At 43.0% G+C, this 51,066-nt stretch overlaps 2 protein-coding genes across 5 annotated transcripts; one reads left to right on the plus strand and one right to left on the minus strand.

Moving 5' to 3' along the window:
* Positions 1-1,160: 1,160 nt before the first annotated feature.
* Positions 1,161-11,418, minus strand: LOC308610342 (U3 small nucleolar RNA-associated protein 25 homolog). Of its 4 annotated transcripts, XR_014014516.1 has the most exons (5): positions 8,333-11,412; positions 6,962-7,144; positions 6,713-6,825; positions 4,623-4,694; positions 1,161-1,897 (listed from the first exon to the last, which is right to left on the minus strand). XR_014014516.1 is itself a non-coding variant. In XM_081259516.1 (4 exons), the coding sequence occupies exons 1-4, from the start codon at positions 8,354-8,356 to the stop codon at positions 4,685-4,687; spliced, it is 330 nt and encodes a 109-aa protein (XP_081115642.1). In that variant the 5' UTR covers positions 8,357-11,412; the 3' UTR covers positions 4,394-4,684. The 4 variants fall into 4 exon arrangements, 3 of the variants coding, with proteins under 3 accessions (XP_081115642.1, XP_081115641.1, XP_081115640.1); XM_081259516.1 differs by lacking the exon at positions 1,161-1,897 and having other exon boundaries at positions 4,394-4,694; XM_081259515.1 differs by lacking the exons at positions 1,161-1,897; positions 4,623-4,694 and having other exon boundaries at positions 6,635-6,825; positions 6,962-7,141; positions 8,333-11,418.
* A 6,051-nt stretch (positions 11,419-17,469) lies between these two features.
* Positions 17,470-38,054, plus strand: LOC308610341 (U3 small nucleolar RNA-associated protein 25 homolog). The gene is made up of 10 exons (XM_081259513.1): positions 17,470-18,257; positions 18,779-18,818; positions 19,523-19,755; positions 21,658-21,828; positions 24,194-24,282; positions 25,955-26,365; positions 28,332-28,551; positions 36,208-36,356; positions 37,545-37,727; positions 37,864-38,054. Exons 3-10 carry the CDS (start codon positions 19,680-19,682, stop codon positions 38,044-38,046), a joined length of 1,482 nt encoding a protein of 493 aa, XP_081115639.1. The 5' UTR covers positions 17,470-18,257; positions 18,779-18,818; positions 19,523-19,679; the 3' UTR covers positions 38,047-38,054.
* Positions 38,055-51,066: the final 13,012 nt, after the last annotated feature.

Consider the following 51,066-nt stretch of genomic DNA (forward strand, 5'->3'; position numbering starts at 1 on the left):
CCTGATATTAAGAATTTAATTTCCCTGGGTAAAGCTCGATGGACCAAGGATAAACAGAGAGCAAACAAGTTAAAAATATGCCTTCAATAATCATCTGCTATATGAGGCATTAAGCTTCTCAGAAGCCTAGACCGCCCTTTAGAATGTCATACAATCCAGAAGGATGGCATACAAAACAACTTAGTGTTTGTTTATAACAAGGCTACCACCACCAAGAAAGCATTATAATCCTCTGTCTTTTTAAGAGTTCAACAATTTCAGATCTCTCCTTTTAAAGGGGTAGTAATAATAATAGCTACAATCTATTGAGTGCTTTTTTGTTTTTGTTTTAGAGAAGCATCAACTAGTGAAAAACAATGTGGGTTTGGGGGAATCATACTACCTGGGTTCAGATCCTGTTATTTTTTTTAATGAATTTTTATTGGCATATAGTTGCTTTACAATGTTGTGTTAGTATCTGCTGTACAGTAAAGTGAATCGGCTATACATGTACATATATCTCCTTTTTTGGATTTTCTTCCCATTTAGGTCACCACACAGCAATGAGTAGAGTTCCTTGTGCTATACAGTATGTTCTCATTAGTTATCTATTTTATACATAGTATTAATAGTGTATATATGTCCAATGGAATATTACTCAGCCATAAAAAGAAACGAAACTGAGTTATTTGTAGTGAGGTGGATGGACCTAGAGACTCATACAGAGTGAAGTAAGTCAGAAAGAGTAAAACAAATACCGTATGCTAACACATATATATGGAATCTAGAAAAAAAAATTTTTTAAATGGTTCTGAAGAACCTAGGGGCAGGACAGGAATAAAGACACAGGCATAGAGAATGGACTTGAGGACATGGGGAGGGGGAAGGGTAAGCTGGGATGAAGTGAGAGAGTGGCATGGACATATATACACTACCAAGTGTAAAACAGATAGCTAGTGGAAAGCAGCCGCATAGCACAGGGACATCAGCTCGGTGCTTCGAGACCACCTAGAGGGGTGGGATAGGGAGGGTGGGAGGGAGACGCAAGAGGGAGGAGCTATGGGGATATATGTATACATACAGCTGATTCACTTTGTTATACAGCAGAAACTAACACACCATTGTAAAGCAATTATACTCCAATAAAGATGTTTAAAAAAGTATTAAAAAAATAGTGTATATATGTCAATGCCAATCTCCCAATTCATCCCACCACCACCCCTTCTCCCTTGGAACCATACATTTGTTCTCTACATCCGTGTCTCTATTTCTGCTTTGCACATAAGATCATCTATACCATTTTTCTAGATTCCACATATGTTAATATATATTTGTTTTTCTCTTTCTGACTTACTTCACTCTGTATGATAGTCCTGTTTTTATTTTTAACATCTTTATTGGAGTACAATTGCTTTACAATGTTGTGTTAGTTTCTGCTGTATGACAAAGTGAATTAGCTATTCATATACATATATCCCCATATCCCCTCCCTCTTGCTTCTCCCTCCCACCCCTCTAGGTGGTCACGACGCACTGAGCTGATCTCCCTCTCAGAGACAACCTATAGGCGACTCAGGGGTCAAGCAGCAGATTGGACCACAAGACCTCTAAGTTGCTGCCAAACTGGGGATCTGGACCCATTTCCTAGTTTTGCTTTGAAATACACCTGAAGAAATGAAAAACAGGTGGTCGCCAACTTTCAGAGAATTGAAGTCTGTTTTCTTGCCAGTTATTTTTCTGCCACCATCAGTTTCCATAAACCCTATGAGGAGACATATGTCCTCCCTCATTCTTACAGATCCAGTTGGGTTGGAGATGACGGAAGTGATGGCACAAAGCCAGACACGTCTTAGCGCTCACTCCGCACTGTCACCAAATGGCCAGGCGTCAACCTTGAAGCACAGTCTCTATGCTGGTTCCTGCAGAGACAAGAAGAAAGAAGAAAGAATAGGCAGAGCCTTTGGACTTCAGGACTTGTGATCCCATTTTTGTCCTCTGTAGCCGTTAGGACTTGGCAATACAGCCTGAGGCCAACAATACTGCCTGGCCTCAGTGGCTGAAACAAATGAGGGATTTAGGTTTTCACAGAAAAGTGTGAAGAGAGACCATGCAGAGCTGGGATGCAGCTTCAGGATATGACCTGAGAGCCAGGCTCCTTCTGCCCTTTGGCTCCACCATCACTTCTGTGTTGCAGGCAGGAAAAAGGGAAGAACAAGAGGAAAAAGTGGTGTTCCTACCAGTTTCAAAGAGCTCTCCTAAGAGTCTGCCCCAAGGTTAGTGCTCTTTTCCCTGGCCACACCCTACCGCAAGGGGGACTGGGCACTTTGTCACCCAATAAAATCCAGGGTCCTCTTACTAGGGAAGTAGGAGGCGAGTACAGGGCAAACAACAGCAGTCTCTTCTACTTTCTCTCATGTCCCTCTGTCAGGATAGTGGAGATTGTACCCCGCTTTCTAAAGATGAGAAAGCTGAGAGGTGGCCAGGAGGACCTGCACAGAGCCACAGTGGGTTGGTGGTAATGTTGGTGTCAGCACCCAGCTCAGGGCCGGTTTTGAAAAATGATGAACACAAAAGGCAGAAATCCATGAACATCTGTGGGCAAACAGCAGCTGTGAGCCCAGGGCCATCTCTGTGGGGAGTCAAACTGACAGATGAGAGGGGCTGCAGGGTGCAGTGAGAATGAGGGCTGCAGGACACAGGGCTCCATGTCATTCCCTGGGTTGGCAAGAGCTAGACAGCTTTGGCCTTGGCTCAGTTGGGAGAACAGATGGGCAGGAATTCGGCACAGCTTCCAAATCAGCCAAGCAGCAAAGACTGCCTTCTTTGCCCTTGTCAGCTGAGGCTACAGCTCCCACCAGTCCCAGCCAGCTGCAGAGGCCCAAGCCTGAAGACCATGACAACTTGGCCCGGCCTGTGCCATGCCCCGCCCACTGTGGGAGCCAGGAGGACAAGCAAGTGCAGGTGTTCCGCCCAGCAGTGAGGGTGACACCTAGGTGGAGCTGCCCACCAGGTTCAGATTTCTCTGTGCAGGGCGAGCAAGCCTTGTAGCAATCCAGTCTCAGCCCTGACTCCTTTGGCGCATAGGACTCTTAACTATTGAGACAGCCAGCCCGTTTGATTGACGTCCAGACCTCTGTTCTTTCTCATGCTCTCACCTCCCACAGGAATGATGGCAACGTGGCCAGAGGTGAAAGGCAAATCCAGGAATTATACCGAAATGCAAGCAATGCAGAGAGAACTCCTTCCCACATCTGAAGAAAGGAGGGTCCTCACAGAAACAAGGCAATCGATGAGGGGATAGGAACGCGTGTTCAGCTCAGAAACAGGACATAAAATACATAGAATTTTACTGCAGCTCTGGCTAGAGCATATGGTATAAGAGGAAGAAATACAAGTCTTTAGAAAGAAATGCACCTTGTGCTGTCAGCTAGACGTGGTAGGTTCATTCTCTCTTTCTCCCTCCAAAGACTACATGAATCTTGGATTATCTGTGTATCTACTCCCAATTCACTGACTCTGGTATTAAAAGCAGACTGAAATTTGTTTAGAATTCTACTTAGCTAGAAAAGTTCTTTTTTTGAATGAGACTGAAATTTGTTTAGAATTGTTTAGCTAGAAAAGCCAGAAAAGCTTTTTGTGAATGGTGCAAGGATGACTACCATGACTCCTTTAAAGAGAGAAGCTGGGAAAGAGATGGGAAGGAGAGGCCGGGCCGGCTGTGAGGGCCCCACCCCCAGGAGGATGCTCCCTGAAAGCAGCAGTCTGTGCAGTGCCCACCACACCCCTCCTCCGTGAGGCTCTGGCGCCCTGCAGCCACCTGCAGGTTACACGATGAGGCTCTTCCAATGAGTATAAAGAACCCCCAACCCTGCTCCCTTACCCCAGGACTTCTATAATCTTGAGACCCTAGACTCATCAAAGCTACACTCTGCAGCCTGAAGATCTGTCCACACAGCCAAGGGAAGGCTGGGCAGGAGGCAGCCAGCAGGCTCTCACACCACCTGCCTCCCCTCCTTCCTCAGTGGCTCCCACGAGGGCACAATCAGGGCTGGGAGGCTTCATGAGCCCCCCTTGGCCCTCTGGGATGTGAGGAGTCAGCAGGGATTCATACCCATCCTGCCGGGACCATCTGCACTCAATTATAAGCCCTTTGGAAGCCAGCAGAGGGCTGTTAAGCTGCCGCTGGTTCTCTATGATTAGCTAGTTCTTGTCTTTTGAATACTGCATATGGTGCAGCCAGCTGCAGAAAGCATTCATGACTCAAAGCTTTTTTCCCCTCAAAGAGAAAAGTGCTAAGTTGTTATTACTATGGGAAGAAAAAAAAAAGTTTAAAACTCTTACTTTCTGGTTAAGTTCCTCTTCCTACCTTAAAATTCTACCTCTTCCCAGGACTGGGACCATTCCTTTGTCTGTTTTCTACCAGCACTATATAGGTACTTGCTTGCTGAAGATGAGCCTTGCTAAGAAATATCAAGATTGTGTATAATTCCAGCTCAGGTGTTGTTATCCGTGGTCCAGTAGACCCTCTTCTCTCCCTTATTTTGTGTGAGAGACCTGACGTTAAGGCATGCTTTTGATGAAACCACTCCAAAAAGTCAACTCTTTGCAATCAACTCAGGAGCCAGCGCCACTGCTGAGGCTTACCTTCTTTCCCAGGTGCTGAGCCAGGAACAGAAGCAATACTGCTTGGTTCGCACTTGAAACCCTCAGTGTTCTCTGTAGGCGAGAAGCAGTTAGCTGGCTACAAGCTAGCATTAAAATCAGTAGGGATGCTTAAAAAAAAGACATGTATTTCTGGGGCTATACATAGACTTGAAATCCAGGCTCACATGTGAGTGGAGGTCCAGAGAAGATGGAGATTTGAGAGTCTTGTGAATAGTGATAATGAAAGCCATGAATTAGCTACAATTCACAGGGAAAAGAATATGGAAATAGAAGATGGGGGTAATCAGAGTCCCTTCTTCCTCATATCTCTGAACTAGGCAAATAACTCGTTTCTTTTCTCATAATACACAGGCTCTATGGTAAACACAGCACAAATATGCCAATAACCACAGGGCACTCTATGGATAAGACAATTCTTTGTAGAGTGGATACATGTATAACTGATTTGCTTTGCTGTACACCTGAAACTAATGCAACATTGTAAATCAACTGTACTCCATTTTAAAAATATATATTTAAGAAAATGTTCTTTGTACCATGAGTTTGGCTGGCTTAAGCCTATAAATTTGCAAAACTTTAGGAACCCATCTATATATGGAATGAATAGTTCTACTCTCCATGTTGAGAGACAAATAAAAATGCCTATTTAAATATCTAGCAGGAAAAGTACCCCAAAAGTGATTTCACTTTTTTTTTTGATGAGCAATTTTAAGCATGTCCAAGAGGAAGAAAATCTGTACCAATATGGGTTGTTCCACTGAGCCTAATGGGAGCCACATGTCTATCTGACAAGGGAGTTACAAGTTTGGAAAGGGAGAAAACAAAAGGAACCCTGTGTTGTTAGTCTGAAATTGGAGGTAAGGTATAAATTCATGGTTTTCAATATATGGATACAGAAATAAATTTAGATGTCATGGGCACATAGGTATGTGTATACATATACACACATGCAGATATTCCCAAACTCTGACCACTGAGATGGCCTGGGACCAGTGGCTCCACAACAGTACTGGGTACACTTAGCACTCAAATCTTCGCTTTAAGATAATTTTCCGGGCTTCCCTGGTGGCGCAGTGGTTGAGAGTCCGCCTGCCGATGCAGGGGACACGGGTTCGTGCCCCGGTCCGGGAAGATCCCACATGCCGCGGAGCGGCTGGGCCCGTGAGCCATGGCCATTGAGCCTGCGCGTCCGGAGCCTGTGCTCCGCAACGGGAGAGACCACAACAGTGAGAGGCCCACGTACCGCAAAAAAAAAAAAAAAAAAAAGATAATTTTCCACTAAAGCAAGCAGGGCTGGAATAGGGAAAGTACAAGACAAACTTGGAATGTCTTATAGTGTCAGAAAATAAAGAAATGCCCAAGTTAAAGGGGGATGTGTCAAGACGACACAGGAGCCAGCTTGAAGGTGTTCCTGCTGGCCACATCAGAGACCATTTAAGCATCTAAAGGAATAACGATAATAACCAATTACAACCCACTGAATACAAACTGAAGAATCCATACTTGTAATATTAATATAAATTAATAAAGGGGGAATAAGTGATTCTATAGTGGAAAAGTCTGGCAAGCACCACCTTAAACAAGTGGTCAGTTAGTGTCATAATGATGGGACAGGTGGAAATCATGCACCGCTTGAAGAGATGCAGCGAGGAAGACGCAGCATTGCTTCTATGCTGCTCCTGCCAAAGATGCATAAACTAAACCTAACCTAACCTAATCTGACAGGAAACACCACCCAAAGTAACTGGCCTGTAATCTTCTAAAGTGTCAACGTCCATTACTCAGCCATGAAAAGAAATGAAATTGAATTATTTGTAGTGAGGTGGATGGACATAGAGACTGTCATACAGAGTGAAGTAAGTCAGAGAACTATTGGAACTAGGACAACACACCATTTCTCTGGCCTTCAGTGTCCTCCTCTGTCAATGGCATGATTGGATTCAGTTATCTCATTTCATTTCGTAAATAGTAACTAAGAAAGCCAACGTGGAATACAATTCTAAATTTGAATGCCCAAGTAAAATCCCTCTCTGTGACCCCCAGGGATCCAATGGGACAGGGGAGGGTACCTGGCATCAATCACTGAAGCTAGGTTTTCAGGTTCCATCCTCGGGAAGACATGTGGGAGCTGCACCAGGACATGACTGATGCAGCCTGTCATCGGGACGTTCCTCACAGCCACCTGCCAGGTGTCAGTGAGAACATTAGGAAGTGAGCTATCCCCATTGTTGACCAAATGCTGTCCTCTCCTTCTGCCTCATGACCCAAACAATACACAATACTTCATGAAAATTCAGAGAAAGAAGGAGAGAACCCACCTGGCCTTGCACATTGACGCAGTACTTGTTGAACACAGAGTTGATCTGGGCATCCTGCAGGGCCCCAAACAGCAGCGTCTGACGATAGTACTTGGACCGATTATTGAGGTTCCACATGCGCACTCGAGAAAAGTCCACCCCATGTGAGTCCAAGGGCAGTAGGTTCATGTGGCTCATCAACTGCTTTGAGCAGAAGTAATACTCCATTAATACTTATTGAACACTTACCTGCTGGGCGTTGCTAACCTCTCTATAAGCCCATCATCTTATTTAACCCCATGAAGTAGATACTATCATCTCCCAAATTACAGCAAGAAAACAGGCTCAGATGGGTGAGTGACTTGCCCAGAGTCAAGCGAACAAGAAGAAAAGCTCAAACTGGCCACCTTGTGGATCTCTCAAAAAGGATCAAGATGCGACCTATACAGAATATTTCTTTTCAAGGAAATTCTGAAATGCCACTCTGGTCACTCTGTAAGCAACTCAGTTCCGGACTTGGACAAGAAGGGAAATGACACGGAAAACAGAGCTGCTGTCCTTCCATGACTTGGTTCCCAAAACGTTAGAAAATTCCCTGAGTGACTACATGTGCCTTTTGCTCAAAATAAAGATGACTCAACCATCGACATGCCTGTTCTATTTTAATCATATTTTTACCTTGTAATGTATATTGAAGGGTCACAAGTACCATAAGTTTATTCCCTACTTTATAAATAAGGACTCCCCTTTATCTGTCCCAAACTTACTCCAAGTCCTGGGGTTGTAGAAAAGGTAAATGCTCACATGCCTTATAAAAATAAACCTATAGTTCTGTGATGAGGATTGTTCCAAAGCACAATCCTAAACCCCAAAACATTGCAGAGTATGTTGAGAGGGAGAAAAAAATTATACTACAAATTACAGTAGGGGGACAAAAACATCTTACGTTTCTCTGTAAAACATCACAAATTAAGAAATCATGAGCAATGTTTTCCCATCTCCACTGAAGACCAAACAAAAGAGAACGAGCATAAATAGGAGGAACTATTTTAGATAAAAACATTCCTGGTGAGGAGGGATTTCAATCAGTCAACCAACCAACCAACCAACCAACCAACCAACCAACCACACTAAACTGGTCTATTACTAGAAGCAACTTTTAAGGGGAAGAAATCTTTTCTGGAGATTTGAAAATGTTGACAAGAATTTTAATCTTTCTGGATACTTTACTGACCAACTTGTGGGTAGAAGAGGGGACAACATTTCCCGTTTTCAAATTGGAAAATGTGGAATATTTCCATTTCCAAGCTGAGTTTTAATCTGGACTTTAATAACCATTTCAGACTCAAACCACTGAGCTTCTTGTCTCTAAATGTTAATGACCAGCATTACCAAGACATGCTCCCAGTTCTGCATCAGGTAAATGTCAGCTTGATCAATGATGAGAAGCTCAATACAAGACAGAAAGTCAAAATCTCTCTTCTTCTCTCCTTCTCCACCAATGATGGTCCTCAAGCCCAGGGGGGAGGCAATGAGGATGTCTGACGAATAGAAGGGGGCATAAAGTCAGATGCTTCTCTGCAGTATTGCCACCCCTATACACAAAACAGCCAAGCACACATCAGTTCATGAGTCACCACCAAGCCATTAGCTTCCACCCTCTCCAACTGCAGCCTCCCCTTGTACCTTCCACATCTTCCCCTTTGCATGTAATTGTGCTCAAACTGCTTTAATTATTAAAATCATCATCGTCATCATCATCATCCCTCCTTTGCATCTACGGTCCCTTCTAGCTCCCACCCTCTTCTTTTCCTTCACTGGCAAACCTTCCAAAAAATTATCTCTACTTTAAAATCTCCCACTGACTCCTTAATGTACTGCAATCTGCCTCTGAGTCTCAGGACACCACTGAAATGACTCTTGCCAAGGTCACCAACAGCTCTCAGTTACCAATTCAATGGCACTTTAGTGTTTCTTGTCACGAATGCATAAGCACACCCTCCTTGAAATGTTCTTTTCCTTACTGGTGGTTTCTATCACTTTAACACTTACTTCTATTACTGACCTGGTTCTTATCTATTTTTCCATATTCAAAGAGCTCTTCAACAAATCCCTGGATTCACCCACAAGTTCTCTTTCACTCTACATAAAGCTTTGGATAAATATATTCACTAATTATGGCTTTAACATTATCATCACAAAAATTTATATTTCCTGCCCACATCTCTTTCCTAAGCAACAAGTAGCAGTCTGTAAAGAGCCCAGATCATATGTGAAGGAGATTCACTTGCTAATCTTAAAGCATCTACCAGAGGGGCAGAAGTTGGCTGGGACTCTCTCTGGGGACAGAATGCTGGCAGATGCCATTTTTACAAATTCCCTCTACCTTGATGGCACTGGTGGGTGCCACTTTTTTGCACTCTCACTCTAAGTTGCTAACAGTGGTGGTGGGTGAGTACCCCCTACCCCACGGCCCTGCACTGCCTGTGTGCAGCACTGACAAACATGGACAACGAGCAGCCACGCCTACCCCATCTCATGCCACTCGCGGGACATGACCTGAGGCAACAATCGCATGTAGCCCACACAGGGGACACTCCTTGAGCACCAGGCTCAGGCAGATGGGGGTGGGACTGCATTTCTAGACTCCATGGGAGTGAAACAAACAGAGAGAGTTTATAAGATGACCAAGAACTAGGAAAAAGTTAAAAATACAGTTCATCTCCCACACAGGGCCACTCCTTCAAGACGGGGCAGTAACTGTTTTGCATAATACACAGAAACAAAGACAGAGAGTCAAGCAAAATGAGGAAGCAGAGGAACATGTTCCAAATGAAGGAACAAGATAAAACCCCAGAAAAAATATTTAATGAAACAGATGTAAGTGATTTATCCGATAAAGAATTCAAAGTCATAGTCCTAAAGATGCTCACCAAACTTGGAAGATGAATGAACGAACACAGTGAGAAACTCAAGAAAGAGACAGAATATAAGCAAGTTCTAAACAGAACTCACACAGCTGAAGATTATAATAATTGAACTGAAAAATACACTAGAGGGAATCAACAGCAGACTAGATGGTAGAAAAGAACAGATCAGTGACCTGGCAGACAAGGTAGCAGAAATCACCCCAACAGAACAGCAAAGAGAAAAAATATTTTTAAAATATGAGGACAGTTTAAGGGAACTGTGGGACAACATCAAGTGTACTATCATCGGTGTTAAGGGGTCGCAGAAGAAGAGAGAGAAAGGGGCACTAACACCCACATTATAGGGGTCCCAGAAGGAGGACAGAGAAAGAAAGGGGCAGAAAACTTATCTGAAGAAATAATGGCTAAAAATGTCCCTAACCTGGTGAAGGAAACAGACATTCAGGTCCAGCAAGAACCAAGAGTCCCAAACAAAATGAACCCAAGGAGATTCATACCAAGACACATTATAATTAATACGTTAAAAGTCAAAGGTAAAGAGGGAATCTTAAGCAGCAAGAGAAAAACAACTAATTACAGACAAGGGAATCCCCATAAGAATATCAGCTGATTTTTCATCAGAAACTTTGTGGTCCAGAAGGAGATGGCATGATATGTTCAAATATGCTGAAAGGAAAAAACTTCCAACAAAGAAGGAAGGAAATAATAGAAGTCAGATGAGAAATACTGAATAAATGAAATGGAGACAAAAAAAAGATCAATGAAACTAAGAGCTGGTTCTGTGAAAAGATAAACAAAATTAACAAACCTTTAGTCAGACTCAATAAGAAAAAAAGAGAAGGGGCCCAAATAAAATCAGAAATGAAAGAGAACCTATAACTGACACTACAGAAATACAAAGTATCATAAGAGACTACTACGAACAATTATACACCAACAAGTCAGATAACCTAGAAGAAATACATAAATTCCGAGAAACACACAATCTTCTAAAACTGAATCATGAAGAAAAAATGTGAATAGATCAATTACTAGTAATGTGATTGAATCAGTAATCAAAAAGCTCCCCAAAAACAAAAGACCAGGACCAGAGAGCTTCATGGTGAATTCTACGAAATACTTAAAGAAGATTTAATACCTATCCTTCTCAAACATATTTCAAAAAACTGAAGAGGCGGAAACACTTCCAAACTCATTTTATGAGGCCAACATAACCCTGATACTGAAACACCACAAAAAAAGAAATGTACAGGCTACTATGCCTGATAAACACAGATGCAAAAATCCTTGACAAATTATTAGCAAACTGAATCCAACAATACATTAAAAGGACCATACACTATAATCAAGTAGAATTTATTCCAGGGATGCAAGGATGGGTTGACAAAGTGGGTATAGAGGGAACGTATCTCAACCTAGCAAAGGCATATACGATAAACCCACAGCTAACATCATATTCAGTGGTGAAAAGCTGAAAGCATTTCCTCTAAAATCAGGAAGAAGACAAGGATGCACACTTCTGCCACTTTTATTCAACATATTATTGGAAATCCTAGCCACAGCAACTAGGCAAGAAAAAGAAATAAAGGATACCCAAATTGGAAAGGAGGAAGCAAAACTGACTATTTGCAGATGACATGATACTTTATGGAGAAAACCCTAAAGACTCCACCAAAAAACTGTCAGAACTAATAAATAAATTTAGTAATGTTGCAGGATACAAAATTAACAAAAATCTGTTGTGTTTATATACATTAATAATGAACTATTAGAAATTAAGAAAACAATCCATTTACAATAGCATCAAAAAGAATAAACTACCTAGAAAAAATCTAACCAAGAAGGTAAAAAACTTGTACTTGGAAAACTACAAGGTATTGATGAAAGAAATTAAAGATGACAGAAACATGAAAAAATACACCATGCTCATAGATGGGAAGACTTAGTACTGTTAAAATGTCCATACTGGACACCAAGGGGGGAAAGTGGGGGTGGGGGTGGGGGTGTGATGAATTGGGAGATTGGGACTGACATGTATATACTAATATGTATTAAATGGATAACTAATAAGAACCTGCTGTATAAAGAAATAAATAAAATTCAAAAACAAAGTCCATACTACCCAAAGAAATCTACAGATTTAATGCAATCCTTATCAAAATACCCATGACATTTTTCATAAAACTAGAATAATCCTAAAATTTGTACAGAGGATCCTGGGGATTTGTGCAAAGGATCCTGAATAGCCAAACTGATTATGAGAAAGAAGAACAAAGCTGAAGGTATAACACTCCCTGATTTTAAACTACACTACAAGTCTACAGTAATCAAAATTGTACGGTAATAGCACAAAAACAGACACAGATCAACAGAACAGAGAGCCCAGAAATAAATCCATATTTATATGGTCACTTAATCTATGACAAAGGAGACAAGAATATACAATGCAGAAAAGACAGTCTCATCAACAAATGGTGATGGGAAAACTAGACAGCTACATGCAAAAGAATGAAACTGGACCACTAGCTTACACCATCTACAAAAATCAACTCAAAATGGATTAAAGACTTGAACATAAGACCTGAAAACCACAGAACTCCCAGAAGAAAACATAGGCAGTAACTTCCCTGACAACAGTCTCAGCAATATTTTTTTGGATCTGACTCCACAGGCAAGGGCAATGAAACCAAAAATAAACAAATGGGACTACATCAAACTAAAAAGCTTGTGCACAGCGATGGAAACCATCAATGAAACAAAAAGGCAATCTACTGAATGGGAGAGGATATTTGCAAATCTAGTAAGGGGTTAAGATCCAAAACATATAAAGAACTCATGTAACTCATTATCAAAAAACCCCAAACAGGGCTTCCCTGGTGGCACAGTGGTTGAGAGTCCGCCTGCCGATGCAGGGGATATGGGTTCGTGCCCTGGTCCGGAAAGATCCCACGTGCCGCGGAGCCGCTAGGCCCGTGAATGGCCTGGGGAGGGAGACACGATAAAACACATTTGGTCAATCAGTCTTACTGAACAGAAGTCCAGTTTTTCGTCTCACTGACACCCAATGATCCTGTATCCCCAGATAACTCATTTTTCTGAAGTCAACACATTCTCCATTGCTCGTGGAGATCGCCCTGCCCCTAGCCCTGTGCCAGGAGCTCCTGACTTACAGGAGTTCCTGTCTGGCCTGCGCCTTGCTGCCCTCAAGGACTTGACTGAGGCCTGGAGAGAATGATTTACAGGAGGAAACAAAAAGCCGATAATAGCAGTGAGAAGCCCTCCCATCCACACAGCACTTGTCCAATTTCAGAGAGCTTTCATATCCACGATCTCATATCATAGCCATAGATAATCAAAGGATAGGTAGTTTGGTGCTGACCAAAGTCAAAATCAGGACACTGCTCTGTCCCAACAGGGAAACATGTTTGAAATCAGGACTATGAACCCTCATGCTCATGGTACTTGTAACTTCTTGTTTGTCTCTTTTATCTGCAGGTCCAGTGACAACTTTCTTTGCCAGGGGAGATGGAAGTGGGCTGTTAGATTGGTGCTGAAGGGAAGAAGTTTGGAGGGAGGGCCCCAGGTGGGCAGCGTACTTCCAAGGGAGTTACTGAGCCTTCTTTTTCCTCCTCCTCCTCTTATACAGATCCAAGTTTGGAATAAAGAAAGCTGCTTCTCTGAGAACACTTACCAGTGCTCAGCTTGGTCCAAGGATAAGAAGAGAGTCAGAAACAAGTAATTCTGAACATGTTAGTGGAGAATTCTCCTAAAGTCCCAAGCCAAAGTCTGTTTCATTGTCTGGGTTGGAAAGTGAGATAGATTCATTTATGGATTTCTGCCAGCACTCTCAGGAAGAGGCTGGATGGCTTTGGGGTGTATACAGACATGTATGCATACATGTGGTGGAGGAGACTGTCTGATTTGAGGCATCTAGGAGGAGACAGATGTGTGGGTGCACACACACCTTCCCCAGAATCTTCCCAAATCAGTAGCTGAGGTGTCGGAGCTTTCATAATTAGAGAGTCATACCTTTGGATTATTTATGGCTCCCTGTCAACATATCTGGAATACATGTGCCCTTGTTACCACGTATATTATCACATAAATTTCAAAACTCAAACTTCCCCAGCATCTGATCTGTATCCTCAAATTGTGCTCCTTCCCCACCTTCCCATTCCTGCTCTGTTGAGAATCTCAGATAGACTCCCGTTTACTTTCTGTGGTTTGTATTAGGACATAGTTTGTCTTTTCAAATACATCACTATATGTCAAATAAGCTCTTTCCAATCATGTACACCATAATATTTGCAAGGGATTAAAACACATCAATTTGTGTAATTCCATGAGTTCATAATGATACTAAAAATTTAAAAAAAGTTGATTGGTCAACATTAGAAGATCCAGTGAATTGACTCCTTGTGTTGAAAATTAGTAAATGAAGGGAGAGAATCAAGCATTTCTTCTGCTTTTCCTATACAAACAGTACCACTGGGTAAGCAAAATTTAGGGGAAGGAAAAGCTTGCTTTCATAGAAATAGTCCAGCAAGTAAGTGAAGAAGAAATGATAGAATTAGAATATCACCTCATGATAGAATTAGAATGTGACCTCTAATGAATTAACGAATTTAGACATTGACTACCAATGACTGGTAACATCACAAAATGAAAGGCAACCAGATGGTATACGCCTCTTGATGGAAGTATAAAATATCAGCTATCATGAAATCTGATCAAAGTTCTAAATCCCACAATGTATTCGCGAGAAACACAGAGAATAGCAGAACATGTTCAACTAACAGTGTAAAAAAAAAAGACGACATTTATGAGACAATCAGAAATCTGAATACTGACTGGTTACATGATGATATTAAATAATTGTTATCATCTTTTTTTAGGTGAAATAGTGCCATTGTAGCTATGTTAAAGAAAGAACCCTTATCTTTTAGATATTTAGAAATAAATATTTACAGATAAAATAATACAATGTCTGGGATTTGCTTCAAAAATAATACAGGGGCGGGAGTTAGGGGTAGTGGGTGGGCATATAAATGAAACAAGATGGCCTTGCATTGAAGCCAAGGGATGGGAACATGGGAGTGCATTATACTCTTTTGTCTACTTTTGTATATACTTGAAATTTTCCAAAGAAAAAGTTTTTAATAAAGAAAAACTAACACTTTTCTGAATATTCTGACCATCTTGTCTTAAGGGACAGCCACCGCCCTCCCACCCCTTGAGATCGTTATCCTAGGGAGTCTCCCCGAATTGAAATACCCAAGTAACATTAATTCATCAGCCTCTCTTTACAAACTAGTATAAAAGATTATTTCCTGGATTGTTTTTACCCCTGAAAATACTGAGTCCCTGAGGGCAAAGGGCAAAGAAAACCCTGCAGGATGGAAAAGGAAGGGCTGAGCATGGGAAGAAGAAAGGGAAGAACAAATTTTGCCTTTATTACAATTTTCCCAGGGCCTTCACTAGTTGGCACATGCATCTTCTTTGTGTGGGTTTTACTAAGAGAACTTTCACTGGAGGCATGAAAAATATGTTTAAATTGCGAAGTCTCAGGTTAAAATTTCACAAAGCATCCCCTTTTATGTTGTCAAAGGCTAATATAAATATTTTCAGAAGCGGGCTCAGTGAGCCAATGATGAGACCACTTGGGTGGAGCTAGGGCACAGTTGTGTCTGAACCTGGGAACAGTCTAGACCTGTCCATAGGACTACAATGACATGGAAAGCAGGAGAGAGTAAAGAGTCACATCAAGTGCTCATGAGTATAGCTTTTTATAGCAGATCTCTGGAAGAACACCAAGAAACTGGTTGCCTCTGGGGAGGGAAGCTGGGGCACTTGGAATAGGGTGGGAGGAGAAAAAACATTGTAGGACTTTATCGTCATAGCCAGGTTATACTGTGGTTAGTGCCTTAGTATGTATGATGAGATTTGCAAGCAGCCTTTTGTTTACGTAAGTGACTGTACTTTTTATGTTGAAATGAGACAGGAGACAGATGTGTGTTTGTTTCTGGGTTCCTTGGCTGGGCCATCAGCTGGCACTACCTGCTGTTTGCATATTTTCTTGATCCTCCCTCCCCCTTGCCTCCCTGCCCCACCCTAAGCTCCCAGAATCTAATTAGGAGTAGATGGTCCCCAGAAGGAGAAAACTAGGATTTGAATAGTTGTAGTGTGACTTGTATAGGTGTGACATGGTATTGGACAAAGGTCCAGTTCTCTCACAGTCGTCTAATAGCAGAGGCAGTGAACACTATCTTTGATGGCTCCTATTTTACCTTAAATATTCAGGTGAATTCTGTGGTTTATGATTGACATTGTAAGTTACTATTAGAAACAAAGTGCCTCTGTGTTTATGCTGTGGTTTTTGTTTTGTTTTGTTTTTTCGGTACGCGGGCCTCTCACTGTTGTGGCCTCTCCAGTTGCGGAGCCTTGCGGAGCCCAGGCTCCGGACGCACAGGCTCAGCGGCTATGGCTCACGGGCTTAGCCGCTCCGCGGCATGTGGGATCTTCCCAGACCTGGGGCACGAACCCGGGTCCCCTGCATCGGCAGGCGGACTCTCAACCACTGCGCCACCAGGGAAGCCCTATCCTGTGGTTTTTAAGTATCCCTGCACACTCTGCCTGTCTCTAGAGTATTAAGTCCAGTTGCGCTGTTTTTTCCCTCTTTGTTTATTGAGGTTATTATTTACTTGCATTAAAATGTACCAATTTTAAAGGTACAGTTTGATTAATTTCGGTAATTGTATACAAGGTGTAACCACCACCACGACCCAGATATAGAAAAGTTACTTACCCTTTAAAAGTTTTCCATCCCAATTTGCCCCAATTCAGTTTTGAGACACTTTATTGAGTTTTACTGCTTTCTGTAACATCGACTCTCCGGGTGATTTAGGAAAGTCACTTTACCTCTCTGGATGTGTTTTTGCTTTTATAACATGAAAAGTGCCAGAACAAATTTGTTACCAAGGGCCCTTGCAATCCTTTCAGAAAATGAGGGGGTAGGGTAAAGGGCGGGAATCTCAGCCTTGCGTCCTCATTCTTCACATGGCACACGCATGTGGCAGATCCTAGTGGGAAAAGCCTGTGCTCGCATCAGAGAGAATTAGGTTTCCATCTCCTCTCTTGCTAGTGTGTATGTAACCTTTTGTAAGCATCAGCTTTCTCATCTCCAATATCAGGCTTATTAACAAGGCCTATTTGTTTACTGTTGTTGTGAGGATGAACTGAGATGCACCGGCAGCCTTAAATGTTAGTTGGTATTTGTATTATGGCATAATATAAAGGCACTGCATTCAACCATCTCAGTCACTACACGTTTATGCAGGCTGATTCTCACAGCCAAAACAGACGCACAAAGTACACCCACCCATTTACCCACCTGGGGAAGCCCGAAGCCTCCCTGCCTGCCTTCCTTACGGGGCTCAGAGAAAAGCTGCGCATGCGTGCACGTGCTTCCAAAGAGCCTCGCTAGGGGGCGGAATGGGAAACAGGAAGTTCTAACGCCTGTCGTACAAGCGCGACGTAAAGCGGGTCTGCTTTATGGCACCCTGCTTCCGCCGTAAAGCGCCGTTGGCAAGCCCGCGTGAGTGGGTTGACGAGACTACTTCCGGGTGCAAAACGCGATTCTTGGAGGTTGGCTGAATTGCCGTCTTCCCCATGGGCAAACGCGGGAGCCGGAGCCGGAGCCAGAGCCAGCTGCTCAGCTCCCTAACTAAAAAGCAGAAGAAGCAGAAATCCCTTAGATAAGGGATTTCGGCGAGGAGCATCCCTTCTATGACACGTATGGAGAGGCAAGGCTGGGACCGGCGCTGCCGGCGTCCTTTCCCGGTGGGAGCCCGCGTGTCCCCGCGTTTGGTCCGCCGGTGCCCCGGGGGTAGTGACAGGGCAGCTCCCGCCGCGTCCCACGCTGCCCCGGCGCCGGCCTAGCTCGCCCGGGGATCCTGACGGCTTCCCGCCTGAGATGGGGTTCTTCACCGGACTTCCTACCCTTTGTTGAGCCTGTAGTTTTATGCTAGACGGCACGCCTCCCGTGTGGCGACTGGGCGGAGATTTTATAAGCTTGTTTTCGTTTTATATGCTTTTAAAGAATTGCTTGGGGGCTTCCCTGGTGGCGCAGTGGTTAAGAATCCGCCTGGCAATGGAGGGGACAGGGGTTCGAGCCCTGGTCCAGGAAGATCCCACATGCCGCGGTGCAAGTAAGCCCGTGCGCCACAACTATTGAGCCTGCACTCTAGAGCCCGCGAGCCACAGCAGCTGAGCCAGGGTGGTGCAACTACTGATGCCCGCGAGCCTAGAGCCCCTGCTTTGCAACAAGAGAAGCCACCGCTCGCCGCAACTAGAGAAAGCCCGGGCGCAGCAACGAAGAGCCATAGCAGGCAAAAATAAATAAATTAAATAAGTTAAAAAAAATAGAATTGCTTGGGACCCTCGACATCACCTATGTATTCAGTGACCATGAGGAAACTAATGTTTGGGTAGTTGTGGGTTCCTCTATAAGTGTCCAGACTCTCAGTTATGATCTTAGTGCTCATCCCACCCCTTTGGGCTGCTTTATCAACAGTTAGAGGGATAATCTACTTAAGGAATTTGCTAGAAAAGGTGAACCCCGAGGGCTTGTATTTGCCAAAATTTCCCATCTTTTGGATGAGAGCCTGTTACTGTGTGACTGTAGTATTTGTCATGTGGTCTTGTTAGACCTTTTCATTCGTCTATTATTATCTATTTGGCATATCCTTACAAAACCTGTCCAAATGCATATGGAGTTTTTAACTTGACAATAGATATAATGTATTTATAACGGTATAGTCTGTCATGTTCATTTAAAGTTGTATCATTAGGCTTTTCCTAATTGCTACATACTAGCAGTTAAAGTTTAACATTGCCTGTTTCTTCTCAGGGTTTCCAGAAAGGAAGCAAAACCACAGACTTGTCAACTGGTAATGCTTTATACCTTCTTTATGATAGTAGATTCTGGACGGTTACTTTTAAGATTATATATGGTAATAATGTTTGGCTACATTTCCACTCTTTCTGATTTTAGATGTAAGCTATATTTTAGTAATATTGCTTAGTTTTAAGTGCAGATGTCTGTTAAGATGCCATTGTGATAACTAATATAGTATAGAGTAGGAAACTGTCCTGAGAGAGTAGCCTGTTAGAACCTGTTAAGGAGGCTTACCAGAGGGCTCTTGGTGAATCCTAAAAGGGAATGTTATGTTTGCTTAACATAAAATAGAGTGCAAAATCATCAAAGGTCTTATTTCATTACCACGGACTCAGAAATAAAGTACACTTTTTTGTTGTAAGTTTTCCTGTTGCTCCTTTAAAGGTGCCAAGTGGCTGACACATAGGTTAGATCGCCTTATAACCTAAAGCTCCATGTGTTTAGTTTGCTGTCTTCCCACGTAGAACATTAGCAGTTCAAAGAAGAGGAAGAGCTTCTAGAATCATAGCTAGATTAGCTGTTTTAAACAAATTTGGTGCTAGGTTTGGTTGAATAGATAGGATTGCATATTTGCAGAAAAGCTGGTTTTTATTTAGAAAAGTCTGAACTTGGTTCCACTGTGGGCCTGATGATAGTCGTGGGGTAGCAACAAGAACAATATAATTTTTGTTTTTAAAATCCCCATTTTCCTTTTAGTCAGAGGGTTTAGATACTTCCAAGTTCTGAAAGTGAAGCATAGAGTGAACCAGAACAAGTTTCTGGTTACAACAGACTACTTGCCACGTTAAAGGATGTTTCCAAGGAAGATGAGGAGGAGGAAGAGGAAGAAGACAGTGTTATAGATGAGACAGAAATGAATCTTGAAGACGGCGATAGTGACATTGTTGTGGAGGAAGAGACGGCAGTAGAGTCTACTGACATGCGGAAGAGTAAGTGTCTTTGATGTGGGTTTATCATCTTTGCAGGGACCACAGACAGATTGCCCCAGGGGCAGGGTGCCTTGTACCATAGAGCTGGGTGAAAGCACATGGATTCAAAGCAGAGATTCTTAACATTGTTGGGCTCTGTGATATCTTCAAGAATCTGATGAAAACACAGGACCCTCTGGCCATAAAAATGCAGAAATGACGTTTTTGCTTATGATTTCCAGGATTTCATCAATCCTACTTCAAATTCCCCTGATTGAGAGGAAAGGGAACATAATTCTGTTTTTGTAATGGTCTCAATTTATGAAAGAGATGATTGTTCCTGCCTTAGAGGAACCAAGTTTAGTGGAAGATAGACATAAAATATACAAAACTTTTCAAGCATCAAATCTGAATGGAACCGATAAATATAAGGTGTTAAAGAGGTGCAAAGTGGTCACATGCTGCCAGGGTACATGAGGGGAGGCTTCAGAGAAGAGCTGGGATTGAAAGCTTAAAGGAACTCTGTCTCACTCGAACATCTAGGTGACTATTTTTTTAAAAATTATTATTAATTTATTTATTTTTGGCTGCATTGTGTCTTTGTTGCGGTGCGCCGGCTTCTCACTGTGGTGGCTTCTCTTGTTGTGGCGCACGAGCTTAGTTGCTCTGCGGCATGTGGGATCTTCCCAGACTAGGGCTTGAAACCACGTCCCCTGCATTAGCAGGCGAATTCTTAACCACTGTGCCACCAGGGAAGTCCCCATAGGTGACTTTTTAATTTAACTTTAAAATCAACTTTATTGAAGTATGAATTACATTCAACAAGGTGTACCCATTTTAAGTATGTAATTTGATGAGTTTTGACAGATGTGTCTGTCTATATTGTCATCGCCAAAGTCAAGATACAGAACACTTCCAATACCTGCAAAAAGTTCCTTCTTGTCCTTTTACAGCCAGTTTCCCAGGCCTGGCATCAGGCAACCACTGACATGCTTTCTTTCACTATGTATTAGTGTTTTCTATTCTAGAAATTCATTTGAATGGAAGCACACAATAAGTACCCTTTTGCATGTGGCTTCTTTGGCTCCTCATGTTGTTGTGACTCATCCGTGTAGTTCATATTAGTAATTCATTTCTTTTTATTACTGGAATAGTAGTCCATTGTCTGAATATATCTGGGTAACTTTTTATATTCTGTTATCTTAATGCCTATTTGCCTTACTGTATTTTTGTCTCTACTTTAAGGTGTCACACACCATTCTTAGTATTTTCATTCATCACTTGTACTCGGATAAAAAAATCATTGCCTCAGACTTAGGGACTTTTTAAATTTTGTTGGTTTTCCATTTTTCTATCATGTTTTAGGTTTTTAAAAATGAAAAGTTTGGTTTTTTAAATTATAAAAGTAATATATATTTACTGTAAAAATTTAAGAGGGTAATATAGTTAACGTATATCTCCTCCACCCTGGGATGAACACCTTTAACATTTTATAGAACCTTCCAGGCTACTTTTTTATGGATATATGAGTGAATATATATTTGTGTGTATGTGCATAATGGCCTCATACATTTCTGTAAGTTACTTTTTTCTTTAATGATATAACGTGTGTAACTGTGGGTTCACATTAGCTTAATCACATAGTATATTCCATTGTAAATAATATGTGGTAATTTAATTAGTACCCCTTCGATAGAAATGACGAAATCATTTTTTCTAGTTATTTGTTATATCAACGCTGATTTGAACATCTTTACATGTACTAGGTCAGCAGTCAAGCTCGGTTTTGAAACTTATGTCTTCTACCTGAATTTGCTTAAAAGTAAATGATAGCCTAAGGAATTAGATTTCATTTGTCAACAGAAGTGTAATTATATTTATGAGTAGTAAATAATTTTACAAAATGTTTTATCAAAACTGCAGATGCGGCCTTACCTGCTGACCCTAAGGGAAAAGATGGGCACGGGCCACCTGGCACAGCAGAGGAATCCCCAGAGGAGTTTACAGATGCAAAACATGAGTCACTCTTTAGCCTAGAAACCAAGTTTCTCGAAGAGGAAAGAGGAGGCAACTGTTCTCTGAAAGCATCACAAGGTCAGAGCACAGCTCATGTTGTTTGAATTCAGCTGGTGCTTAGTATGGGTGGTTGTGGTCTAATACCTGTTAAATCTCTTGTTATTGGAATGAGCAGTAATAGAAACAGATAGTTTAGCAGCTAGATGTAGAGCTGGAAAGAAATGCTTCTCCGAGATCTTTTGTGTTTTTCAGGGTTAGGCAGTGTTGCGAGTGGGCGTGGCTGTTCATGAGGACAAACAGTTGAACAATGATAGCAGGGAAGGCCAGTTCCTCAAAGCTCACGATCCACAGCTGGGGTCAGGGGAAGACTTCTGATTTTCTTCCCCAAGCAGGGAAGGGAGAGAAAGAGGAGAAAAGTACTTTGCATTTTTCTGTCTATCCTTCACTTGCTCTTCCTTACTGGAGCAGTAATTTTACAGATTTGTGAGACCTGGCAGTGGCTAATCTGATTGGTCCTTATTACTAGGAAGCACCTCAGAAGCCAGAAAGCTCCACCCTGTCTCCCCAGTCTCTCTCTTTATTTTTGGCTGCATTGGGTCTTTGTGGCAGTGTGTGGGCTTCTCACGGTGGTGGCTTCTCTTGTTGTGGAGTGCAGGCTCTAGGCACGCGGGCTTCAGCAGTTGTGACACGCAGGCTCAGCAGTTGTGACACATGGGCTCAGTAGTTGTGGCTCACTGGCTCTAGAGCTCAGGCTCTGTAGTTGTGGTGCATGGGCTTAGTTGCTCCACGGCATTGGCAGGCGGATTCTTTTTTTTTTTTTTTTTTTTTGCGGTACGCGGGCCTCCCACTGTTGTGGCCTCTTCCGTTGTGGAGCACAGGCTCTGGACACGCAGGCTCAGTGGCCATGGCTCACAGGCCCAGCCGCTCTGCGGCATGTGGGATCTTCCCGGACCGGGGCACGAACCCGTGTCCCCTGCATCGGCAGGCGGACTCTCAACCACTGCACCACCAGGGAAGCCCGGCAGGCGGATTCTTAACCACTGTGCCACTGGGGAAGTCCCCATAGGCGACTGTTTAATTTAACTTTAAAATCAACTTTATTGAGGTATGAATTACATTCAACAAGGTGTACCCATTTTAAGTATATAATTCGATAAGTTTTGACAAATGTGTATATTTATATTGTCATCGCCAAAGTCAAGATACAGAACACTGGGCCATGCCTCTGTCCCCATGACTGTTACTTAGACAAGCCTGTGGTAGGCTGAGGCAGGGCTTTGCTGTCTCTCAGGTCCTGTGTCTTAGCCTGTGCCTGGGTGGGCACGTCAGGTTGGTCTCATTCTGGGTCCTGACTGCCTTTTTTGGTCCCAGTGCCATTCTTCAACCAGCGGTGCCACTGAAGTTGAAATTTTAATCCTCATTTGGTTCTGTTAGCTATTCTAGACAAGAGGAAGAAGTAGCAGGTAGAATTTGGGCAAAAACCGCGTTCTGAACTCAAAAAAAGTTAAAAAAAAAAACCCTGGAGGAAACATTAGGAGGCTTGACTATCCTAAAGTTTCTCTGGTTGTTTGGTCTGTACTGATATATTATCACCTAGAATTCTTATTTCCTATTGTTCACCTTTATCTTAGGTCTTAATATAAGGTGCACTGCATTTGAAGTTTTACTACCTGGGTCCCTGAATGGGTCATTTAACTTTGCTTCTTACATGAGTGGGGCTGGAAGAGAAGGTTGGGTGGCCAGTGCAGAGCACTGACCCTGCCATTTTGATCATTTGTTCACCTCAGTTGAGTGTTGAGCATTTACATTTGTCTTCCAGTGCAGGTTAAAACAGACGTGGTACCTGCCCTCAGGGATCTTGCAGTCTAGTTAGGTGAGGTAGGACATGCACATATATGTGTTGGTGTGGATAACTGAGGGCAGGGTGGGGCGCTTGAGAGAAAGTGATGACTGTCTATAGGGGACCAGAGATGGCTTCTTTGGAGCCAGAACTGTGCCTGACACAGTAGGCTCTTGGGAAATAGTTATTTATTGTGAGTCAGGGGGTAACATTCAACAGATACTATTTGGATATATAGAAATGCGGTGAACAAGAGGATAGAATTTTCAGTTAAAGGAAGGAAAGCCACAGTGGCAGAAGAATTTGAGAGCCATGTAATTCAAAAATTACATTAGAGAGGTAGGTTAGAGGTGTATGTTGAATTTCAGTCCAAGAAGTTTCTTCAAAGGTTTTTGAGGTGGGGAATAATGTGATTAAAGAAATGCTTTAGGGAGATGAACCTGTCAGAAACTTTTAAGCTCTGGACTGGGATAAATGATGGGGAAAGTTGATGGGGAAAAAGATGAATTAACATCATGAAAACAGGATGTCATTCACAGGGGAAGACTGGAAAATCCCTGTCATTTGCCCTAAGTGTTCTAATATTCTTTATTTCTGAATTAGATCCATTTGCACAACATGTAAACAAAGAACTGAAAGAAAAAGAAATCCAGGCTGTTGCCACAAATCCCAAAACTACCCACCAGCTAAAAGTAAGCAGTGGTCTTGGGTTTTAGTGGTCTCCCTGAATGTATGATACACACCCGTGGCAGATGGCTTGATAGGGAGCAAGATAGAGGAAGACTGGAAGAGCCCAGTAAGGCACAGGCATAGCTAGAAAAGGCACTGGGAAGCTGGAAGGTGGGGACCAATAAGATAAGAATGCTTTGGAGACAGGTACACCAGGGTTTAGACCAACGTCTGCAAGGGGCTATCTCATGACCTAAGGCAAGTTAATCTACCTTTTTAATCTTCACTGTTCTCATCTGTTAGAGGGGGACAGTAATGCCTGCATCAAAATAAAGTAATTTAGTTTACTGGAAGACATGTACAAAGTGTTCAGTCAGACAGTAGCTACTGCTGTTCATTTGTTTGAAATATCTGAGATAAGTTCACACCTAAATTATTCAGTATGGAGCAGTTTTTGCTTCTTTTTTCGGTGATTTTTTTTTTCACCACTGATGCTATTCATAAGAATTGGTCATCCTTGTTTCATTGAAATTTTTATTGAGGTAATAATTATAGATGCAGTTGTAAGAAATAATACAAGGGTATCCCATGTGCCCTTTGCCCGCTTTCCCCCAATGGTACCATCTTACAAAACTGTAGTACAATATCACAAGTAGGAAATTTCCACTGATACAACCTACCTGTCTTATTCAGATTTCCTCACTTTTGCTCCTGCTCCTTTGTGTTATTTAGTTCTATACTGTTTTATCACGTGTAGGTTGCCCTGGCCACCACCACAGTCAACATACAGAGCATTTCCAGCACCATCAAGATCCCTCCTCTTCCCTGGTGCCATTTTATAACCACACCCACCTCCCTTCCCCCATTCCTAACCCTTGGTAACCGCTAATCTGTTCTCCATTTCTATAATTTTGTTATTTCAAAAGCGTTATATAAATAAAATCATACAGGTTGGCTTTTTTTCACGCAGCATAATTCCTTGGAGATTCATCCCAGTTGTTGGCATATATCAATAGTTAATTCTTTTTTATTGCAGAGGTCATCCTTTCTTTATTGCTAAGATCAGCAGTTTTGTGACAGTGCAAAAATTCCCAAACTGGTATTCCACAAAATACTATTCTTTTCAATTCTAATATATGTCTCCCCCCAAAAAAAAAAATCCAAAACAACAACAAAAACCTTGTTCCACGTCCAAGTAAATTTGGAAAACTCTGGGTCAAACGAAGTGGAACGGAGTCCTTGTTACAGGACTCAGCAGAACCTTTAGTGTCCGATCTGCATGTGACTCTCCCTGAGGGGGATTAGGTTTTGTGGTGGTTACCGAAGTTATTTGACCGTTGGGCCCCCTTTTCTTTTGTCTAGAGTAAATTTTGACTTCCTACAGTGTGGTCCACAGGACAGTTTGTGACCCACTGATCTAGTGAAGAGCTCACAAGGTTTCTAAAGTCAGAAACCTTGGGGTCTAACCCTTAGTTCTGTTCTCCTGTTTGTCTGAATCCTATAACCTCTGAACCTCAGCATTTCCTAAACTGCAAGAAGAGCATTATAGTGTTTAGCTTGTAAGGTTGTTGTGAGGATAAAGTGAGAGGATCTGTAAAAGGATCTGTGAAAGGCCTTGGTAAATTATAAAGCACTATATGAATGTAAGGTAGTATAATTCATTTCTAACTTAGTTCTTGATCATTTCTCCCACAGTGGCCCATCCTGGGCCAGCTTGCCTTTTCATCCAGGTTTCAACAGTTGGAAACCTTTAAACCCCCAAAGGACATTGACTTAAAGTCACTTCATCTCCAGAAGCCTCTGGAATCCACCTGGATCAAGACCAACAGCCAGTTCCTCTCTGGTCCCCCAAATTCAAGTAGCCCCTTCACACCCCTCCAGAAAGAGCTCTTCTTAATTATGAATTCTTACCGGGACCTGTTCTACCCAGAAAGGACTGCCCTGAAGAAAGGGGAAGAGATCCGCCACGTGTACTGCCTGCATGTGATAAATCACGTTCTCAAAGCCAATGCCCAGGTGCTTGCCAACAACAGCAGATGCCGAAGCCAGAAACTTGGGTTGGGTGATGATGATGACTTCAGGGACCAAGGGCTAACGAGGCCCAAGGTGAGTGGCAGCAGCAGAACTTTGCCCTCAGGGAGGCTGTAAGGCTCTAACATATGGGTCCTGGCACTTAGCAGGTTCTCAGACGGTTTAATGATTGGAATCATGAATGAGTCCAAGAATGAGCATATTAGATAGGCCAGGTAATGTCACAGCAGTGCTGCAGACAGCTCAGTGGACCGTCTCTAACAGCAGATGTAACTGGAAAGTGGAGTAGGAGGTACCTCCATGATAATTCTCTCCTTAAAGATAAACCCTGATCCTACATAAGTAACACTCCACTATAAATGTCTTCTTTGTGATTGTCAGAGCTGGATGGGACCTTAAGGAGCCTTTTATTCAATCCCTACATATTACACCTGTGGACAGAGACCCAGATTCGTAGAGGACCTTGCTAAAGAGAACCAGAGAAAAAGTAGCAGAGACAGGACTAGAACCAAGGATTCTCTTCACTAAGCCACATAAATATGTAAACCTTGGAAAACAAAATCCCTGTTTTGGCATTGTATCCTTATTACTGCTTAAAGTGATGATTACATTTATGTGGCTCATAAGCCTAAGCTCCAGTGGACTGGGAGCTTACGTCGTTGAATTCTGTCTACATTTTTCATGATGTGCTGGAGCTAGATACTGTGCCACCCATACCCCCTTACCCCTTAGCCTCTGTGTCTATATTGAAGAAGCCTCATCTTCTTAGATTCTTCTCATTGGGCTTAATAGGATTTTAGGATTTTGATACTGATATGGCTCTTAGAGATTTCTTAGTCCAACCCTCTTGTTTGATAGTTGGGGAAACCAAAGCCTAGACACTTACTTAGTGTGACAGCCGGGACAGTAACTTGGCCCTCTTCAAAACTGATCCATCATCCCTGCACTGTACCAAACTGAATCACTACACCCCTCTGGCTGTGCTGGTTGCCTTTCTGAGAAACTATCTCAGAATCTTGAACATCAGGATAATAAGATTATCTGTTTCCATTTAGAATTGCAAAATAGAATATGAGGTAGATTACCCATGAATCACATTCAGAATTTGGTGAACTGCCTGATCTGACTGGGGTTATATCCATTGACTGTATTGTTTACACAAGGGTAGTTAGAAGGTAATCATTTGTTAAGCATCTTCTGTTTTTTTCCTCAACAGTTAAAATTGAGCACTTTTGGAAATGTTTGGAAAACTGAATCCTATATTTCCCATTGAAATATCATCTTATTTCAGAAATCCTTTATCATCATTTCTGAAAAATGTACTAGGAAATGTACTAGAAAAGTAATGATGCTTTAGTCCTTTCCTTACTAACTTTATTCTCTACTTAATACATCTAATTCATTTGTTCAGCATATTCCTTGGGTCTTACGGATCAAAATACTGAACTAAGTTCTGTGGGAGACAGAAATGAGTAACATTTCTTGTCCTCAAAGAGCTTTGTGTGTTTATGCCCTTGGGTTTTTGCTAATGGACACCTCTGTTAACGGCATTGACTTACCTCAAAGAGTATTTCTGGGCTTCCCTGGTGGCGCAGTGGTTGAGAGTCCGCCTGCCGATGCAGGGGACACGGGTTCGTGCCCCAGTCCAGGAAGATCCCACATGCCGCGGAGCGGCTGGGCCCGTGAGCCATGGCCGCTGAGCCTGCGCGTCCGGAGCCTGTGCTCCACAGCGGGAGAGGCCACAACAGTGAGAGGCCCGTGTACCGCAAAAAAAAAAAAAAATTCTACATTCTGCTTAAGAATTAACCCCTCCCCCACCCCAAGGAGCCATGAGATTGAAGTCCATAGGACATGGTGCTGTGGGTCGGAAAGATGCTCAGTCTTCAGTACTGAGCCAGGTCCTATGTAAAGGGGGTGACACGGATGTGGTCCTTGGCCAGGGGCTGTGGAACGGAGGGCTCCTTAGGTCCCCAGCAGGCTCACCTCGAGCTGTCCTTCCTTCCCCTTGCCCCTCCAAGGCTGCCCATCACTCCCTCCACAGGTGCCGATAGTGGTGCCATTCCGGGAAGCTGCTTTGCGGGTGGTACAGCTCTTCATCAGTCTTCTTGAGGGCGACAGCAAGAAGAAAATAATTGTAAGCAACAAAAAGAGGTTTAATGGAGAGTATGGCTCAGATCCCAAGGAGAGACCACCCAACCTGAAGAGGCCTGAGGATTATGAAGCTGTATTTGTCGGCAACATCGATGACCACTTCAGGACTGGTAATTCCTCCTTGTCAAAACTGAGACCCTGAGGGACCTGAGGTGTGAGGTGCACATAGCTGGAAGCTAGAAGCCTGGAATTAGGCATTCTTTCAGAGGGTCACTGTCTCAGCCTCCTAGCAGAACCAGGACGCATTTGAGACCACTCGTCTGCCAGGGGAGAGTCTTGCCTTGGCTAATGGGGTACATACTTGGCTAATGGGATGGAGTGTCTGTGAAGGCATGTATGAAAGGCACCTGCATGTTTATAACAAATGTCTCAGCATGCCTATAGCTGGTAGCTCACAGTCAATGCTACAGGGCTTCTTGGGGGAGTTGGAGCTGATGGGGCTGGGTGGGTCAGTCTGGGGAAGATGAATAAACTAGAGCATCTGTACGTAATGGACTTCCCTCCTGCCTGCCATGTGGAGTGCCCACACCTGAATTATCTCCACTCTGGACTTACTGACTCCCACCCAGCTTTGCACATTTTTGCTTGTTTGTCATTCAGCTCCCATGTACTTGGTTGCTTGTTCATTGAAAAAGTTCCTGGAAAATATTTATTAGTCACGTATGCCCATTTACCACTTATTAAGCATCTACTATGTGCCAGGCACTGTTAAGCTGGAGATATGGAATTAAAAGTTACTGTTAAGCAAGTCCAGCCTTAAGACAAATCAGACAGTATGGGATGAGATGTCTTACGGTTAGAGGATAGTGGGTGTTCTAGTTAAAAGTATTTAAAGCAAATATCCTTACTCAAAATGGGCTCAGGACTGTTAGGGAAGGCCTTCTGTTGGAGGTACCATCCATACTAAGTTGAAACCTGAGTCAGATTTAGCCAGGTACAAAGTGGAGCGATGAGAGTGGAAGAAAAAGTTTCAGACAGGAAATGGCAAGTGTGGAGGCATCAGGGTGAATAAACCGGCATGACTTAGGATTCAGAGGCTTTAGCATGGCCAGAGTGTGCAGTGCAAGGGGATTAGAGCTTATGGTTAGTTTTAAACATATGCAGGCGGCCAACAAGGAGCTGATAAATCAGTCTTTTGTTTAATTGATATATAATTGACATATTAGTTTCAGGTGTACAACATAGTGATTCAATGTCTATATACCTTACAAACTTATCGCAGCAATAAGTAAAGTTACCGTTTGTCACCATACAAAGTTAATGCAATATTATTGACTATATTCCCCATGGCATACATTGGATCCCTGTGACCTGTTCACTTTATAACTGGAAGTTTTATACCTCCTGATCTCCCCCATCCATTTTGCCCACCCTCCAACCCCGCCCTCCCTGCTGGCAACCACCAGTCTGTTCTCTGTATCTATCCGTCTGGTTTTTTGTTTTTTAGATTCCACATATAAGTGAAGTCACATGCTGTGGATATTTGTCTTTGTCTGACTTATTTCACTTACTGTGATACCCTCAAGGTCTATCCTTGTTGTCGCAGATGGCAAGATTTCATTCATTTATGGCTGAGTAATATTCCATTGTGTGTGTGTGTGTGTGTGTGTGTGTGTGTGTACCCACCACATCTTTATCCATTTGTCATCTGTGGACACTTAGGCTGCTTCCATATTCCATATTTTGGCTATTATAAATGTTTCACTGAACGTAGGAGTGCATATATCTTTTTGAATTAGTGGGTTTTTTCTTTGGATAAACACCCAGAAGTTGAATTGCTCAATTGTATGGTGATTCTATTTTTAATTTTTGAAGAACATCCATACTGTTTTCCATAGTGGCCGCACCAATTTACATTTCCACTAACAATGCACACGGGTTCCCTTTTCTCCACATCTTTGCCAGCATTTGTTATTTCTTGTCTTTTGGATAAGACCTATTCTGACAGGTTTGAGGTGATATCTCATTGTGGTTTTTTTTCTCTCTGTGCTTTGGTTAATAGCAACTTATAATACATGGTGGCTGTAAGAATTTATAACTCCAAAATCACAGCCTATCATTTTATATTATTTCATTTTGATCACAGCACTTACTAGCCACCTGATACATTCTTCTTTTTTTTTTAAATTGGAGTAGGTATAGTTGATTTACAATGTTGTGCTCATTTCTGCTGTATGGCAGTGACTCAGTTATACACATATATACATCCTTTTTTATATTCTTTTGCATTACGACATATCCCAGGAGATTGGATATAGTTCCCTGTGCTATACAGTAGGACCTTGTTGTTTACCCATTCTAAAGGTAATAGTTTGCATCAACTAACCCCAGACTCTCAGTCCATCCCTTTCCCCACCCCTGACCTTGGCAACCACAGGTCTGTGAGTCTGTTTCTGTTTTGTAGATAGGTTCATTTGTGCCATATTTTAGATTTCATATATACGTGATATCATATGGTATTTGTCTTTCTCTTTGACAGACTCCTCTTAGTATGATAATCTGTAGTTGCATCCATGTTGCTGCCAAATGGCATTATTTTGTTCATGTTTATGACTGAGTAGTATTCCATTGTATATATGTATCACATCTTTATCCATTCATCTGTCAATGGACATTTAGGTTGTTTCCATGTCTTGGCTATTGTGAATAGTGCTTCTGTGAACATAGGGGTGCATGTATCTTTTTGAATTATAGTTTTGTCCAGATATATGCCCAGGAGTGGGATTGCTGGATCATATGGTAATTATATTTTTAGTTTTCCAAGGAAACTCCATACTGTTTTCCATAGTGACTGCACCAACTTACATTCCCACCAACAGTGTAGGAGGGTTCCCTTCTCTCCACACCCTCTCCAGCATTTGTTATTTGTAGACATTTTAATGATGGCCATTCTGACCAGTGTGAGATGGTACCTCATTGTAGTTTTGATTTCTCATTGTGATTTTGATTTGCATTTTCCTGATGACTGATGTTGAGCATCTCTACATTTGACTGTTGGCTATCAGTACGACTTCTTTGGAAAAATGTCTATTCAGGTCCTCTGCTTTTTTTTTTTTTTTTTTTTTTTGCTGTACGCGGGCCTCTCACTGTTGTGGCCTCTCCCGTTGCAGAGCACGGGCTCTGGACGTGCAGGCTCAGCGGCCATGGCTCATGTGCCCAGCCACTCCACGGCATGTGGGATCCCCCCGGACCGGGGCACGACCCCGTGTCTCCTGCATCGGCAGGTGGATTCTCAACCACTGCGCCACCAGGGAAGCCCCCTCTGCTATTTTTTAATTGGATTGTTTGGGGGGTTTTTTTTGCGGTTTTTTTTTTTTTTTGCAGTACGCGGGCCTCTCACTGTTTTGGCCTCTCCCATTGCGGAGCGCAGGCTCCGGACACGCAGGCTCAGCGGCCATGGCTCATGGGCCTAGCCGCTCCGCGGCACGTGGGATCTTTCCGGACCAGGGCACGAACCCATATCCCCTGCATCGGCAGGCGGACTCTCAACCACTGTGCCACCAGGGAAGCCCTGTTTGGGGTTTTTTGATAATGAGTTACATGAGTTCTTTATATGTTTTGGATCTTAACCCCTTACTAGATTTGCAAATATCCTCTCCCATTCAGTAGATTGCCTTTTTGTTTCATTGATGGTTTCCATCGCTGTGCACAAGCTTTTTAGTTTGATGTAGTCCCATTTGTTTATTTTTGGTTTCATTGCCCTTGCCTGTGGAGTCAGATCCAAAAAAATATTGCTGAGACTGTTGTCAGGGAAGTTACTGCCTATGTTTTCTTCTGGGAGTTCTGTGGTTTTCAGGTCTTATGTTCAAGTCTTTAATCCATTTTGAGTTGATTTTTGTAGATGGTGTAAGCTAGTGGTCCAGTTTCATTCTTTTGCATGTAGCTGTCTAGTTTTCCCATCACCATTTGTTGATGAGACTGTCTTTTCTGCATTGTATATTCTTGTCTCCTTTGTCATAGATTAAGTGACCATATAAATATGGATTTATTTCTGGGCTCTCTGTTCTGTTGATCTGTGTCTGTTTTTGTGCTATTACCGTACAATTTTGATTACTGTAGACTTGTAGTGTAGTTTAAAATCAGGGAGTGTTATACCTTCAGCTTTGTTCTTCTTTCTCATAATCAGTTTGGCTATTCAGGATCCTTTGCACAAATCCCCAGGATCCTCTGTACAAATTTTAGGATTATTCTAGTTTTATGAAAAATGTCATGGGTATTTTGATAAGGATTGCATTAAATCTGTAGATTTCTTTGGGTAGTATGGACTTTGTTTTTGAATTTTATTTATTTCTTTATACAGCAGGTTCTTATTAGTTATCCATTTAATACATATTAGTATATACATGTCAGTCCCAATCTCCCAATTCATCACACCCCCACCCCCACCCCCACTTTCCCCCCTTGGTGTCCAGTATGGACATTTTAACAGTACTAAGTCTTCCCATCTATGAGCATGGTGTATTTTTTCATGTTTCTGTCATCTTTAATTTCTTTCATCAATACCTTGTAGTTTTCCAAGTACAAGTTTTTTACCTTCTTGGTTAGATTTTTTCTAGGTAGTTTATTCTTTTTGATGCTATTGTAAATGGATTGTTTTCTTAATTTCTAATAGTTCATTATTAATGTATATAAACACAACAGATTTTTGTTAATTTTGTATCCTGCAACATTACTAAATTTATTTATTAGTTCTGACAGTTTTTTGGTGGAGTCTTTAGGGTTTTCTCCATAAAGTATCATGTCATCTGCAAATAGTCAGTTTTGCTTCCTCCTTTCCAATTTGGGTATCCTTTATTTCTTTTTCTTGCCTAGTTGCTGTGGCTAGGATTTCCAATAATATGTTGAATAAAAGTGGCAGAAGTGTGCATCCTTGTCTTCTTCCTGATTTTAGAGGAAATGCTTTCAGCTTTTCACCACTGAATATGATGTTAGCTGTGGGTTTATCGTATATGCCTTTGCTAGGTTGAGATACGTTCCCTCTATACCCACTTTGTCAACCCATCCTTGCATCCCTGGAATAAATTCTACTTGATTATAGTGTATGGTCCTTTTAATGTATTGTTGGATTCAGTTTGCTAATAATTTGTCAAGGATTTTTGCATCTGTGTTTATCAGGCATAGTAGCCTGTACATTTCTTTTTTTGTGGTGTTTCAGTATCAGGGTTATGTTGGCCTCATAAAATGAGTTTGGAAGTGTTTCCGCCTCTTCAGTTTTTTGAAATATGTTTGAGAAGGATAGGTATTAAATCTTCTTTAAGTATTTCGTAGAATTCACCATGAAGCTCTCTGGTCCTGGTCTTTTGTTTTTGGGGAGCTTTTTGATTACTGATTCAATCACATTACTAGTAATTGATCTATTCACATTTTTTCTTCATGATTCAGTTTTAGAAGATTGTGTGTTTCTCGGAATTTATGTATTTCTTCTAGGTTATCTGACTTGTTGGTGTATAATTGTTCGTAGTAGTCTCTTATGATACTTTGTATTTCTGTAGTGTCAGTTATAGGTTCTCTTTCATTTCTGATTTTATTTGGGCCCCTTCTCTTTTTTTCTTATTGAGTCTGACTAAAGGTTTGTTAATTTTGTTTATCTTTTCACAGAACCAGCTCTTAGTTTCATTGATCTTTTTTTTGTCTCCATTTCATTTATTCAGTATTTCTCATCTGACTTCTATTATTTCCTTCCTTCTTTGTTGGAAGTTTTTTCCTTTCAGCATATTTGAACATATCATGCCATCTCCTTCTGGACCACAAAGTTTCTGATGAAAAATCAGCTGATATTCTTATGGGGATTCCCTTGTCTGTAATTAGTTGTTTTTCTCTTGCTGCTTAAGATTCCCTCTTTACCTTTGACTTTTAACGTATTAATTATAATGTGTCTTGGTATGAATCTCCTTGGGTTCATTTTGTTTGGGACTCTTGGTTCTTGCTGGACCTGAATGTCTGTTTCCTTCACCAGGTTAGGGACATTTTTAGCCATTATTTCTTCAGATAAGTTTTCTGCCCCTTTCTTTCTCTGTCCTCCTTCTGGGACCCCTATAATGTGGGTGTTAGTGCCCCTTTCTCTCTCTTCTTCTGCGACCCCTTAACACCGATGATAGTACACTTGATGTTGTCCCACAGTTCCCTTAAACTGTCCTCATATTTTAAAAATATTTTTTCTCTTTGCTGTTCTGTTGGGGTGATTTCTGCTACCTTGTCTGCCAGGTCACTGATCTGTTCTTTTCTACCATCTAGTCTGCTGTTGATTCCCTCTAGTGTATTTTTCAGTTCAATTATTATAATCTTCAGCTGTGTGAGTTCTGTTTAGAACTTGCTTATATTCTGTCTCTTTCTTGAGTTTCTCACTGTGTTCGTTCATTCATCTTCCAAGTTTGGTGAGCATCTTTAGGACTATGACTTTGAATTCTTTATCGGATAAATCACTTACATCTGTTTCATTAAATATTTTTTCTGGGGTTTTATCTTGTTCCTTCATTTGGAACATGTTCCTCTGCTTCCTCATTTTGCTTGACTCTCTGTCTTTGTTTCTGTGTATTATGCAAAACAGTTACTGCCCCGTCTTGAAGGAGTGGCCCTGTGTGGGAGATGAACTGTATTTTTAACTTTTTCCTAGTTCTTGGTCATCTTATAAACTCTCTCTGTTTGTTTCACTCCCATGGAGTCTAGAAATGCAGTCCCACCCCCATCTGCCTGAGCCTGGTGCTCAAGGAGTGTCCCCTGTGTGGGCTACATGCGATTGTTGCCTCAGGTCATGTCCCGCGAGTGGCATGAGATGGGGTAGGCGTGGCTGCTCGTTGTCCATGTTTGTCAGTGCTGCACACAGGCAGTGCAGGGCCGTGGGGTAGGGGGTACTCACCCACCACCACTGTTAGCAACTTAGAGTGAGAGTGCAAAAAAGTGGCACCCACCAGTGCCATCAAGGTAGAGGGAATTTGTAAAAATGGCATCTGCCAGCATTCTGTCCCCAGAGAGAGTCCCAGCCAACTTCTGCCCCTCTGGTAGATGCTTTAAGATTAGCAAGTGAATCTCCTTCACATATGATCTGGGCTCTTTACAGACTGCTACTTGTTGCTTAGGAAAGAGATGTGGGCAGGAAATATAAATTTTTGTGATGATAATGTTAAAGCCATAATTAGTGAATATATTTATCCAAAGCTTTATGTAGAGTGAAAGAGAACTTGTGGGTGAATCCAGGGATTTGTTGAAGAGCTCTTTGAATATGGAAAAATAGATAAGAACCAGGTCAGTAATAGAAGTAAGTGTTAAAGTGATAGAAACCACCAGTAAGGAAAAGAACATTTCAAGGAGGGTGTGCTTATGCATTCGTGACAAGAAACACTAAAGTGCCATTGAATTGGTAACTGAGAGCTGTTGGTGACCTTGGCAAGAGTCATTTCAGTGGTGTCCTGAGACTCAGAGGCAGATTGCAGTACATTAAGGAGTCAGTGGGAGATTTTAAAGTAGAGATAATTTTTTGGAAGGTTTGCCAGTGAAGGAAAAGAAGAGGGTGGGAGCTAGAAGGGACCGTAGATGCAAAGGAGGGATGATGATGATGACGATGATGATTTTAATAATTAAAGCAGTTTGAGCACAATTACATGCAAAGGGGAAGATGTGGAAGGTACAAGGGGAGGCTGCAGTTGGAGAGGGTGGAAGCTAATGGCTTGGTGGTGACTCATGAACTGATGTGTGCTTGGCTGTTTTGTGTATAGGGGTGGCAATACTGCAGAGAAGCATCTGACTTTATGCCCCCTTCTATTCGTCAGACATCCTCATTGCCTCCCCCCTGGGCTTGAGGACCATCATTGGTGGAGAAGGAGAGAAGAAGAGAGATTTTGACTTTCTGTCTTGTATTGAGCTTCTCATCATTGATCAAGCTGACATTTACCTGATGCAGAACTGGGAGCATGTCTTGGTAATGCTGGTCATTAACATTTAGAGACAAGAAGCTCAGTGGTTTGAGTCTGAAATGGTTATTAAAGTCCAGATTAAAACTCAGCTTGGAAATGGAAATATTCCACATTTTCCAATTTGAAAACGGGAAATGTTGTCCCCTCTTCTACCCACAAGTTGGTCAGTAAAGTATCCAGAAAGATTAAAATTCTTGTCAACATTTTCAAATCTCCAGAAAAGATTTCTTCCCCTTAAAAGTTGCTTCTAGTAATAGACCAGTTTAGTGTGGTTGGTTGGTTGGTTGGTTGGTTGGTTGGTTGGTTGACTGATTGAAATCCCTCCTCACCAGGAATGTTTTTATCTAAAATAGTTCCTCCTATTTATGCTCGTTCTCTTTTGTTTGGTCTTCAGTGGAGATGGGAAAACATTGCTCATGATTTCTTAATTTGTGATGTTTTACAGAGAAACGTAAGATGTTTTTGTCCCCCTACTGTAATTTGTAGTATAATTTTTTTCTCCCTCTCAACATACTCTGCAATGTTTTGGGGTTTAGGATTGTGCTTTGGAACAATCCTCATCACAGAACTATAGGTTTATTTTTATAAGGCATGTGAGCATTTACCTTTTCTACAACCCCAGGACTTGGAGTAAGTTTGGGACAGATAAAGGGGAGTCCTTATTTATAAAGTAGGGAATAAACTTATGGTACTTGTGACCCTTCAATATACATTACAAGGTAAAAATATGATTAAAATAGAACAGGCATGTCGATGGTTGAGTCATCTTTATTTTGAGCAAAAGGCACATGTAGTCACTCAGGGAATTTTCTAACGTTTTGGGAACCAAGTCATGGAAGGACAGCAGCTCTGTTTTCCGTGTCATTTCCCTTCTTGTCCAAGTCCGGAACTGAGTTGCTTACAGAGTGACCAGAGTGGCATTTCAGAATTTCCTTGAAAAGAAATATTCTGTATAGGTCGCATCTTGATCCTTTTTGAGAGATCCACAAGGTGGCCAGTTTGAGCTTTTCTTCTTGTTCGCTTGACTCTGGGCAAGTCACTCACCCATCTGAGCCTGTTTTCTTGCTGTAATTTGGGAGATGATAGTATCTACTTCATGGGGTTAAATAAGATGATGGGCTTATAGAGAGGTTAGCAACGCCCAGCAGGTAAGTGTTCAATAAGTATTAATGGAGTATTACTTCTGCTCAAAGCAGTTGATGAGCCACATGAACCTACTGCCCTTGGACTCACATGGGGTGGACTTTTCTCGAGTGCGCATGTGGAACCTCAATAATCGGTCCAAGTACTATCGTCAGACGCTGCTGTTTGGGGCCCTGCAGGATGCCCAGATCAACTCTGTGTTCAACAAGTACTGCGTCAATGTGCAAGGCCAGGTGGGTTCTCTCCTTCTTTCTCTGAATTTTCATGAAGTATTGTGTATTGTTTGGGTCATGAGGCAGAAGGAGAGGACAGCATTTGGTCAACAATGGGGATAGCTCACTTCCTAATGTTCTCACTGACACCTGGCAGGTGGCTGTGAGGAACGTCCCGATGACAGGCTGCATCAGTCATGTCCTGGTGCAGCTCCCACATGTCTTCCCGAGGATGGAACCTGAAAACCTAGCTTCAGTGATTGATGCCAGGTACCCTCCCCTGTCCCATTGGATCCCTGGGGGTCACAGAGAGGGATTTTACTTGGGCATTCAAATTTAGAATTGTATTCCACGTTGGCTTTCTTAGTTACTATTTACGAAATGAAATGAGATAACTGAATCCAATCATGCCATTGACAGAGGAGGACACTGAAGGCCAGAGAAATGGTGTGTTGTCCTAGTTCCAATAGTTCTCTGACTTACTTCACTCTGTATGACAGTCTCTATGTCCATCCACCTCACTACAAATAATTCAATTTCATTTCTTTTCATGGCTGAGTAATGGACGTTGACACTTTAGAAGATTACAGGCCAGTTACTTTGGGTGGTGTTTCCTGTCAGATTAGGTTAGGTTAGGTTTAGTTTATGCATCTTTGGCAGGAGCAGCATAGAAGCAATGCTGCGTCTTCCTCGCTGCATCTCTTCAAGCGGTGCATGATTTCCACCTGTCCCATCATTATGACACTAACTGACCACTTGTTTAAGGTGGTGCTTGCCAGACTTTTCCACTATAGAATCACTTATTCCCCCTTTATTAATTTATATTAATATTACAAGTATGGATTCTTCAGTTTGTATTCAGTGGGTTGTAATTGGTTATTATCGTTATTCCTTTAGATGCTTAAATGGTCTCTGATGTGGCCAGCAGGAACACCTTCAAGCTGGCTCCTGTGTCGTCTTGACACATCCCCCTTTAACTTGGGCATTTCTTTATTTTCTGACACTATAAGACATTCCAAGTTTGTCTTGTACTTTCCCTATTCCAGCCCTGCTTGCTTTAGTGGAAAATTATCTTTTTTTTTTTTTTTTTTTTGCGGTACGTGGGCCTCTCACTGTTGTGGTCTCTCCCGTTGCGGAGCACAGGCTCCGGACGCGCAGGCTCAATGGCCATGGCTCACGGGCCCAGCCGCTCCGCGGCATGTGGGATCTTCCCGGACCGGGGCACGAACCCGTGTCCCCTGCATCGGCAGGCGGACTCTCAACCACTGCGCCACCAGGGAAGCCCGGAAAATTATCTTAAAGCGAAGATTTGAGTGCTAAGTGTACCCAGTACTGTTGTGGAGCCACTGGTCCCAGGCCATCTCAGTGGTCAGAGTTTGGGAATATCTGCATGTGTGTATATGTATACACATACCTATGTGCCCATGACATCTAAATTTATTTCTGTATCCATATATTGAAAACCATGAATTTATACCTTACCTCCAATTTCAGACTAACAACACAGGGTTCCTTTTGTTTTCTCCCTTTCCAAACTTGTAACTCCCTTGTCAGATAGACATGTGGCTCCCATTAGGCTCAGTGGAACAACCCATATTGGTACAGATTTTCTTCCTCTTGGACATGCTTAAAATTGCTCATCAAAAAAAAAAGTGAAATCACTTTTGGGGTACTTTTCCTGCTAGATATTTAAATAGGCATTTTTATTTGTCTCTCAACATGGAGAGTAGAACTATTCATTCCATATATAGATGGGTTCCTAAAGTTTTGCAAATTTATAGGCTTAAGCCAGCCAAACTCATGGTACAAAGAACATTTTCTTAAATATATATTTTTAAAATGGAGTACAGTTGATTTACAATGTTGCATTAGTTTCAGGTGTACAGCAAAGCAAATCAGTTATACATGTATCCACTCTACAAAGAATTGTCTTATCCATAGAGTGCCCTGTGGTTATTGGCATATTTGTGCTGTGTTTACCATAGAGCCTGTGTATTATGAGAAAAGAAACGAGTTATTTGCCTAGTTCAGAGATATGAGGAAGAAGGGACTCTGATTACCCCCATCTTCTATTTCCATATTCTTTTCCCTGTGAATTGTAGCTAATTCATGGCTTTCATTATCACTATTCACAAGACTCTCAAATCTCCATCTTCTCTGGACCTCCACTCACATGTGAGCCTGGATTTCAAGTCTATGTATAGCCCCAGAAATACATGTCTTTTTTTTAAGCATCCCTACTGATTTTAATGCTAGCTTGTAGCCAGCTAACTGCTTCTCGCCTACAGAGAACACTGAGGGTTTCAAGTGCGAACCAAGCAGTATTGCTTCTGTTCCTGGCTCAGCACCTGGGAAAGAAGGTAAGCCTCAGCAGTGGCGCTGGCTCCTGAGTTGATTGCAAAGAGTTGACTTTTTGGAGTGGTTTCATCAAAAGCATGCCTTAACGTCAGGTCTCTCACACAAAATAAGGGAGAGAAGAGGGTCTACTGGACCACGGATAACAACACCTGAGCTGGAATTATACACAATCTTGATATTTCTTAGCAAGGCTCATCTTCAGCAAGCAAGTACCTATATAGTGCTGGTAGAAAACAGACAAAGGAATGGTCCCAGTCCTGGGAAGAGGTAGAATTTTAAGGTAGGAAGAGGAACTTAACCAGAAAGTAAGAGTTTTAAACTTTTTTTTTTCTTCCCATAGTAATAACAACTTAGCACTTTTCTCTTTGAGGGGAAAAAAGCTTTGAGTCATGAATGCTTTCTGCAGCTGGCTGCACCATATGCAGTATTCAAAAGACAAGAACTAGCTAATCATAGAGAACCAGCGGCAGCTTAACAGCCCTCTGCTGGCTTCCAAAGGGCTTATAATTGAGTGCAGATGGTCCCGGCAGGATGGGTATGAATCCCTGCTGACTCCTCACATCCCAGAGGGCCAAGGGGGGCTCATGAAGCCTCCCAGCCCTGATTGTGCCCTCGTGGGAGCCACTGAGGAAGGAGGGGAGGCAGGTGGTGTGAGAGCCTGCTGGCTGCCTCCTGCCCAGCCTTCCCTTGGCTGTGTGGACAGATCTTCAGGCTGCAGAGTGTAGCTTTGATGAGTCTAGGGTCTCAAGATTATAGAAGTCCTGGGGTAAGGGAGCAGGGTTGGGGGTTCTTTATACTCATTGGAAGAGCCTCATCGTGTAACCTGCAGGTGGCTGCAGGGCGCCAGAGCCTCACGGAGGAGGGGTGTGGTGGGCACTGCACAGACTGCTGCTTTCAGGGAGCATCCTCCTGGGGGTGGGGCCCTCACAGCCGGCCCGGCCTCTCCTTCCCATCTCTTTCCCAGCTTCTCTCTTTAAAGGAGTCATGGTAGTCATCCTTGCACCATTCACAAAAAGCTTTTCTGGCTTTTCTAGCTAAACAATTCTAAACAAATTTCAGTCTCATTCAAAAAAAGAACTTTTCTAGCTAAGTAGAATTCTAAACAAATTTCAGTCTGCTTTTAATACCAGAGTCAGTGAATTGGGAGTAGATACACAGATAATCCAAGATTCATGTAGTCTTTGGAGGGAGAAAGAGAGAATGAACCTACCACGTCTAGCTGACAGCACAAGGTGCATTTCTTTCTAAAGACTTGTATTTCTTCCTCTTATACCATATGCTCTAGCCAGAGCTGCAGTAAAATTCTATGTATTTTATGTCCTGTTTCTGAGCTGAACACGCGTTCCTATCCCCTCATCGATTGCCTTGTTTCTGTGAGGACCCTCCTTTCTTCAGATGTGGGAAGGAGTTCTCTCTGCATTGCTTGCATTTCGGTATAATTCCTGGATTTGCCTTTCACCTCTGGCCACGTTGCCATCATTCCTGTGGGAGGTGAGAGCATGAGAAAGAACAGAGGTCTGGACGTCAATCAAACGGGCTGGCTGTCTCAATAGTTAAGAGTCCTATGCGCCAAAGGAGTCAGGGCTGAGACTGGATTGCTACAAGGCTTGCTCGCCCTGCACAGAGAAATCTGAACCTGGTGGGCAGCTCCACCTAGGTGTCACCCTCACTGCTGGGCGGAACACCTGCACTTGCTTGTCCTCCTGGCTCCCACAGTGGGCGGGGCATGGCACAGGCCGGGCCAAGTTGTCATGGTCTTCAGGCTTGGGCCTCTGCAGCTGGCTGGGACTGGTGGGAGCTGTAGCCTCAGCTGACAAGGGCAAAGAAGGCAGTCTTTGCTGCTTGGCTGATTTGGAAGCTGTGCCGAATTCCTGCCCATCTGTTCTCCCAACTGAGCCAAGGCCAAAGCTGTCTAGCTCTTGCCAACCCAGGGAATGACATGGAGCCCTGTGTCCTGCAGCCCTCATTCTCACTGCACCCTGCAGCCCCTCTCATCTGTCAGTTTGACTCCCCACAGAGATGGCCCTGGGCTCACAGCTGCTGTTTGCCCACAGATGTTCATGGATTTCTGCCTTTTGTGTTCATCATTTTTCAAAACCGGCCCTGAGCTGGGTGCTGACACCAACATTACCACCAACCCACTGTGGCTCTGTGCAGGTCCTCCTGGCCACCTCTCAGCTTTCTCATCTTTAGAAAGCGGGGTACAATCTCCACTATCCTGACAGAGGGACATGAGAGAAAGTAGAAGAGACTGCTGTTGTTTGCCCTGTACTCGCCTCCTACTTCCCTAGTAAGAGGACCCTGGATTTTATTGGGTGACAAAGTGCCCAGTCCCCCTTGCGGTAGGGTGTGGCCAGGGAAAAGAGCACTAACCTTGGGGCAGACTCTTAGGAGAGCTCTTTGAAACTGGTAGGAACACCACTTTTTCCTCTTGTTCTTCCCTTTTTCCTGCCTGCAACACAGAAGTGATGGTGGAGCCAAAGGGCAGAAGGAGCCTGGCTCTCAGGTCATATCCTGAAGCTGCATCCCAGCTCTGCATGGTCTCTCTTCACACTTTTCTGTGAAAACCTAAATCCCTCATTTGTTTCAGCCACTGAGGCCAGGCAGTATTGTTGGCCTCAGGCTGTATTGCCAAGTCCTAACGGCTACAGAGGACAAAAATGGGATCACAAGTCCTGAAGTCCAAAGGCTCTGCCTATTCTTTCTTCTTTCTTCTTGTCTCTGCAGGAACCAGCATAGAGACTGTGCTTCAAGGTTGACGCCTGGCCATTTGGTGACAGTGCGGAGTGAGCGCTAAGACGTGTCTGGCTTTGTGCCATCACTTCCGTCATCTCCAACCCAACTGGATCTGTAAGAATGAGGGAGGACATATGTCTCCTCATAGGGTTTATGGAAACTGATGGTGGCAGAAAAATAACTGGCAAGAAAACAGACTTCAATTCTCTGAAAGTTGGCGACCACCTGTTTTTCATTTCTTCAGGTGTATTTCAAAGCAAAACTAGGAAATGGGTCCAGATCCCCAGTTTGGCAGCAACTTAGAGGTCTTGTGGTCCAATCTGCTGCTTGACCCCTGAGTCGCCTATAGGTTGTCTCTGAGAGGGAGATCAGCTCAGTGCGTCGTGACCACCTAGAGGGGTGGGAGGGAGAAGCAAGAGGGAGGGGATATGGGGATATATGTATATGAATAGCTAATTCACTTTGTCATACAGCAGAAACTAACACAACATTGTAAAGCAATTGTACTCCAATAAAGATGTTAAAAATAAAAACAGGACTATCATACAGAGTGAAGTAAGTCAGAAAGAGAAAAACAAATATATATTAACATATGTGGAATCTAGAAAAATGGTATAGATGATCTTATGTGCAAAGCAGAAATAGAGACACGGATGTAGAGAACAAATGTATGGTTCCAAGGGAGAAGGGGTGGTGGTGGGATGAATTGGGAGATTGGCATTGACATATATACACTATTTTTTTAATACTTTTTTAAACATCTTTATTGGAGTATAATTGCTTTACAATGGTGTGTTAGTTTCTGCTGTATAACAAAGTGAATCAGCTGTATGTATACATATATCCCCATAGCTCCTCCCTCTTGCGTCTCCCTCCCACCCTCCCTATCCCACCCCTCTAGGTGGTCTCGAAGCACCGAGCTGATGTCCCTGTGCTATGCGGCTGCTTTCCACTAGCTATCTGTTTTACACTTGGTAGTGTATATATGTCCATGCCACTCTCTCACTTCATCCCAGCTTACCCTTCCCCCTCCCCATGTCCTCAAGTCCATTCTCTATGCCTGTGTCTTTATTCCTGTCCTGCCCCTAGGTTCTTCAGAACCATTTAAAAAATTTTTTTTTCTAGATTCCATATATATGTGTTAGCATACGGTATTTGTTTTACTCTTTCTGACTTACTTCACTCTGTATGAGTCTCTAGGTCCATCCACCTCACTACAAATAACTCAGTTTCGTTTCTTTTTATGGCTGAGTAATATTCCATTGGACATATATACACTATTAATACTATGTATAAAATAGATAACTAATGAGAACATACTGTATAGCACAAGGAACTCTACTCATTGCTGTGTGGTGACCTAAATGGGAAGAAAATCCAAAAAAGGAGATATATGTACATGTATAGCCGATTCACTTTACTGTACAGCAGATACTAACACAACATTGTAAAGCAACTATATGCCAATAAAAATTCATTAAAAAAAATAACAGGATCTGAACCCAGGTAGTATGATTCCCCCAAACCCACATTGTTTTTCACTAGTTGATGCTTCTCTAAAACAAAAACAAAAAAGCACTCAATAGATTGTAGCTATTATTATTACTACCCCTTTAAAAGGAGAGATCTGAAATTGTTGAACTCTTAAAAAGACAGAGGATTATAATGCTTTCTTGGTGGTGGTAGCCTTGTTATAAACAAACACTAAGTTGTTTTGTATGCCATCCTTCTGGATTGTATGACATTCTAAAGGGCGGTCTAGGCTTCTGAGAAGCTTAATGCCTCATATAGCAGATGATTATTGAAGGCATATTTTTAACTTGTTTGCTCTCTGTTTATCCTTGGTCCATCGAGCTTTACCCAGGGAAATTAAATTCTTAATATCAGGCCAAATAAAAATTAAGAAGATACCTTTTCTTGAAACATGCACCTACACGGAAAAGCAGCATAACAGTGTTTAAAATCATGGACACTGAAGCAAGGCTTCAGGCCTGGGTTCAAATCTTTGCTTTGCTACTTTCTAGTGATTTTTATGAAATTCCTTTAACTCTCTGTGTCTCAGCAGCCACATCTGTAAAATGGGCTTATGGTAATAGTAATACCTGTCTCTAGAGTTGTTATAATAATTAAGTTACTTAATCCATGCAGGGTACTTAGAACTGCTTGGCACATAGTCACTGCTCAGTCAGTCTGAACTAGTATTACATACAGACCTTCCGTCCCACAGCACAAAGCTAAAAGAAAACAAAGGAAAGTCGTGGGGCATCAACTTCTGTTTTGGGTTATTCTTGTCTATAAGCCTTATTCTTTTTAAGTGAGTGAAAAAGAAATTTTGAGAGAGAGGGCTTCAGAAAATAGCTGTGGGGATTTTACTCAGCAAATTCCAGGGCTTAAGGACAAGGAAGTGTGACATTTTAATGAGTTATAAACACCAGGTGGTGCTATAAACAAGCTCAGTAACAGGCTCTTCACCTCCCCTCTGGCTGCCTCTGGGCTGCCACTGCCCTGTGCCCTCTTGAGCTGAAGAGACCCAGAAACCCAAGCCTCTTTTTCTCTTCTTCTTCTTTTTGAAACAATTCCAACACATAGGAAATGTGAAAATTCAAAGACAGTTACAAAAACTTGTGGTATAATTTAATTGTTTATAAGTTAACCCCTTTTAAAAATGAGTCCACAAATAACATGTTTATTTCAGGAAACAGTTTGTATAGAGCAGTGTACATTATGTTTTAAGAAATGGAAAATCACTACTAGGTGCAATCCATAATTAAACTCACAGATAACTGTTAAAAATTAACATTTTAAACACCCCAAATTATAATAACTTGATGAATAACTTCCTTTGGGAATCCAACCAAATTTGTACGTATGAGGCCCAAGTCAAATGGTCCCCTGCTTCCCCTTCACCAAGCTCTGGCTACACCTTTTGTGCAGAGAAAAGACTGGGCACATGACTTGGAATTCTGGTTGCTTGTCTGAACCTTCATTATAGGGGGGGGGGGTCAGAGTTTTCCTCATAGAGAAAACTGCTGGGTACTTTCCTAGCCTCTTATCCACCCACCTCTTCCAGGCCTGGCTTGTCACTCACTACCTTCTTGAGACTATCCATTTCCATACCTGCCCCAGAGCAGATGCCCTCCTAACACTTCCTCCCTCTTTGGTCCTCCTCTTGGGAATAGTATTTCCCAGACCAAAAGATAGCAGGAGGCCATGGGGAAAGAGAAGTAAGTTAATATTTATTGAACACCTACTATGGGCCAGGAACTGTCCTGGGTGCTTCATCTGCATCATCTCATAACAACCGTAAACCTAGTATCTGTCACCATTTTTTTCATGTGGGGGAAACATGCTTGGAGAAATTAGATATCTAAGGCTTCCAAAGATAAACAGCTAGTTAGCGGCCAATGCTGCATGTTTTTTCTGTCATCCCCATGAGATTGAGAAGGAGGTCAGGACTAGCGGCTCAGATGGAGATGAATCTGCAGGGGATTCTTTCAGTCTGTGGCCACGTCTGGTCCATTTTATTAAGCCCAGCAACTCTTAAGCATGAACTCTTCTCTCTGACTCCCTTCCCACGGCTTTACTTAGTTCAGGCCTTTGTTAGCCTCTTCCTGTGGTACAGTCCAGACTTTGGAACCTGCTAGCTTAGGCTTCAATGCCAGCTTTACCTTTTACTGGGTGTGTGACCTTTGTCAAGTTGCTTGCCTTTGTCTTACCTCAGTTTCCTTATTTGTAAGACGGAGATAATGACATCTTTCTTAGGAAGGAGAATTGTGAGGTTGAAATGAAACCACATAAGTACTTATAGATCTCATCAAATCCCGTTCTCTCCCTTTTGCTTGGACTGCCTACTGATTCATCCATGCTACAAATATGTACTGTGCACCCACCATGTGCCAGGAATTCTTTTGGGCACATAGGATAGACCTGCTTCCTGCACTCGGAGAATTAGAGTGCATGGGGGAGACAGAAAATAAACAACGAGAAGCTAGACAAAAATATAATTTCAGATGGTGCTAAATGCTGGAAGAAAATAGAGCAAGGTCAATGGATAGAGATCTTTGTCTGTCTTGTTTCCTCTGCACAGAATGCCCTGTCGCCACTGTGGAACTCTTACCTTTCAAGACCCCCTTCAAATGATCCCCCGCCCCCGTCTACGGCCATACCACCCTGAACGCGCCCGATCTCGTCTGATCTCGGAAGCTAAGCAGGGTCGGGCCCGGTTAGTACTTGGATGGGAGACCGCCTGGGAACACCGGGTGCCATAGGCATTTTGCCTCCCGCTGCGGCTCCGCCTTCTCCTTTAGTCGCCCGTGGCGGTGGCCGCCAGCTCCGCCCCCCCGACGGGCACCGCTGCAGGCCCCACCTCCTCCGGCCCCTCCCACCACAGCGCGCCAGAGGGGGCGCTCTATGCGGCCAGAAGGCGGCCCTGAAAGGCGGCCGCACCCCAGACGCTCCCGGGGTGGCTGACCCGGACCCAGACTCCGCCGCGGGCCCGGGTGCCGTCCGTGCGGCCCGCGAGCCCCTCGACCTGCACCTGGCCGCCCCCTCCGGCTCCCTGCCCCGGCGCCGCCACCTGTCCGCCGGTGTGGCTCTCCACAGCTCCCTCCGGATGAAGGCCCCCCTCCGCCGTTTCGCCATGGCCGGGGGCGGGAGTGGGAGCGGGGGCCGGGGCCGCTTCCCCGGGCCTGCTGGCCACCAGGGCGGGTGGTAGGTGTAGACGGCTGCAGGTGTAGACGGTTCGACAGAACCACTTTCTAGGCTCTTGTAGCCAAGTCATGGCCACCAGTCAGACTGCATCCTGGCTATCCTGCAGGGCACAGAGCTCAGTAAAGGTATCCACCCCTTCTACAGCAATGTCAGTCGGCTCACCGGCTTTGGCGAGGTAAGGACCCGGCTTCCATACCCTGCCCCACATGGATGTACAGCCCCGCCTGTTCCCTACAGATAAATACACACAAGATAAATGCAGCAGCCCTCATGCCCTCTCCCCATCCTGTCCCGGCAGAAGGTGGTGGCAGAAATGAACCGCCTGGGCATGATGGTGGACTTGGCCCATGTCTCGGATGCTGTGACACGGCGAGCCCTACAAGTGTCACAGGCACCTGTCATCTTCTCCCACTCAGCTGCCCGGGGTATGTGCAAGAACACTCGCAATGTTCCTGATGATATCCTGAAGCTTCTGGTGAGAGACTGCCCTGGCCCTCAAACCTAAAGCAAGACATTCAAACCAGGAGCCCTTGAACCTGAGCCTCTTCTCCCTCCATTTCCTCAAACGCCAGGTTAAATATCCTCTGCCCCCAAAACCCACGGTCCACAGCCCCTGAACTCTTCAGCCCTAGGTGGGGGTCTAGGTGGTAAGAGACTCCTCCAAACCCGGAAACCCAGGGCCAACACACCACCCAGACCAGGGCTGCGGCTCCTCCATTCACACAAACCCAGAGAGGACATGACTCTGACCTCAAAGCCAGGGCTGAACACCTTCCTCACAGGGGCCGAGAGAGTGAACAGGCAGCTGGTTGTGCTGGGGGCCAAGCTGACTGTCCACGGGTCCACCCCTGCAGAAGAAGAACGGTGGCATCCTGATGGTGCCCTTGTCCGAGTGGGTGCTGCAGTGCAACCCGTTAGCCAATGTGTCTACTGTGGCAGGCGAGCCTCACCCTGGGCTCTCTGAAGACTCGGATTTGGAGCTGAAGCTGGGTCCAAATTTAGGGAGGACTTCAGAAGAGCCCCAGTGGTTTGACCCACCTATTGGCAATAGGTACAGCACCCAAAAACCCAAGAATGGACAGTACACAGCACCTTGGTGCCATGTGGAACTGGAGCCACAGAATCAAAACTGCGATACTGATGGGTATCAGGGAGGCTGTCAGACACTGCTTTATGTCAAACACATAAAGAAAATATCCACTATCAGAACCGTTGGTTGACTGACTTTTTTCACATCTTTCTGACAAAATTCGAGAAGTTGTGAGTACCTCAAGCGTCATTACACTTCTGTTCAAGATGGAATCTCTGGCTCACAATCATTGTTTAGCTTCTGTATATTGCAGTGTACATGAAGGTCTGTATTAGTCTGGTTGGGCTGTTATAGTGAAATACTATAGACTGAATGACTTAAACAGCAGAAATTTATTTTCTCACAGTTCTGGAGGGTGGAAGTCCAAGATTAAGGTATTGAATACCATAAGAATTGGTTTCTGGTGAGAACAATCTTCCTGGCGTGCTGACGGCTGTCTTCTTGCAGTGTCCTCACACGGCCTTTCCTCTACGAGCAGAGGGAGAGAGATCTCTGGAATCTATTCCCCTTCTTATAAGGACACCATCAGTCCCTGTCAGATTATTACCTCACCCTTATGACTTCAGTTAACTTCAGTTACCTCCCTAAAGGACCTATCTCCTATCTTCTACAGTCAAATTAGGAGGGGCTTCAACATATAATTTTTCGGGGGACACAATTCAGTCCATAACAACAACTTAAGATAGCTTTCTCTGATTTTCAGTCTTTCACTAATACCTCCCTCTTTGTCTACCAATTATTCAAGTTTCCTTAAATTTTTTTTGATTTTCTTACATTATCCCTTCCCTTTAAAGGCTCTCTTCACTTCTTAATTGGCATTTCTTGCAAATGAAGGCAACTTTCCTCACAATACATTGATTACTCTCCCCACTGTAACACAGCATCTTCTCCCATGACTTTCCTGAAATGGTTCCACTTTTGTTCATAAAAGTTTAGCCATCCAATCAGATGCTTTATTTTCAGTTCCCATAGCATTTTGCCTTTGGGAAACAACTGACTCTGTTAAATGGTGCTTCTTTGAAAACTACCTTCCTTTATGTTTTATAGCAATCTTATGATTTCTGTTGGCATACCACCTAGCTTCTTTCTCATCATTCTTTTTATTTTTATTTTTCAGTTGTTTCTCTCCTCACTCCTTAGCGTTAGATACTACAGACAGTTGGCCTTCTTCTCATCTCTTATATACTCTCTCTCTTACTCCAGCAGCTTTGTTTACCATTTAATATATTATCTGCCAGGCGCCTTCCATCTGTTACCAACATCTCTCCCTCTGTCTTTGTCATTTCAGCCTTCGCTATGCTCTCTGAGCTCTCACAGGCAGATCTATTGAACACAGGAATCTCAGTGGAAAATACGAGTACGTTATTTCTCTACTGAGTAAAGCCCTTACAGATCACATGGTCCTGATCCATCTTGCAGCCACGTCATCTGGACTATCTGACCTCCCATGTCACAATAGCAGAGGACCAGACAAGAGGGACACTGGCTCCTAATGACCTCAGCTCAGAAGTGATACACTTGATTCTGCTTCTTTGCCACTGGCCACAACGAATCAAAGGAAAACAGTTGAACTACAAAGGAGGATGAAAAATGTAGATAAGCACATAGGATATTTGATGAGTGCTATCTCGAGGTGACATCACCTCCCATCAAACTTTTATTTCACAGAGAAAACACAGACTATAAAGCAAAAACACCCCAAACTACCTTCTTCTCTTTACGTCCAAGAATAGCTTTTCGACATAGTTTATCAATACCTATTCTCACTTCCTCAGTATCTTCCATTCATTTTCCCACCTCATTGGGATTGTTAAGGTTTTCCTCTTTAGCGATTTTATTTTGGCCCCCTCCCATTAAAAAGCTGCCCCCCTCCCATTAAAAATTACTCTTGCTTGATGCCAAGTAATTCTCTAGTTACCTTTTCTCTCTTCCTAATTTCACAGTGCAGTTTATCAAAAATTGTATTTATTCTCACTGTCTGTATTTTCTTATCTTTATGTACCTCGTGACTCACACAATTTTGCTCTTTTCTTCTTACTTATCTGCACTGGAATTGCATTCACCAACATTTAATTTGTGATTAAATTGAGTGAATATTGTTTGGTCCTTCTGTCACCTTTCAGCAATATTTGATTTTGTTGATCAAACTTGTCATCTCAGAAAAATCTTTCACCTTAACAACAGTAGCATCTTAACCTGCTACTTCTTCCTCCTGCCTCTGGACATCCTTATCTCTTTCATTGGGCACTCTCACTTTGCCCTCTGCCAAGAGATGTGTATTTCTCAGAAGCTCTCTTCTGCCCTTGATAGATGGTCTCATCTACTCTTGTGATTCCAGCCACCATATATATCACAGATCTTGACCTAAAACGTACATCTCTCTCTCCTGAGTCTCTTACAAACTTAACTAATTGCCAACTGAACAACTCTGCCCAAATATAACACGGACACTTAAAATTAATTATG

Source organism: Mesoplodon bidens (genome assembly GCF_964165515.1).
Source record: "Mesoplodon bidens genome assembly, contig: HAP1_SCAFFOLD_1353, whole genome shotgun sequence".
Taxonomy (NCBI): Eukaryota; Metazoa; Chordata; class Mammalia; order Artiodactyla; family Ziphiidae; genus Mesoplodon; species Mesoplodon bidens.

Coding starts and splice junctions, on each gene's coding strand:
- LOC308610342 (XM_081259514.1), bottom strand. CDS start 8,356: ATGCAGAACTGGGAGCATGTCTTG. Junction 7,145..8,332: donor AGAACTGGGAGCATGTCTTG/GTAATGCTGGTC, acceptor TTCTGCTCAAAG/CAGTTGATGAGCCACATGAA. Junction 6,826..6,961: donor GCGTCAATGTGCAAGGCCAG/GTGGGTTCTCTC, acceptor GACACCTGGCAG/GTGGCTGTGAGGAACGTCCC.
- LOC308610341 (XM_081259513.1), top strand. CDS start 19,680: ATGAATCTTGAAGACGGCGATAGTGACATTGTTGTGGAGGAAGAGACG. Junction 26,366..28,331: donor AAGGGCTAACGAGGCCCAAG/GTGAGTGGCAGC, acceptor CTCCCTCCACAG/GTGCCGATAGTGGTGCCATT. Junction 37,728..37,863: donor GCGTCAATGTGCAAGGCCAG/GTGGGTTCTCTC, acceptor GACACCTGGCAG/GTGGCTGTGAGGAACGTCCC.